At 34.8% G+C, this 72,089-nt stretch overlaps 1 pseudogene across 1 annotated transcript; it reads left to right on the top strand.

The window, feature by feature from the left end:
• Window positions 1-27,078: 27,078 nt before the first annotated feature.
• Window positions 27,079-57,948, top strand: LOC307053816 (malate dehydrogenase, mitochondrial-like; annotated as a pseudogene). The gene is made up of 4 exons: window positions 27,079-27,216; window positions 40,363-40,442; window positions 41,494-41,594; window positions 56,840-57,948. The product of its transcript is annotated as a malate dehydrogenase, mitochondrial-like (transcript).
• The last annotated feature ends 14,141 nt before the right edge of the window (window positions 57,949-72,089 follow it).

The following is a 72,089-nucleotide window of genomic DNA, read 5'->3' as shown; positions in this document are numbered from 1 at the left end:
GCAGAGGGACACCCAATGCTAAAGAGTATCAATGTACAATCCAGTAAGGACCCAGAAGACAGGAGAAGGATCTCATACAAAGCCTAGGCTCAAGACCTTGTCATGATGTGGACACAAGCAGTCTTCCACACATCAGGCATACTGCAGAGCAGAAGAATCACTGGAAGACTGGGTATTTCCCTAAAGTAGACTGTTTCAAAAGGTTTTTTTTGTTTTGTTTTGTTTTGTTTTTTTTAAAGGCTTCTTTACTTTTAACTGTAATTTTCCAAAACTCCCTTGTCCTCAGGAGAAATGGAAACTTTGGAGCCTAATGAAAAGGCTCATAGGAAATAATCCTAATGTATTTTCTAGAATACCTAAGGGAAATTATGAAAAAATTCTACCCAGCAACAGATAAATTTCATTTTTATTTATAAACAGATCATTTGCCCCATTGTCACTGGGTGGATTAATGGAAATTTCTTTCTCCTTCACAAACTCTGAGTAAACATTCTAAAGCTGCATGCGGGGTCAGAGTGCAAAACCTGCCCACAAATTTCAGCTCTAATGTATTGGTGCAAACCTATTATCCAGTTGGCCTTAATACCTATGCCTCCCACTATGGATTGAATTGTATCCTCCCTCAATTTATATATTGAGACCACACTCCCAATGTGACTGTGTTTAGAGATTGGGCTTTTAAGGAGGTAATTAAGGTTAAATAAGATCATAAGAGTGAGTCCCTAATCTGATAAGACTGATGCCCTTATAAAAAGAGCAAGAAACACCAAAATTATCTTTCCCCTTCTGCACAGAGAAAAGGTCATGTGAGGACACAGGGGGAAGGTGGTGATCTATAAATCAGGAAGAGAAGTCTCACCAGGAACCAAATGTTCCAGCACCTTAATCTTGAACTTCTTGCCTCTAGAACTGTGAGAAAATTAGTTTCTGTTGTTTAAGCCACCCGGCCTGTGGTATTTTGTTACGGCAACCTGAACAGACTAATATACTACTCTAAATAAAATTTCTGTAGTCATATCTAATTCTTCACTGTGTTGCATAGTTTCCCATTTTTGTGTATTTATTCATGAATCACCTCACTTTTTATTTTTTTCTTCTATTCCCGCTACTACTGATCTTTAATAACTAAGTCAGCTTCTACTTTCTAGGTCCTAGTACTCATTCTTCTCTCTCTATGCTAGGATATCAGAGCTGCACAATTTAGCTCTTAATTGAATCTATATTGCTCATGTTTATTTATTAGACTTTAATCAGCAATTTGACTTTGAATTTCTTGGGAAAGTTGGCAACATTTATACTTCTTGAATAAATCCTACTGGAGAACTTTATTCTAAATGAGAAAATTCCAGGAATAAAAGAAAAAAATCCCTTAGCAAGAACATCTTATTTTCCCTCATTTCTCAATTATCTCTTTTACCTTTTTCCCTAGAAATTAAAGATCTTTAAAATTCCAAAAAAAAAAAAAAAAGTCCTTCTACATCACACAGGATGTTTGACTATTGAGTACATTCTTTCAAGCTTATGGTCAATGTGGACTTTCTGGGTCTATTTTATTTCATTTGTTGTTTCATGAGGTTACTTTATTACCATACATTTTAATCCCATACTAATAATTAATTTCCTTTTAATGAATGTACTTTTCTTATTGATTTTGTACTACATATAGTTGTTTAGACTAATCTATGTTTTGAGTTTAATCTTTTGATTTTTCTTTTGTTTTTTGGCTTTAAGTTTTATTCTGTGACCACTTATTCAAAATAGCCATACCTCTTATGTCTGAATATTGCCATAACATGTCTAAAATATTGTAGAAAAATCAAAAGTCATGGAATCAGAAGACCATTAAATAATGAACTCTTTTTTTCCTCTGAGCTTCTTAGCGTTCTCTTAAAAATATGGAAAATCCAGTCTCTAATTAATTATAAAGAAGAACTAAAAAAATATATATGCTACAATGTATAAAATAGATAACTAATGAGAACCTATTGTACAGCACAAGGAACTCTACTCAGTGCTCTGTGGTGACCTAAGTGGGAAGCAAATCCAAAAAAGAGGGGATATATGTATACGTATAGCAGATTCTCTTTGTTGTACAGTAGAAACTAATACAACATTGGAATGCAACTATACTCCAATTAAAAATTAATTTTAAAAATATGAAAGTATTTTTAAACCATGAATAACAATAAAAATATGCTATTCTCTGGAAAGATCAGAAATTTTAAAATTATTTAAGTTCCAACTAATTGAGAATACTTTATAAATAATTTAAAACAAAATGCTACATCATATTTTGCAGACTATTGCAAATGTCAAAGGTCTGTCAAATTCATTTATCATGTTATTATTTGATTAAAATATAATTAAAATTTTAAATGCCTAAATTAACATGGCAATGATATTGATAGTTTTGATACAATTATTCTCAAGTAAATTTGCTATATGGGCCATAACCAGCTTATGGTACTTACATAGGTCTAAATATTCATCATGGTCATCTCTTTACTGCCACTAAATCTGTGAATTTAATTTTGCTGCTTGTCTGTCTTCTTTTGAAATAAAAAGACTGCACTAGGTTTAAAAAAAAGTAAAAGATTTAGATGTTGGATAATGGCATTGAGAGCAAAATCAAGGGGGAAGGATAAGCTGGGACGAAATAAGAGAGTAACATTGACATATATACACTACCAAATATAAAATAGATAGCTAGTGGGAAGCAGCTGCATTGCACAGGGAGATCAGCTCGGTGCTTTGTGACCACCTAGAGGGGTGGGATAGGGAGGGTGGGAGGGAGACACAAGAGGGAGAAGATATGGGGATATATGTATACATATAGCTGATTCACTTTGTTATACAGCAGAAACTAACACATTGTAAAGCAAGTATACTTCAATAAAGATGTTAAAAAAGAAAGAATTTATGTAACAATGTTGCTGTGTTCCAAGGGAAGTTTCAGTGAATGGTACAAAAAGAGGTAGTGAGGATCCAAGAAAACTACCACTGACTCTGGTTGGGGCATGAAAGAATGTGTATACAGAGATATACACGAACATGCACAAGTACACACACACGTACATATTTCATAGTTTCTTTTTTTCCCTATGAATGATATGTATTCTACTGTCCTCAAAGTGAGGGCTCTGGTTGATCAATTTTTCTGCCACCACCCTATCCCAGGTTAAAATTACTACCAAAAAAATTCTTACCCTAAAATATCTAGTATCTCATGCTTGATTTACATATTTCCATTTCATACATATCCTCAGATAATCATATCTAAACAAGAGAAACTTTTATTATATAAGATTCATTATATTATGTTGCCTTTTCCTTTTTGTTTTTTATCATCTCTAGAAAGTCTACTTTTCATAACATATTTTTAATCAAAATAAGATATTGCTATGTTGTTCATAGAATACCCCCCAAAAAAAACCCTCATTATTAAAGTCAATTACAAAGTGTAAGTATCATTTCTATCTGGCTATTAAGTCTCTGATCAATATGAAAGTAGCCAGGAAGCATAGGAGGTAATCTATTAACTAATAAACTGTAAATGAAACTTTGTGATTTATTATATTTTTAGAATTTAATGTGCACATAAATATTTCGGTTTGTTCATTTCAGATATATTCAGAAACATACTAATAGATATTTGGATAACACCAAAGTCATGAAGTCTGAGTTTTTAAAATTGAATTATTATATTAAATAGAAATAGCCAGTGATGAAAGGCTATTTTTCTTATAAAGTATCATACTCTCTAGTTTTAATCATCTTTTACTCATATAGATTTTCCCAACACTCTCCACTGTCCCAAATCCTACAAACCAGAATAAAGCATTACTTTATACTTTTAATTTCTCATTGTACTTTACTTTTATCTCTTTTCTGGCACACCACTCTCTATCTGAATTATACTCATATGCCCATATACCTATGTTCTGTATTAGATTCTATAAAAAAGGTATTTGGGGATATAATATGTTTATTACCATTTCTTTACTTTTTATAGAATCTGGTACAGTTTCTTACACAAAAGACATATTCAATAATATCTCCTGACTCAGTAAATCTGTAACAGGTTGTTAAAGGAAAGTTTCCTAACTTACCTTTTTTTTAAAATTTTTATTGGAATATACTTGCTTTACAATGTGTTAGTTTCTACTGTACAGCAAAGTGAATCAGCTATACGTATACATATATCCCCTCTCGATGTTACATTCCAAAGTAGCTTGTAAGATATAACTATATGCAGACATTTTATGGTAGATGATTGAGAACTAGTTAGAGGTTCACCCATATCTAATATATAAAAGGGTCAGATTTGTCTGTAGAATTTTGTGAAGAAAGTATAATTGAAAAGACCTGCACTAAAATTTCAATCTCCAGCAAGGTGTAGAATGCAGGCCACTATCCCAAGTCCTCGGGATGCAGTACCAATTGAAAGCTAACTATGTGTCTCCTGTCATTGAGATCGAGGGAGCTGATGTCTGACCCATGCCTGACAAAGATGAGGGTGAGGACCTGGCTGGAGCAGGACTGTGTCTGGGAATGAACTGTACTTTTCTCTCAAGCCAGTCAAAGGGGTGTGAATTCCAGTGACCTCTTTAAAAGTTTTCCAGTTTCTGATGAATTCTGCCAGAGAGTGAGTTGTCCTAGGAGTCTATCTTCAGATGCCAAAGTAGAAAGGGGTTTGGGAGAGTGCAGATGAAAGCTGGGCCTGGTCTACATTGAGAGAGTTGAAGCTAAAGGGGCCCTTTATGGGACATGTGATCACAGACCACAAAAGCCCCAAAGCACTTTAAGATGATACCTGTTTGGTAAAACCTTTTGACTTTTCTTTCCCTTCCTCTCTCCTCTCAGAGCAGCTCTGAGAAGGACAAAAAATCTTTTATTGAAAGGAAAATATCAGATAGAAGAGAGCAGAAAGACCCCTAATCTACGTCTAAAACTGTAGGTTCTCACCTGCAACAGGCCTCAGCAGGAGGTGACAGAGACAAGCTAATTGTCTTGTTTTTGAGAGCTTTCTTGAGATATAATTGACATACAATAAACTACACAAATTGAAAGTGTAAAATTTAATAAGCTTGACATGCATGCCTCTGTAAGACCATAGCATAACCAAGATAGTGAGTATATCATAAACTCCCAAAATTTCCTCATGCTACTTTGTAATTCCTTCCTCCTTCTTATCTTCACCGGACCCTGTCATCCTTAAATAACCACTAACCTATTATACTAGAGATTAGTTTGCATTTTCTTGAATTTTATATGAATGAAATCATATAGCATCTATTCTTTTGTGGGGAGGAGAGGTCTGGTCTCTTTTATTCAACAGAATTATTTGGAGGTTCATCCATGGTATTCTTGTATCAATGGTTCGTATCAATGGTTCACTCATTTTTATTGCTAATATTTCATTTTTTAGGTATACCACAATTTATTCACCTGGTAGTAGACATTTAGATTAATTTTGTCTAGTACAAATATTTATGCTATGAATAAATGTCCATTTTTTGTAGGGATGTATATTTCCTTTTTTTCTCTTGGGTAAATGACTAGGAGCAGAATGGATGGGTCATACGGTTGGTACACGCTTGACTTTTAAAAAGAAACAACCTGGCAAACAATTCCCAAAGTGGTTGTATCATTTTCTATTCACACCAGCTGTGATGGAAAGAGTTCAAATAGCTCTGCATCCTCTTCAGTGCTTGACACGATCAGCCTTTTTTAATATTAGCCATTTAATTGGGCATGTCATGGTATCACATTGTGATTTTAATTTTCCTTTCATTAAAAATCTAATGATGTTGAGCATATTTTAATGTGTATATTTGCAATTTACCTAAAACTGAACATTCCAAATGATAGAAATTAGACAGTTTTATGACTTTAAGTGACTCCAGGTCTGTCTGTTCCTTGATTAAACAACATTCCAGTCACAATTAAATGGACTTTTGTTCAGCTTATTATTTTAATAAACACCTCCTGGTTTAGTAACTCAGTAAATCTATAATATCTTGTTTAATTAGTTAAAAGTTGTATAGTTGTTAATGTGGCAGACTGTTAATCAAAGAAAGCTGCTTTTAGGAAACAATAGGGTAATTTTTGATTGTTATAGTATGAAGCAAGGCATTTGTGAGAAATTAAGCATACTACCAAAAATAAATGGTGAAACTGCAGGATGATGTGAGGTTCACTGGATGTCTTTTAAATGTCCCAAAACAGTTTTCAGACAACTGCTTCAGACTGGAGGCACCACCCTGAATATCACCCAACTAAGAAATGAAAATTAAACATTAAAATCAATAAAATATGACTACAAAGTTGATTTCAAATTCTTCAGTGTGTATTAAACACCAATGTTGTATCTAGTAAGTTATGATACAGAAGAGGCTTCAAATCCATCACATATGTGTTTTAAACAATCTTATATATGTTCGGTTTTTAAATCTGTGACAAGAAGGAAGTTGTGTTACATAATCTTATATTTATTATATTTCATTCTATTAACCAATTATCCATACATTTTCCCCAAGCTACTTGCTAACTTGACCAATAAAATCTCCTATATTTACTCACTGATTCAATAAAATTTTTTTCAGTAGTATTTTTTAAAAATGGGTTGGGGAGGGCTTCCCTGGTGGCACAGTGGTTGAAAGTCCGCCTGCCGATGCAGGTGACATGGGTTCATGCCCCGGTCCAGGAAGATCCCACATGCCACAGAGCGGATGGGCCCGTGAGCCATGGCCACTGAGCCTGCATGTCCGGAGCCTGTGCTCCTCAACGGGAGAGGCCACAACAGTGAGAGGCCTGTGTACCACAAAAATAAATAAATAAATAAATAAAAAAGGGTTGGGGAGGCAACCCTGACAAGCAACCACAAGATATTTCCAGTTTGGTAAATGCAATTCCTTTGACATTACATTAGACCTTTTGCATTATTGATCTAATGAAGAAGAGGAATATAAGAATGGTGATTTAATATTAACCCTCAAAAGTAAGGCTTCAGTAGCACCCTTGCTGTCAGTCTATAAGGATGCTTGCAAGAAATTGGAAAGAAACATCACTCTAAGAGCTCTCTTCATAATAAAAGGCAAAAGAGTCACAAACTCAAAGTTTCTTTTTCCAATGTCCACATACTCTGAGAAAGCTTAATTCATTTTTTTTTTTGTTTGTTTGTTTGTTTGTTTTTTTGTGGTACGCGGGCCTCTCACTGCTGTGGCCTCTCCCGTTGCGGAGCACAGGCTCCGGACGCGCAGGCTCAGCGGCCATGGCTCACGGGCCCAGCCGCTCCGTGGCATGTGGGATCCTCCCAGACCGGGGCACGAACCCGTGTCCCCTGCATCGGCAGGCGGACTCTCAACCACTGCGCCACCAGGGAAGCCCTTAATTCATTTTTTATACAATTTTTTTTTTCGGTATGCGGGCCTCTCACTGTTGTGGCCTCTCCCACCATGGAGCAAAGGCTCCGGACACGCAGGTTCAGTGGCCATGGCTCATGGACCCAGCTGCTCCACGGCATGTGGGATCCTCTCAGACTGGGGCATGAACCCGTGTCCCCTGCATCAGCAGGTGGACCCTCAACCTCTGTGCCACCAGGGAAGCCCCATTTTTAATATAATTTTAATCAATTTTTACTTGAGAAATGGAAATGCTAGAAAAGAAAAATGAATCCCAATAGTTAGAACATTCTCAGAATTTTTTTTTCTGACCTAACATTGTTCCATAAATTTTGTTAGCAAAATATTCAGAATTGAGTATGAGTTACTCTTTTCATGTGGAAATCTGAGAATCATTGTCCTGTAATTAGCTATAACAAGCTGATACTTCCCCTTTCAATTCCACACTGGAAGGTCTATTCTACTAACCCCCACCCCTTTCCATTACTGTTACTCCCTTTTTCAACAGTGAAATGCCTTGCTGCAATTGTCCACAATGCATAATCTCATTTGTCAGTCCCAGAATATGTAGAAAATGGTTTCAAATCTACTAATCCATACCAATACAGAAATCTTGCTAACTAGATTTCAGAACCTTTTAAAAAATATTTTTGTCTTTATACTGAAGGCATTATAGGCAAAATATAATGGTAATATGTTTACAAGTTACTTGGGTTATTTCTTTGTCCCACCCTTCACTCTGGTTGTGTTATTCATTTGAAATACAGTTAGGTTAATTTTTTTTCCATTTTAACGATTTTTTCCAGCATCATTTATTTTATTTTATTGACTATATAAAACCTTAATGTGTATCCAAATGTCAAAATTATACCAAAAGAAGGGAGATCTGAGATGTTTTAGAACTATCATTCTTAGGTTTTGATTTTTAAAAGTAAATACATATATATTTCCCATTTCCCCTTCTTTCATATGCATATGGTAGCATACAATATACAATCTGTTGCTTTTTTTTTTTCTGACCTAATATTATTAAGTGAAATTATTTCACATTGGTTAATATAGAACTGCCTCAGTTTTTCTAATAACTGCATAGAGTTATTAACACTGGAGTGTGTAATTATACCATAGTTTTTTCAGCCAATATCCTATGTTTGTGATTATATTTTCCTCCAGTATCTTACACTTATAAATAATGCAGCAATAAATAATGTGGTGCATGTGTATTTTCATATAGTTTGAGATATTTTTTCATTCTAAAAATTGAAATTCCGAAATTCATATATTGTTTTAACATATATTAAAACATTATCTTTCTTAAGAGTTATAAAAGCTTATATTCCTAGCAGCAATATTTGAATGCTTGTATTTCTGTGAGAGAAAGACAGAGACAAAGAGATTTGTTTCAGAGATTTAATCTTTGCAGTAATTTCAGTGGTTTGACCTAGAACTGGTTAAGTAGTATTTATAAATCTGTTTTCTTGTGTCTGATGCTGGATCTTGAGGTACACAGGGATAGGCAGCAAGGAGGGGAGGAGAGATGTCATGTCAGAGTGAGAACAAGAACCCAAAGCACTAGCTATATAGCCCATGAGGAGAAGCTGAAACCTGTGTCATTTGTCATTGTCTCTGTCCTCAGTGGCTTGGGTGTTCTACAGAAGCTGGGTTTTGTCACAGAGCTAACACATGTCCAACTTAGGAGTTGGTGAAGCCAAAAAAGGAACAAAGGAAAGGTGAAGAAACTGCATGCCCAGCTGCAGCCTTATATAAAAGAGAGGAGTCAGGTCATCAGCAACAAGGTGTGAGGGCTACAAAATGGCTGCTACTTCACAGCCATCCTCGAATCTCTCACAGGAGTCTCTCCTATAACCCACCCTAAACAGAAACATACAGGAAAGGAAATCATAGAGAATGTATTTCAACATAGCCATGTTGACACGTCACAATACGACATAAGAATTCTATACCAGTGTTTTCTATTTTCAAACTGAATTCTCAAGTTCTGTGCTATGTAATTATGATCAGAAGATGATTAGAGACTTCTTTCCATGACTTTTGAGTGTAAGTATAGTAGAAGCTGCCATGTTCAGGCAATTGAGAAAAATGCATTTGCAAAGAAATTATGTCTAACCAGAATTAGTAATATCTACCATGGTACTTAGCACAGTGGCACAAAGTAAGCACTCAGTTAGTACATATTAAATTAATGACTAGATTGGGGAAAGTGGAGAAAGGAGAAGAAACAGTCATAATGGATATGAAAGCAGGGCAAATGGTGCCAGAAACTTGATGGTACTGGGGAACCAGAAGAATAGCTGAAAACCAAATATCCTGAAGTCATAGCTAAAAGACTAGTGAGTCAAACTCTGGATTTTCACATGGTACTTGTAATCTGATAAATAAATGGTCTTTTTGTTTGTTCATTTTAAACTTCCTTTTATATCTTTACGTTAACAGGAATGTTTACAAAATATTTTGTGGATTTAGTGTTTTCTGAAATATGCACTGAAAAATTCTTGTCTTTGTTTTCTACATCACTTATTTGCACAGATTTGTAAAATACTTGCATTAGTCAAGAAATTAACTTTCTTCTATTCAGCAAACATTATGAAGCAAGCAACTGTCCTTTAGATCTATTGCTTGAATAGCAACGAAATAACATTTTCTGGAGAATTTTGAGTAAATTCTTAAATTTATAATTTTATTGGCTTATATTTTTTTAGAAAGTTTTTTTAGAAATGACCCAAATACCATAGTTTGTCTAGGGATACTTTCAGTACACATGAAACCTGGTAATACTTAAAATTTTATTGTTAATATTAGATTACCACAATAGGATAGGAGATATGATCAGAGACCATGAATTGCTCTAACAGAAAATACTATGAGATATCATTTTGACCCGGATTCCTATTTTGATGAGTGTGCAAACATCCTGTGTCAGAGCAAATTTATTTTAAAAGTCAATAGTGATAAGTTATGGATGAAAAGTACAAATCTATCTTTGTGAGCAATAGAGTTTTAATAGAACTAATGTATATGGTCAAGAGAATAGCACGTGTCCCAGTAATGGTGCATGCAAGGTGAAAGATGGGAATTAGTTTTTCAAAAAACATAAAGAAAAAAATGAAAAGTTAGTCATATTTTATCTTAAATACCATAAAGTATTCTATGCATTAGCCTTTGAAGTTTCCTGTTGTTTCATTGATTATTCAATGTAATTATAACCATGCATTAAATAAGATCACCTAGGATATAACTGAATATAGTAAACTTGAATTTATCTTTGGAGCTTCACTCCAAAATGGAAATGAGTGTGGTTACTTAGAAAAAAAATTCTCAAAACAATTAACATATTCCCATTGTTTCCTTTATGAAATCGATTGTCATTAAAGCACTGTGCAAAATTTTACTGCACATCACATAATGGAATAGAAAAGTTCTTGCCATCTAACTTTAAGATGCAGAAGGATTATCATTATAAGTATTTCCAGCATTCTGAATCGTACCTTAAACATTTCTTACCAAATGAAACGCATAAACCAGTTATAACTGCCAAGGCACTCTTTTATATCTTATACGTTGATTCCACGAGGTGAAATAGTAGCATGATTACTCAAAAAACACCCAGAGAACACATTAGCTTTTTGATCCTGTATCTTCATTTGGTGAGAACTAGGACGCTTACTTGAAAGGCTTTCTCACTTCAATTGTCCTTATTCTGGAATACCAAACTCCATGTGAGCTGCCTGTCCAATACTGGGACTTTAATTTTATGTCAGTGATGAAAAGCCATTTCACTCCTTAACTCTTATTATCATGTGGAACGTTTCAGCCTTAAACATTTCAGTACTGTGGGACTCATGAATGCGAAACTCATTGGCTTTCAGAGCTGGATGGTTTGGGCACACATACCTCAGGTGAGAGCTTTAAAAGTTTGGGCTCTATGTGTGTTGCTCAAACTCTTTATTCTCCAGGGAGAAACTGGGAATTTGTGGTTCTCTCCTAACTGTAAGACTCTGTGCCAGGAGTGGGATTTATGGCCAGACTGTATCTCAGCCTTTCTTATCTGCTTCCATGTGGGTGTTTTCTCAGTCATCTGACATGTAGGAGTCGTTCAGTTAGTTTCTGGATTTCTCTCAGTGAAGATTGATCAATGTGTATTTGTATATTCAGCAGGTCTGTAGGAAGAGGGAAAATTAAGAGCCTCCTATCCTGCACTTCCCCTCTTTTTTTATATTTCTTTTTGGTAACGCCTTCCCACTCTGATGCTAGATTTGGCTGTGGGACTTGCTAATGTGATAATAACAAATGTGATACAAGTAAAGCTTTCTAATTAATTGCACTTGGCAACTCTCTCTTGTGACAATTGGAATCATTTTGACTAGTCTATCACATACATTTAAACAAAATCAGACTAGCTTATTGGATGACGCAAAGCATGTGACCAGTATCCCCTGTTACCTTGGGCAATAGCCCACAGATCTCCAAACATGTGAGAAAGACCATTCAAGATAAGCCATCCCCCAGCCAACTCTCCAGCTGACTGCAAACACATGGGAAAGTGTGGACCAAAAAAACCAGCAGACAGACATATCATAGATTTGAGGGAAAAAAAATATGGTTGTGGTTTTAATCCACTAAATTTGGGGGTGGTTTATGAAGCAAAAGCTAACAATTATAGCAGAAAGGCTTTTCCTTACTATCTTAGAATAGTATATCTGATACTCTCCAAAATGTAATCTTGTTTTAAATTATCTTCATAGCTTTTGTAACCATCTGATTTTTTGTTTGTTTCTTTATTCTCTGCATTTCCTCCACTATATTGTAAGCTCTCAGCATGATTTGACCTGGCTTTTTCACTCATATCTCCCTGAACCTATAGCAGTTTTTGACAAATACTAATAATTCAGTGAATATTTTTGAAATAATGAAGAAAGAAAGAAATGAAAAGTGTATTTGTAATCATAACACACTATCAATACCATTCTTTAATACATTTGCTCATTCTATATGAATTTTCCCAGAAAAAAAATTTGAATCTTTTCCAGATATAATTTAAGGTGTTTGATAAGTATTATTACCTTATTCTTCTATAGATGAATTCGTTTTTGTTTTGAAGCCCAACTTTACCAAGTAGTGAACACTACAGATCTTTTAATTTATGGCATCTTGAGCTTCTGCATTTTGAATAAGACTAAAGAAGACTAAATGAATTTGGGCAGCACAAAGTATTAAAAAGATATATTTGCTACCCCTCTTTATCTTTCATTGTCCAAGCATCATCTGAGAAGTTCCTTTTTATATCTGATCTTTGGATACAAATCAGTGTCAGTCTCAGAAGCACCCTCAACTTCTACCATTAAATTCCCTCCCTTTCTCTCTTTTTCTCCCTTTCTACTTTCTCTCCTAGTTGTGAGGCACTCTAGAACTGCAGAAAATTCGAAAATTCAGCAGGGTTGTGTTAGTCTTTTTACCCTTCCCAGTTTTTTGGGACTTTTTAAAAAGAATTTATTTATTTCTTTATTTATTTTTGGCTGTGTTGGGTTTTCGTTGTTGCTCACGGGCTTTCTCTAGTTGTGGTGAGTGGGGGTTACTCTTGGTTGTGGTCCATGGGCTTCTCATTCCAATGGCTTGTTGCAGAGCATGGCCTCTAGGTGCATGGGTTTTAGTAACTGTGGCACACGGGCTCAGTAGCTGTGGCTCGGGGACTCTAGAGCACAGGCTCAGTAGTTGTGGCACACAGGCTTAGTTGCTCTGTGGCATGAGGGGTCTTCCTGGACTGGAGCTCGAACCTGTGTCCCCTGAATTGGCAGGCAGGCTCTCAACCACTACACCACCAGGGAAGCCCATACCCTCCCAGTTTTACATAGAAAATTATTTTATACCCTATGTAGTCATGCTGCTAGTATGTGCAGAAAATCTATGAAGTTATGTAAGAACCCACATTATGGAAACCCAGTAACAAGGTTTATCCTCTTCACTTGAGTCATGTTTAGGTAAGCAAAATCTCTAGGATCATGCCATTACTTTGTGCATAAGTCTTCCTTGAGATTCAGTTTCCTGTGAGTTTCCTAGTTTCAGTTATTCCCTTCCAGGTTCAGCCTAATGGATAAAGTTCTGCTTAGGGACAAGCTTCTTTGCCAACTCTTCCATTTTTCTTATAACTTTCCCCTTCCTCACTTAGTCCAGGGGTTAGGCAGATTCTCTCTTTTTATCATTCCAACCTTTGTGAATACACATTAATTAGACCCAAATCACCAAATATTCTTATTTTTAATATATATATGTATGTATCACAGATAAAAATCAAGATCAAGCTAAATAACTTTCCTCAACAGACTACTAAGTCTTCAATAAATTCAGCCACTCCAAATATCAGGATAGGCTTATCTTAACAAACTATCCAATCTAACTAAGTAACTCTCAATACCAATGCATCCCAGAAACGTATATTTACATTTATGTGTGTTGGAAATCACAGATACTATCAATGTTTCTCAGAGTACAATACCTGATTCATCTGTAATAATCTGGATGCTATTTAAGAATGCAAACTCCTGATTCACACCCCAGAAATACTTAGTGAGAATCACAAGGATGGAGAAAAAGAGATCTGATTCTTATACACTTTAAAAATGAATGCATTAAAAAATGTAAAATGTACATAAGAGTAAGTCTTTTAAAAATGTTTAGATGATGCAATTAGCCCACTAACAATTACACATGTACTTGAAGTTGTTTACATGTGGTATAAAGAATTCAATTATATTCTGTCCTTCAAGGTAGACCAATGGCTTGCCCTAACAAAAATGTTATCCAAGTGTCAAGAATGCAATAACCACAGAGTGCAGAGATGCAGTGAAGACTTCCAGACACTTGAACATAATATCATATTGCTATTGCTCTATGGAATTTATAATTTCAGACACTACGAATTACATCTGAATAATTCAGTTTAGCTAATATGGGATTTCTTATTATTAGCATACTTGGTTATTTTCAAGATCCTGACCTTGGCTTACTTCCATGGACTTCATATTTTAGAAACAGATTTAATTTATAAACTTGTTCTAAACAAATCTGTGTTTGAAGTAACTCCTAAAATAGCTAAACAACTAATTCTTAAAGTAATTTGGTTAATTGATCTGTTGAGATTTCCAAATATTCAATATTTTCCAATGGATTTTTACATAAATTTTGGGCAAGAATGGGTTTTTTAAAGCATATTACACACTAAAGAATTTTTTTTTCAATTTGGTTAATTAATCTGTAATATTATATGCTTGACTAGTAAAAAAATGTGTTAGTCAAGACATCATTGAAGAATGGTGATAATCAGAGTACACTACTAATACAATTATTTATGCCTTTTGTAATAATTAAAAACAATTACGTGCATGCAATCATTCAACTCCTTTAATGATTGACATTAAGCATCATTTTATTTCTGGAATTGTCTTAAACACATGTGAAATTCAGACAAAAGTCTTTGAATAAAGTAGACAGAGTAATTATGGAAATACTTGTTGAGCTTGCAATATTAATTATTTAGCCTCTATTACAGTTTATAGTCTAAAGCCAGTCAACACAAGCCATTAGGAAACGGGTTTTGGATTAACACTTCCTTGTTGCAGATTTCAGCCATGTCACAGTGTTAAACTTCTCTAATTGTCAATTCCTAATACAGATGGTTTGAGGACAGAGTGAGTTATTAGTGAAACCCATAGTTAATGTTCAGTCAATGATAGCTGTTACTAGGCCCTGGAGGTGTTTTCCAAGTTATATTCTTTATATATTCCAAAGTAGCTAATATATTATTTTTAATATGGACACTTCTAGCTCTCCCATTGTGTGTCACACACATATCTGAGCTTTCATTGAATATGTTCCCCTCATTTGATGTAGTAAGAAACCAAAATGATGAAGCTGTAAAGATTTTTCTAAGGACAGAAGAGAATCTTACATAAGCCCGTGACATCGAGTATTTTTAAGGACACAAGTACTATTATTGGAAGTATAAGTGTCATTTATAATTATTCAGGTACTTTAAAACATCTCAAAAAAAAAAACACACCTCTGTTTGCTTTCCATTTTACAAATGAATGCCTTATCAAATAATCAGTATCTTTTATAAACAGAGAATCTGATCATCACAGCTGTGGCCACAGGGCCAACAGACACAGTGGGCTACTCTATTACCATATGATGTGCATATTCATGTGTAAAAATTCCAAAAGGTGAAATTCATCTAGCTTCCATTCTGAAGTGATGGTGTGTTATAATAAAGAAGAACATGATAAAGAACTACAGAATCTCAACTATCTTATTAACTACATTAAAGGGAGAGAATTGTAATATCAGGTAACAAGAAGTTAAATATGATATTCGGCAGTGAATTTGTATAAAATGTAGTAGTACGTATTATCATGTGAATGAGATAGGATTTTTTTTTAAACAAAGAACAGGGCTTCCCTGGTGGTGCAGTGGTTAAAAACCCACCTGCCAATGCAGGGGACACGGGTTCGAACCCTGGTCCGGGAAGATCCCACATGCCAGAGCAACTAAGCCCATGTGCCACAACTACTGAGCCTGTGTGCCACAACTACTGAAACCTGCATGCCTATAGCCCATGCTCCATAGCAAGAGAAGCCAGCACAATGAGAAGCCTGTGTACCACAACAAAGAGCAGGCCCCGCTCACAGCAACTAGAAGAAAGCCCGCACAGCCCGCACAGCAGCAAAGACCCAACACAACCAAAAATAAATAAATTTCTAAAAACAAAACTAAACAAAAAAACAAAAAACAATGTAGACTTCTAATTTTTTAGCCTGTGACTTAGAGTAAAAGAAATCACATTTTTCATTTTCCTCAGGCTATTCCAACTAACTTCTTCTAATTTACCAGCCAAATTGGTTTCCCAAATTCAAATGTCTGCCTATGTTAACAGAATCTATAGAGTAATGTAATTACTTAATCCATTCATTATATGGGATAAAGATAGTACAGTAAAAATGTCAAATAGAGTCAAGGCTATCTGAATGAGAAATACTTTCATTTGTAATTTTTCCTTTCCCAAAAGAGACATGAAGGTATAATTTCCTGCATGCATGAAATGTTTTATATTAGTTTCTGAAAATAAAAGTCTCAGGAACCATTTCAAAGTACAAAGTACTTCATATTCATGACTTTGGACAAGCTCTATAATCTTTCAGGGCCTCAGTTTCCTCATCTCCAAAGTGAGAATTATAAGCCACTGTCCATTCACCATATTATTAATCAAAAGATTTATGAGTCCAGAAAACAATCAGTTTTTTAAGTAAGGAAAGATGCAGTGAGATTTTTCAATTTAATGAGATTGAAGCAATTACAATATTAAATTGATTGACATTGAAAGCTGAAATTTAATTAAAAAGTGTTTTATAGAAAAATGGTAAAAACCACAACTCAGTAAACTTATATTTTGCCCACATATGCTTGGAGCAACTCTGCCTTTGTCTCCTGCAGAAACTATGCATCTCTTGGAAAACACGTGACCCAGCAGCAAGGAGGTGTCAAAAGGAAGACAACCTGTCCAGAGCCCATTATAATTATTCTGTGAGAGTTTTCAATAACAATATATCCAGCCAGGATGGAGATGGAAATGAGAAAGAAAAGTGAATCAACATTTTATCTGCAAAACACATACAAACGTACACATACACACACAGAGTAGATGTGATTTTAGTAATCTCAATAGGTCAAAAGTAAAACAATTTTCTGTAAAACCCATATAATATGGATAATTTGAAGATGAGAACCTAAATTTTAAGTGACACATAGTATTGATTCTTTCAACAGATATCTTTGAGTGTTTAATATATTAGACACTTGATATATATCTTTGAACAAAACATCAAAGATCCCAGCTGTTGTAAGGATGTACATTCTAGGAAAGGAGGTAGCTAAGAAATAAATAGTAGTCACAGTATACAAATTATATATAATGTTGAAAGCAAATAAGTACTTGGAAAATAGAGGGAGAGAGGAGAGAGAGGAATGAGAGACAGGGAGAGAATGGATAGATGAAGGGGTTTGAAAATATACTTTCTGACCACAATCAGCTGCATGCAATATAGGCATGGAATAGTCAGGGAGGTAAATTTAATTAGGTTTTTCAAAATATGTATGTGAAACCAGAAAGGGAAATTGCTCTGTGGATGTAGGCAAAGGATGATTATCATGACTGACCATAGGATTAAACTTAGTAAGAAAGACAGAGAAAACATCAAAGCAGCAAAGAACAGTTGAAAAAAAGTGTTGTGTAGAATCCATGAAATATATGTTTTGTAGATCAAGGAATATCTTAAATGAGGGAATAATAGGGAATACACTGTTCTAAACCTGGATCCTTATATAAAATTAAGCTTGCATATATTGGTAATGTATAACATAATAAAGATTCTTGTCTAAAAAGTAAAATTGTTTATATTTCTATAAAAATATTAAAACAGGGACTTCCCTGGTGGCGCAGTGGTTGATTCCAACTGCCGATGCAGGGGACACAGGTTCGTGCCCCGGTCTGGGAAGATCCCACATGCTGCGGAGCGGCTGGGCCCGTGAGCCATGGCCGGTGAGACTGAGCGTCCGGAGCCTGTGCCCCGCAACGGGAGAGGCCACAACAGTGAGAGGCCCGCATACCACAAAAAAAAAAACTAAAACAATTATGAAATAATATAGTACATTACTGAGTATTTTCATTAGGAAAAATAAAATTATTAAAATGATGCCAAATTGAACCCAACACATGAAATAAACATTTTAGTGTTTTATTTGTAATTTGACATTGGTCACTGAGGTGACATTGGAAGTTTGCATTTGTTTTTCTTACTTATATTGGCTGGCATTTTGCAGATATGGAAACAAAGGCATGGATAAAGAAATGGCTTGCTGATAGAGGTTTCAGGACTTTGACACAGAGATTGACCCTTGCTAGTGCTTTCGAGAAAAAAAACACAAGTCCTCCCTGATAGATATGTTCAACCTCATCTCTTTGTATCACTGTGTGAGAAGAGCAACAGACATAAGAAAACTTAATTGTAATGCCTAATGATAGGAGTTCTCGTATGCAGAAGACTTAAATATTATTCATGTTACTGTTTTATGTAACATTATAATTGTATGAAATATTTAAAGACATACCAAAAATAAATAATAGTTAAAAAATTAACAACTTGAGGGAATAAAATTCTGAATATGCTATTGTTTGTTATTCTGAATGAGGAAAGAGGAACTCTCAAATACCTTGAAATTGACTTTTGATTAATTGCATTTTTGCCAATCTCTGTAACAAAAAGTGTGATTTTTCTTAGAGCAAAGACATCAATGATTGTTTTCCTAAAAGATGCAGTGGTGTCCAACTTCATGCAATCCTGATACCCTCTCTGAATACAACAAAATATATCATTTTTCAATTTTACTATAACAAGAATCCTTCAATGTAATTTTTTCTCTTTGGAATGTGCTAAATAGAGGTGAAACTATTTTGTTTCCTAATCCATAGTGAGTTTGCATTTAAAAGAATAAAGATTAATATTAGACCTTCTGATTGAAATGCAGTTTAACCTTTGTGTCATATTTTGAAACATACTAAAATATTCATCTAAAATTGATATAACTACATATTTTTATTCAGCCAAATAATTTTAAAAAGAAAAAAGTAGTATTTTTTAGTGCATTTCAAAAATCTCTAAACTCATCAATTACAAGGTTAACATTTCAGGGCATTCAATCTGTCTTCTGAATATGCATTGTCAGGCAAGCCTTAGATACCACCAAAATATGTTTCCCTAATAGTAAATCATCATCATGATTGCCATTATTGATCTGTAGAACCAGTAACTGAATCTATCCATGGGATTCAACACCATCTATCTTGATGTTATATAGTCCCATCCTCCTGCCTAAACCCATTAAACTGTCATCTGTGGGTTTACATCATTTTTATTTGAGGGGCCTAGTGAAACTTTGCACTTTTCTTGTTTGCTAAAACACTTCTAAGACCAAACTATCTCATCAGGAAAATTTCATTGTTTCCTGTTATTGTCTGTTACCACGATTGGAGGTCATAATAACTTTTAATGTAAGTATAACCATTAACACAACGTAGCATGGTATATATAGTGTACACGTTTATTTTCATGTCTATACATATACATATATGAGTGTATAATGTGATGCTAATTTAAATCTATTGGAACATGGGAAATATTACGTATATATTGAATCAATTAAGAATTGGAGGATACTTTTTAAATACTGTAACCTATCTCTCCAAAACATTAAATAGTAACAAAGGAAAGATATTACATATAAATTATGTAGTTAATACATTTTCCTGGAGTTAAAATAAGATATCATAGAGTATGAAATCAGGATATTTCCCTTCCTTCACTTCCAAAGACTTTCAGGGATTCATTAATGGATTTCACTGTGTGCATGGATATATTGACAATGCATGCAAAATATTTTATCTATGTGCATCTCTGCTAATTGGTGAGGAAAAATCAATAGTTTTCAATATCTCAGGACATAACATGATCTATAAATTATTAAGAGATACAGGATAACTAAAAACATTTTTAATTTAAAGGATAATTATAAAAATCAATTTGCTGAAAATTAAAATGTGACATATTTTACTTAGTTTACACTCAAAACTTTGAAAGTAAGCAATGAAAATTGGTTTAATATCAAAATGAAACATAAAACACTGCACATCTGTAGCCTAAAGCCCATTGCATGAAATGTGTTAGAAGTGTTCAGAGTAATACAAATAGATACTGCATGTAAAGAAAAAGAAATGTATCTATATCTCTATATCATCTATCTTTCCATCTATCTATCTATGCATCTATGTAAAAGCTAATATAATATATACCCTATGGCTTATGAGTAACATTTTTATGGTTTTGCCTATATTTTCTCCATTCCATGATTATAAATTATCTTATCCTTATAAAAGTATAAATATTGCCACTACAATACAGTGCATTTTTTGGGCTTCCCTGGTGGCGCAGTGGTTGAGAGTCCGCCTGCTGATGCAGGGGATACGGGTTCGTGCCCCGGTCTGAGAGGATCCCATATGCCGCGGAGCGGCTGGGCCCGTGAGCCATGGCTGCTGAGCCTGCGCATCCGGAGCCTGTGCTCCGCAACGGGAGAGGCCACAACAGTGAGAGGCCCGCGTACCACAAAAAAAAAAAAAAAAAAAAAATACAGTGCATTTGTCAATTATATTTCATAGGTGATGAAACTTTGAATTTTTATTTTATTTATTTATTTATTTACTTTTTAAACATTTTTATTGGAGTATAATTGCTTTACAATGGTGTGTTAGTTTCTGCTTTATAAAAAAGTGAATCAGCTATACATATATGTATGTCCCCATATCTCTCCCCTCTGTGTCTCCCTCCCACACTCTGTACCCGACCACTCTATGCGGTCACAAAGCACTGAGCTGATCTCCCTGTGCTATGCAGCTGCTTCCCACTAGCTATCTATTTTACACTTGGTAGTATATATAAGTACATGTGACACTCTCACATCATCCCAGCTTATCCTTCCCCCTTCCTGTGTCCTCTAGTCCATTCTCTACCTCAGCATCTTTATTCCTGTCTTGCCACTAGGTTCTTCAGAACAAATTGTTTGTTTGTTTGTTTTTATTCCAAATATATGTGTTAGCATATGGTATTTATTTTTCTCTTTCTGACTTACTTTCTTACTTACTTCACTCTGTATCACAGACTCTAGGTCCATCCACCTCCCTACAAATTACTCGATTTTGTTTCATTTTATGGCTGAATTAATATTCCATTGTATATATATGCCACATCTTCTTTATCCATTCATCTGTCGATCGACACTTAGGATGCTTCCATGTCCTGGCTAATGTAAATAGTGATGCAATGAAGATTGTGGTACATGTCTCTTTTTGAATTATGGTTTGCTCAGGGTATATTCCCAGTACTGGGATGGCTGGGTCATAAGTAGTTCTATTTTTACTTTTTAAGGCACCTCCATACTGTTCTCCATAGTGGCTGTATCAATTTATATTCCCACCAACATTGCAAGAGGTTTCCCTTTTCTCCATACCCTTTCCAGCATTTATTCTTTGTAGATTTTTTGATGATGGCTATTCTGCCGAGTGTGAGGTGATAGCTCATTGTAGTTTTGATTTGCATTTCTCTAATGATTAGTGATATTGAGCATCCTTTCATGTGTTTGTTGGCAATCTGTATATCTTCTTTGGAGAAATGTCTATTTAGGTCTTCTGCCCATTTTTGGACTGGGCTGTTTGTTTTTTGATATTGAGCCACATGAGCTGCTTGTAAATTTTGGAGATTAATACTTTATCAGTTGCTTTGTTTGCAAATATTTTCTCCCATTCTGAGGGTTGTCTTTTTGTCTTGTTTATGGTTTCCTTTGCTGTGCTAAAGCTTTGAAGTTTCATTAGGACCCATTTGTTTATTTTTGTTTTTATTTTCATTTCTCTAGGAGGAGAGTCAAAAAACATCTTGCTGTGAATTATGTCATAGAGAGTTCTGCTTATGTTTTCCTCTAAGAATTTTATAGTGTCTGGCCTTATATTTAGGTCTTTATTCCATTTTGAATTTATTTTTCTGTATGGTGTTAGGGAGTGTTCTAATTTCATTCTTTTACATGTAGCTGTCCAGTTTTCCCAGCATGACTTATTGAAGAGATTTTCTTTTCTCCACTGTATATTCTTGCCTCCTTTATCAAAAACAAGGTGACCATACGTGGGTGTGTTTATCTCTGGGCTTTCTATCCTGTTTCATTGATCTATATTTCTGTTTTTGTGCCTGTACCATACTGTCTTAATTACTGTAGCTTTGTAGTATAGTCTTAAGTCAGGGAGCCTGAATCCTCCAGCTCTGTTTTTCTCAAGATTGCTTTGGCTATTCGGGGTCTTTTGTGTTTCCATACAAATTTTGAAATTTTTTGTTCTAGTTCTGTGAAAAATGCCATTGGTACTTTGATAGGGATTGCATTGAATCTGTAGATTGCTTTGGGTAGTAATTTTCAAAATGTTGATTCTTCCAGTCCAAGAACATGGTATATCTCTCCATTTGTTTGTATCATCTTTAATTTCTTTCATCAGTGTTTTGTAGTTTTCTGCATACAGGTCTTTTTCTCCTTAGGTAGTTTAATTCCTAGGTTTATTATTATTTTTGTTGCAATGCTAAATGGGAATGTTTCCTTAACTTCTCTTTCAGATTTTTCATCATCAGTGTAGAGGCATGCAAGAGATTTCTGTGCATTAATTTTTTATCTTGCTACTTTACAAAATTCACTGACTAGCTCTAGTAGATTTCTGGTAACACCTTTAGGATTCTCTATGTATAGTACCATGTCATCTGCAAACCGTGACAGCTTTACTTCTTTTTCAATTTAGATTCCTTTTATTTATTTTCCTTGTTTGATTGCTGTGGCTAAAACTTCCAAAACTATGTTGAAAATAGTGGTGAGAGTGGACAACCTTGTCTTTTTCCTGATCTTAGAGGAAATGGTTTAAATTTTTCACCATTGAGAATGATGTTGGCTGTGGGTTTGTCATATATGGCCTTTATTATGTTGAGGTATGTTCCCTCTATGCCTTCTTTCTGGAGGTTTTTGTATCGTAAATGGGTGTTGTAATTTTTCAAAAGCTTTTTCTGCATCAATTGAGATGATCATATTTTTTTCAAATTTAATTTGTTAATATGGTGTATTGCGTTGATTGATTTGCGTATATTGAAGAATCCTTGCATTCCTGGGATAAACCCCACTTGATCATGGTTTACGATCATTTTAATGTGCTGTTGGATTCTGTTTGCTAGTATTTTATTGAGGAGTTTTGTGTCAATGTTCATCAGTGATATTCGTCTATAGTTTTCTTTCTTTGTGACATCTTTGCCTGGTTTAGGTATCACAGTGATGGTGGCCTTGTAGAATGAGTTTGGGGGCATTCCACCCTCTGCTATATTTTGGAAAAGTTTGAGAAGAATAGGTGTTAGCTCTTCTCTAAATGTTTGATAGAATTCGCCTGTGAAGCCATCTGGTCTTGGGCTTTTATTTGCTGGAAAATTTTAATCACAGTTTCAATTTCAGTGCTTATGTTTGGTCTGTTCATATTTTCTATTTCTTCCTGGCTCAGTCTTGGAAGGTTGTGCATTTCTAAGAAATTGTCCATTTCTTCCAGGTTGTCCATTTTATTGTCATATAGTTGCTTGTAGTAATCTCTCATGACACTTTGTATTTCTGCAGTGTCAGTTGTTAGTTCTCCTTTTTTATTTCTAATTCTACTGATTTGAGTCTTCTCCCTTTTTTTCTTGATGAGTCTGGCTAATGGTTTATCAATTTTGTTTATCTTCTCAAAGAACCAGCTTTTGGTTATATTGATCTTTGTTATTGTTTCCTTCATTTCTTCTTCATTTGTTTCTGATCTGATATTTATAATTTTTTTCTTTCTGCTCACTTCGAGGTTTTTTATTCTTTCTCTGATTGCTTTAAGTGTAAGGTTAGGTTGTTTATTTGAGTTGTTTCTTGTTTCTTGAAGCAGGATTGTGTTGCTGTAAACTTCCTTCTTAGAAATGATTTGGCTGCATCCCATAGGTTTTGGGTCATTGTGTTTTCACTGTCATTTGTTTCTAGCTATTTTTTGATTTCCTCTTTCATTTCTTCAGTGATCTCTTGTTTTTAAGTAGTGTATTGTGCTTTTATTTTTTACAGTTTTTTTTTTTTTCTGTAATTGATATCTAGACTCATAGCATTGTGGTTGGAAAAGATACTTGATATGATTTCAATTTTCTTAAATTTACCAAGGATGGATTTGTGAACCAAGATATGATCTATACTGGACAATGTTCCATGAGCATTTGTGAAGAAAGTGTATTCTGTTGTTTTGGGATGGAATGCCCTATAAATATCAATTAAGTCCATATTGTTTAAGGTATCATTTAAAGCTTGTGTTTCCTTATTTATTTTCATTTTGGATGATCTGTCCATTGGTGAAAGTGGGATATTAAAGTCCCCTACTATGATTGTACTACTGTCGACATCCCCTTTTAAGGCTGTTAGCATTTGCTTTATGTACTGAGGTGTTCCTATGTTGAGTGCCTAAATATTTACAATTGTTGTATCTTCTTCTTAGATTGATCCCTTGATCATTATGTAGTGGCCTTCTCTGTCTCTTGTAATAGTCTTTACATTAAAGTCTAATTTGTCTGACATGCGAATTGCTACTCCAGGTTTCTTTTTTTTTTTTTTTCTTTTCCTTTTGCATGGAATATCTTTTTCCATTCCCTCATTTTCAGTCTGTATGTGTCCCTAGGTCTGAAGTGGGTTTCTTGTAGACAGCATATATATGGGTCTTGTGTTTGTATCTGTTCAGCCAGTTTATGGCTTTTGGTTGGAACATTTAATCCATTTTTATTTAAGGTAATTATCAATATGTATGTTCCTAATACCATTTTCTTAATTGTTTTGGGTTTGTTTTGTCTTTTCCTTCTCTTGTGTTTCTTGCCTAGAGAAATTCCTTTAGCATTTGTTGTAAAGCCGATTTGGTGGTGCTGAATTCTCTTAGTTTTTGCTTGTCTCTCAAGGTTTTAATTTATCTGTCATATCTGAATGAGATCCTTGCTGGGTAAAGTAATCTTGGTTGCAAATTTTTCTCCTTCATCACTTTAAATATGTCCTGCCACTCCGTTCTGGCTTGCAGAGTTTCTGCTGAAAGATCAGCTCTTAACCCTATGGGCATTCCCTTGTATGTTATTTGTTGTTTTCCCCTTGTTGCTTTTAATATATTTTATTTGTATTTAATTTTTGATAGTTTGATTAATATGTGTCTTGGTGTGTTTCTTCTTGGGTTTATCCCGTATGGGTGTCTCTGCAGTTTCTAGGTTGATTAAATATTTCCTTTTCTGTATTATAGAAGTTTCCAACTTTAATCTCTTCAAATATTTTCTTAGTCGTTTTTTTTTTTCCTTTGTCTCCTGGGACCCCTATAATTTTAATGTTGGTGTGTTTAATATTGTCTCAGAAGTCTCTGAGACTGCCCTCAATTCTTTTCATTCTTTTTTTCTTTTTTCTGCTCTGTGGTAGTTATTTCCACTATTTTATCATCCAGGTCATTTATCTGTTATTGTGCCTCAGTTATTCTGCTATTGTTTCCTTCTAGAGAATTTTTAATTTCATTTATTTTGTTGTTCATCATTGTTTCTTTGCTCTTTAGTTCTTCTAGGTCTTTGTTAAACATCTCCTGCATTTTCTCCATTCTATTTCCAAGATTTTGGATAATCTTTACTATCATTACTCTGAATTCTTTTTCAGGTAGACTGCCTATTTCTGGTTCATTTGTTTGTTCTGGTGGGTTTTTACCTTGCTCCTTCATCTGCTGTGTATTTCTCCTTTTGCTTAACTTTCTGTGTTTGGAGTCTCCTTTTCGCAGACTGCAGGTTTTTAGTTCCCATTGTTTTTGGTGTCTACCCCCAGTGGCTAAAGTTGGTTCAGTGAGTCATGTAGGCTTCCTGCTGGAGGGGACTACTGCCTGTGTTCTGGTGGATGAGGCTGAACCTTGTCTTTCTGGTGGGCAGGACCACGTCTGGTGGTGTGTTTTGGGGTGTCTGTTACCTTATTATGATTTTAGGCAGCCTCTCTGCTGATGGGTGGAGTTGTGTTCCTGTCTTTCTAGTTGTTTGGCACTGGATGTCCAGACTTTCTGGTCATTGAGTGGAGCTGGGTGTTAGTGTTGAGATGGAGATCTCTGGGAGAGCTTTCTCCATTTGATATTATCTGGAGCTGGGAGGTCTCAGGTGGACAAATGTCCTGAACTCAACTCTCCCACCTCAGAGGCAAAGGCCTGACGTGTGGCCAGAGTACTAAGGCCCTGTCAGCCACATGGCTCAGAAGAAAAGGGAGAAAAAATGTAGGAGGGAAAGAAAAAATAAAATAAAATAAAGTTATTAAAAAAATTATTATTAAAAATAAAAAAATTAAAGTAATTAAAAAAAAAAAGAAAGAAGAAAGCAACCAATCCAAAAAAACAAATCCACCAATGAAAACAAGTACTAAAGGCTATATTAGAATAAAAAAAAAATAGACAGAACCCTAGGACAAGTGGTAAAAGCAAAGCTATGCATACAATATCAAATGAACAAGCATAAACATACACATTCACAAAAAGAGAAAAAGGAAAAAAATTATATATATATATATATATATATATATATATATATATAAAGGAGGAAGAGAACAACCAAATCAATAAACAAATCTACCAATCATAATAAACTCTAAATACTAAACTAAATAAACATAAAACCAGAAACAAATTAGATGCAGAAAGCAAACCCCAAGTTTACAGTTGCTCCCAACGTCCACTGCCTCCATTTTTGAATGATTAGTTGTCTAATCAGGTATTCCACAGATGCAGGGAACATCAAGTTGATTGTGGAGATTTAATTCGCTGTTCCTCAAGCTGTTGCGAGAAATTTCCCTTTCTCTTCTTTGTTCGCACAGCTCCTGGGGCTCACCTTTGGATTTGGCTCTGCCTCTGTGTGTAGGTTGCCTGAGGATGGGGTTAAAGTAGCTTCTGATTAGGGGGCTCTGGCTCACTCAGGCCGGGGTGAAGGATGGGTACAGAATGCAGGACGACCCTGCGGTGTCAGAGGCCAGCTTGACATTGCAACAGCCTGAGGCGTGCTGTGTCTTCTCCAGGGAAATTGTTCCTGAATCATGGGACCCTGGCACTGATGGGCTGCAGAGCCTCCTTGGAGGGAAGGTGTGGATAGTGACCTGTGCTTGCACCCAGGCTTCTTGGTGTCTATAGCAGCAGTCTTAATGTTTCATGCCCATCTCTGGTGTCCACACTGATAGCCATGGCTCACGCCCATCTTTAGAGCTCGTTTAGGTGGTTCTCTGAATCCCCTCTCCTTGCACACCCTGAAACAATGGTCACTTGACTCTTAGGCAGTTCCAGACTTTTTCCTGGAGACCCTCCAGCTAGCTGTGGTGCGCTAGCTCTCTTCAGGCTGTGTTCACTCAGCTAACCCCAGGCCTCTCCCTGAGATTTGACCTCTGAAGCCACAGCCTCAGCTCCCAGCCCCCACCCACCCCGGTGGGTGAGCAGACAAGCCTCTCAGTCTGGTGAGTGCTGGTTGGCACCGATCCTCAGTACGAGAATCTCTCCACTTTTCCCTCTGCACCACTGTTGCTGTGCTTTCCTCCGTGGCTCCAAAGCTTCCTGCCCCCCCGCCCCCCTCCACCCCCATCTCTGCCAGTGAAGGGGTTTCCTAGTGTGTGGAAACTTTTCCTCCTTCACAACTCCCTCCCAGAGGTGCAGGTCCCATCCTTATTCTTTTGTCTCTGTTTTTTTCTTTTATCTTTTGCCCGACCCAGGTACATGGGGAGTTTCTTGCCTTTTGGGAGTCTGAGGTCTTCTGGCAGCATTCAGTAGTTGTTCTGTAAGAGTTGTTCTACATATAGATGTATTTCTGATGTATTTGTGGGGAGGAAGTTGATCTCCATGTCTTACTCCTCTGCCATATTGAAGGTCTCCTCGAAACTTTGAATTTTTAAATCATAGAAGCTGTGTGCAATTTAGCATACTCTTTATAACAACTATTCTAATTGTAAGGTAAGAAAATAAACTACAGCTAACTGAAAATAATTATTCCCATTTTTGTTCCATGTTTTTTTTTTTTTTTCCCACATAAATGCCTCTGGAGAGACAGATAAACAATTTCTTTTAACTTAATAGAAATGGTCAGATGGGAAACAAAACATTTTCTGCTCATGGTCATCTTCATCATTGTTTCTCAAATCCCTGAGAACCAAAGAGCAAAGTTTTAACTAATCTTTTTTGTTTTTTTCAGTCTTTCTTTTAGCAAACACAATCCTTTACACTATGGTAAAGTTTCCAGAATTTGTGAAAGTGCTAACAAAACAGTGCTTAAAGAAATTTAAATATACACACACTGCACCTTCTCAAAGAAAATGTATGTGAAATAGTATATATATATATATATATATATATATATATATATATATATATATATATATTTATTTATTTATTTATATATTTATATTTATATAAATATAAATATAAACATAGTTATAAATGCATTCAACAATCATATAAGGAATATACATTGCACTGGATTCCAGGCATCAGAGAGGGAAAATGATAAGTCTATCTTTTATGTCTGTCTTCAAGGAACTCACACTCTGGTGAGTTATATAATGATACTATAGCACAATGAGTTCACTGCAGTGATGGAGAGCTTCCCTAGACAGTATGAGAGCACATCAAGTGATACTTTTCCATACAGGACTAGCAGGGTACTAGAAAAATTTTCCAGGAAACCTGATAGAAACACTACAATGTCAACAGTTGCATATTGACCTTCAGCACCACCGTCCTATGAGCTCCTTGGTCACAGTTACATTGTCTTCCATAACTGAATTTAACATGTGATAAATATATAACATGGTGTATATCATATGGCATATAGCGCTTGGCAATATACATTGTACACACTGGGTTCTTTATGAATACTTGACAGTCAATGTAGCTAAGGAATATACTATCCCATATTTTATCATTTTTCACCGTAATTAGGCCTAATATGTTTTTTTTTTTTAAAAACTGGGTTACTCATAAGCATGTTTTGAAGACAGAAATAGAACATTAATGAAAATGTATACATCTCAATATTTTCAAGATTTCTAAGATATTGGCCATTGAATCAGTTCCAGCCATGATGAATTCTGCAGTCATAGGCACAATTCTGTGCACAATAGGCTCTTGCTCTCTTTCTCCCTCCCTCTCTCTCCCCACCCCAATCTCTCTCATTATTTATTTATACAACTATAAATATAGACATATAGAAAGTGATGAGGAAACCAGTAAAAAATATGTATAAATAATACAGTAAGATATAGAAAGTTGAAAGGGATCTCAAGTTAGTTGCTATAATCAGAATATAGCAAATTTTCACAGTAAGTAAGTTTTATGGATTTAAAACATCTCTGCAGACGTAATTAAACATATTTACTTGTTTTCATGTTTCAACTATGTATTTGAAATTTTTTGTAACAAATATAAATGTGTTTTGCTCCAACAGAATCCCAGTTCATACTTTTTTTTTAACCAAAAGCATTTACTGAACTCATGGTGTTCATATTCCTCACACCAGAGATTTGAAGAGCAATAAGACTGGCCCTAAAGCTGTGGACTCAGAAAAATGCATTCTGTATGATAGATGTCAGGAATATTCTCAGATGAATGGGTATTTTTTCTGGGCCTTAAATTTTAAATATTTTATCCTAAATTCCCCGCTCAAAATTAGTTTCCTAATTAAAAAAAAAAAAGAACAACGTGTGCAAGGGCTCATAGATGTAACAGAACCTGGGACACATGGCTGACAAAGGGAGAGATTGTGAGGGTAGGGGAATGAGGATTTCGGGTGGGGTGTGTGTGAGGGAACAGACAGGAAAGATTTTGCACCAGGAATTTAAGGCATTATTCTACAGGCAGGAGGAAACAATTGGAGGGTTTGTGCACAGATTTGTTTTACAAATCTGGGTTCAGTGTCAGTGGTGGACTCAGCACACAAGAGCCTGGAAACAACAGGGAATTTTGCAAGGGCTAATGAGAGAGATACTGGCTGCCCTGATTCAACCTTTCCAATTTCCCACAGTAAAAATGAGAGAAGGCTTGTGTGTCCTCATTCAGTTGTATGTCAAGAGTCGGGTAATAAGAACAGGCTACTTTGGGTAAAGGCAATGAGGGTGTGTGTACATTGTAGAGAAAATGAAAACATAAAAACACCAACTGAAAGTCTGTCAGCTTTGTTTTCTCACCGTGATTTAACAATGTTAAACAATATCAGAAACTATCTTTTGTTAGCTTAAGTTCTAAACAATTACTGAGGTTAACATTTAGTTTCAGTAATATATCTGTAAGCTTCATCTTATTACATTTGTATTATTTACCCTTTAGTAAACATTAATAAAAAGAATTTCTATGTGGAAGTTAATATGGAGAATTTCTAGTTACGCAAACATCCCCCAATGTTCTGAGACTTTGCTACACAAGCTCATCTTGAGAGTAAGTTTGTAAGAATTCACAATTATTATACCTTCTTTCAGTGCATTTTGTCTCCAACCTCAAAAGTGTTATGTAATTCTTTTGGCAAGAACTGTATGCAATTTTTCTTTTATCAGTTACCTTTTCCCCCTATGTGAAGCTTTAAATGAGGTTAATCAGAAGCAAAATATATTCACAAACAGCCAGAATCAGCCTTGCAAAATGTACAGTGAAACACTAAGCTTTGAAATCATTCTTTGACAATCTGGGCATGGAAATGGCAGAGTTGGCCATTAATTATGTAAACACAAAAGTAAGGAAATGGAACCTTCCAAACAAAAGTAGATTCAAATGTCAAAGAAGAATGCCTGGAGAACCGACAAAACATGCTCATATTATACTGCCCAAGACTTCAAAATATAAGTATTTTATGTCCTTGATTACTTTCATCAAGCACTGGATACTCATTATGAATTAATGAATCAACAATGTCAATGTTTAGCCATTTTTATTAATTTTTGTAGAAGAAAAATAACTTTAGAAGTTTTTAATAAATATAATTGAAATTTATGATGTATTTTCATATTTTAAGATATTTTAATGGAAATTTTGTTACAGCAGGAAAAGAAAACACTATAATAGATTCCCAAGTAGGGGTTTTATGAATCTTTACACAACTTATATTTAAGACTTTTCTTAATGATTTGTATATGTTACTTCATGTGAAAGAATAATTTGAAAATTAAATGTTTATCAAAATTAACATTAATAAGAAACACACTAACCAATAAAAAGAGGAAATAGATTGACAAATCTGCCTATAATAACTATTGGACATGAAGAAGATTAATTTTAAAGAAGTCACTGACAAATTTATATAAGCTAAGTGACAAAAACAAAAAAAATATGTAATGTTATTTATGAAGGCAACAGAGTAATATAAAGACATATGTTTTTCCTTCTGTACAAAAATTATACTTAATGAAATTAAAAGGTAAAAATCCATTATTTTTCTCTTTATTTTATATATGTTTTTATTTTTCTGCAATAATTTCTTATATATGCAGTTTGATAAAATAAAGCTATCCTTTTTCTGGCCATTATTGACACTTGTTTCATCTTATTATTATTCCTGAAAATAATTGTGTCATGTAGATAAAGTGGATGTTAAAAAATCATTCACCCTGGTTGTCAAATAAGTCAGGCATGCCAATGCCTTCATTGGACCTCCAAAAATCTCATTTTAAGTCTAACCTTGTGCCAACCTCTGGGAAAATTTAAATAAAATCTATGAAGAATTCATTGTATAAATCAGATACTAATGATACTAAGGAATTTTGTTAGATATGATAATGGCATTGAGATTATTTAAGAAAATGGTCTTACTTTTTATAGTCACATGATGAGTGAAAAGCTATGAAGGACTGAGATTTGCTTAGAAGTACTTCGTCATAGAAAAAGAGAAAAAAAAGGAGGGAAGAAGGGAGAAATTGAAAAGAGATGAAACAAGTTTAAAAAAATGTTAATCATTTTTAACCTGAATGATATATATTTAGAGGTTTATTATTCTATTCTCTCTACTTGTAAAATTAACGGAGTTTTTCATAATAAGAGACAGTCAAAGAAAGAGTTCATCTTGATATATGGACTTGGATTGACATATTGTGTCACTATATTTTCTGAGAAAAGCTGACCTCCAGTATGACTGAGTAAAAAAAAACTCAATGTTTTACCTTCTTGTACTTGCTTCAAAGACCCGAGGTCTACACCAAAACTGCATAGCTATCCTTCCAGAAAAGAGATACAGAGATATTTATTTTGTCAGGAGATACAATATTTTGCTCAGTCTCTCTCTCTCTTTCTCTCTCATCAGTGTATCTTATTCTGCCTCCATTCAGAAATTTCACCTTGAATAATAAGCAGATCTGAAAGTGGAAAAAGTACTGTAAGGGTGGTCACAAAAAATAAAAGATGGAGAGAGCTCTTGTTGTAATGCATAAAGAAAATTATGAATTAGTTTATTCATCAGGTTAGAGATTCAGTGAAATATTCAATGGAAGTAAGCATAGAATCCAACTCAATGTAGTAATATCCCACCAATGATATAACTAGCCTCAACTGATTACTTTTTATAGATCAAGGTCTCTTCCAGCTGATTTGTACCTTCCATTTCTATTTCTAGTTCATAAAAAAGATTAAGAAAATCCTCACTAATGTAAAGAGAGTAGACCAAAAAGAAAAAAGTTAGGAAAATGTTTGCAACAAATAGGAAAACATTTGTAAAAGGTGAGGCTATAGATTTGGGAAAAGAAAGTGAAGCACTTCATCCATTACCATGGAAGCATCGGGCATCACAAAAAAACCAAAATAGATAATATGTGGAATTAAGATTGATGAAGTAACTAGTTGTGTCATAAGGACAAGGACCATATGAAAGCATGAAAACAAGGTGGTGATGCCGAGCAGGGCCCTGTGGAGCTGCTGGGCATGGATGTCTTTTTGTCCCCCATTTTTTGTAGGCAAGACCCCAACCTCCATGAAATTCCCTGAGTTCCAAAGGGCAGGTTTGAACTGTTGCTAATCAAGGGAGGAGCAGCCACAAAACCACCTAAGGCAAAATTAAAGGGACCAGAAAAGCTCATCAATATTAGTAGACCACCTGAGACCCTTCACACACCCTAATCTTGTCAGCAACCCCACACTTTTGAAACTTTGCAGAAGAGAGAAGAATGCAAGACAGTTACTGCCTTGATCCTTATCACATACCTCTGACCACCACCCCGACTATATAACCTTTCCCTATTCCTCAGTGAGGGGGGCACAGTTCTTGAGGCACTAGCTTACTGTGTTCCTCTTTTGCCTGGCAAAGAAATAAAGCCACACTTTCTTTCTCTTCCATAACTCTCTCTCCATATTTCTGTTCAGCATCGGTGCATGGAGAGCCAAGATTTTGGCAACAGTGGGAAAACTTATGTATATATGATAATTCAGGAACGGATCTGTGACTGGGAATGTAGAAGGAATAAGAATAGACCAGTTCAGCAGAGGAGCAGGAAGTCTGGATTCATGAAGAGGCAGATTTAATGGCTGGCTCACTTATGACCTGGCATGAGATAGATGGAAATTTAGACAATACAAGACTGTTTGCAACACCGCCAACTTGGTCATACAAGATAGCCTTGTTGCACCATGAAGGTAGATTCAGCAAGATTAGTGGATATAATCAGCTTTATTAGAATTGATCAAAAATAAATAATAAGATTATATGAATACTTAAAACTAACAAAAGCCTGAGAGCAAATAACTAAGGGTAGAACCAAGATTTGAGGCAAAAATTAGGTAAGTTCCCAGGCAATGTCAAGCAAAAATTGAAACTATAAAAGTTAAACGGATAATGAAGACTATTGCAATAGGGAAGAGAAAACAAAGCAGTCTGAACTTACCTCCGTTCGAAAAAATATTAAAAAAAGATTGGTGAGTTTTTAAGATGTGGGGCGAAGCAGAGTAGACTGTTCTGTTTTTTAATTGATGTAACCTATGGAAAAGTCAACTTTCTCCTATCCTCAAGGCAGGGAGGAATTTTACAACTTGGAATTAGACTGGAAGGCAGTTGCTCTTTCTTCCTTGATGATTACATTTCGAAAAGATGCCTCCCAGGTCCTTAAGAAAGACAGTCCTTGGTTGCAAAACTGGAAAGACGATTTTTTAAAGATTTACATTTCAAAAGGACAGAGAAAGAATTTTCAATTACAGATTTTCTAAAGTAAATGTTCTAAGCAAAGGGAGGTCAAGGGCCTAAAGTCAGGAAGAAGCCTTCTGAGGTTTAGTCAAGCTAAGGGAAATGGGAAGGGTATTTTCGTCTGGAGGCTGTTGTTACAATGGGGAACTGAGGAATGAAATTATCTCAAGTTATTTCTAGATACTTTGGAATATTTTGGAAGTAGACCCTTCTGTACTTTAAAAGAGTCTCAGCTGTTGAGCTCTAATTACCAGAAAAGTAAGTCTTTCTTCATTGGATACGTTTTTTTTTTTTAATCAACTCACATTTCTCTTTTAAGATTTTGGCAGAGGTATCAAATGATCCTTTAACAAGGCCTTCAATAAATCTAGAAACCCAAGCATAACTGAAAAGGAATGCAAATGTGGTCAGTATCAGAGGAGAGTATTTGAGGTAAAACTCTTTCAGCCAAGTTCCTAGTTCATATTTGCAGTTTGGAATTATCCAGTGAAACTAACTTGTATTATACAAATGAGAGAAGGTAAGGAAAGTATTTGTCCATAACACAGAATAGATAAGGAAGGACAGTTACTGATAAGCAGCTCTTACCAGAGGCAAATATTAAAATAATGGAAAAGATATCCTAGATCTGAGTCAACCAATATGGGAAAGAAATGATTAATTAAGGGGTGATGGGGTAATGCTGTCTTAGAAGAATTTCCTAAGTGTCCATCAAATCATTATTTTCTTCCTGGGTGCAAAGCTAAATTATCCCTGTCTCTCCCCCTTTCTTGGAGGAAAGTAAGATGATGTGATCAAGTTATGACCAGCAGAATGTAGACAAAGGTGATGTACCTGTCTTCCAGATCTATTGTTTAAATTTTCTGTCTCTCGCTCTCCTTTTTTTTTTTTTTTTTTCTTTTGCGGTACGCATGCCTCTCACTCTTGTGGCCTTTTCCATTGCGGAGCACAGGCTCTGGACGTGCAGGCTCAGCAGCCATGGCTCATGGGCCCAGCCGCTCCGCGGCTTGTGGGATCCTTCCGGACCGGAGCACAAACCCATGTCCCCTACATCGGCAGGCGGACTCTCAACCACTGCATCACCAAGGAAGCCCTCTCCCTCCTTCTTAGGTCTGGGCAGATGAAGATGATCCAAATATTTTTGAAGGAATTTTTTGTTTGTTTATATCAGCTACATGCCAAACACTAAAGGAGTCAATGCCAGTCAAAGCAGACAGGGTTTCTGCTCTCTTGTTCCAAGGAAATCATTGCAGTTCTTTTGTTCTTCTTTATTACATAATAAATGGGAAGTTTTGCTTGTATTACTCTGATATAAAAGAGGTATTAGCAAAATATGAATCTACACTCCAAATAGTGGTAACATATAAACAAAAGGGAGATTCTAGAATTTTATGCAATTGTAGACTCTGAGTCTGAAATTATTTATTAGGAACATCTAGAGAATATCCATGAGTAAACTACAGGTTGTTATTGTACTCCTGAAAGTAAAAGTACAATTCTAAGTGTAAGTCATTTTTCCAGAGAAAGGAGATAGGACGTTTATCATATTTTCAAAATGTTCATGACTCAAAAGATCAAAAGTCACCATTAGAGTCCAGCTATATCTTTCTTCAAACAAGGTGTATGAAATTCAGTCCAATGAAATGTCTTAAACAAAGTCACAGAGGTAATTAGTTATAAAATTAAAACCAGAACAATGTTTCCTCATCTATAGCCCTTTATTCTTTCCCATATATTATGTTTTAGTATTTTCACTATTCTCTGAAGATTTCTAGAAACTGTAAAAAATTTCAACTCTAATGATCAAGTTACAGTTATAGGGAGAGGCAGGGGATGCTGCATCCTGCTCTGTAAGTTCTTTAAGCTGTTATTTTCTGTTGCTTCCACTGTAAAGATGCTTGGAAACCTTGCTAATAAGCATAACCTTTTATATGTTTGAGTATAGTTATTAAATCTGTCTAGGCCTTTCAGGCAAGATATTCCCAATTCTTTTACTCTTTCTTTACATATCATATTTTCCATCATTCTTGTATTTGCTCTCTTATGAAAACTCTCCAAGTCTTTTCCATGCATTTTTATGTTGTATAATCACAACTAGAAGATATGGTAAAAACTCTAGTAAAATATTCAATTCATGAAGCATTTTCTATTATTTATTCTCTACCTCTGTAGATATTTCACTTATGCAATTTCTTCGATTTCTCTAAGTTTGAAAAATCATACAAGTATTCATATAACTGAATGCAATACTCCAAAATGTTTTAACACAAGTTTTTGAGATTTTTATGAAATTTCATAGCAGTGCGGTGTAGTTTAAGAGAATAGGCTATGGAGTGTTTTTTAAACTGCTTTGAAATCCTCTTTCCAACAATTAATTAAATGTGTAACATCGAGTATTTTTTTTAGTTTTATGAGTCAACAAATTATTCTTATTCTTAAAATGAAGGTATTAATACAGAGATTGAAGATTTTTAAAAAAACTAAATGTATTAATGGATTAGATATACTGGATTTAAATTTTCTGGAACTCTCTTGAAAACAGTACTTCCTCATTAAAACTTAGTATATCATTTGAAATATATATTAGCATCTTTACTCAAGGTTATTCATTTATACTAAATGAAGGCAAAACACTGGTGTTTAGATTCATTTTATCATTTGTATATATCCTACATTTTCTTTTCCCCTGAGTTTTTACAATGTTACTGCTGAATTGCACAAATAACCTACTTCAGTGTTTATCGGTCTTATTTAGCTGTGAAACTCCTGGTTCACAGGGAATCCTTGATGACCAAAGGTAAAATAAATAAAGTCAAACCTGCTATAATTTAATCATAGGTTGATAGTTCAGTGTTTCATCCTCTCATTTTACCTTCTCACCCTACTGTTATAACCTTCTAGAGAATTTATTTTAAAAAAGAGTTGTTGGGGATATACTTATTTATAGGAGGACTATATTTGAACTCTCTATATTTTCCTAAGTATAGATTTTATTTTCTACAATACTGTAATATTTTAAAGATATAAAGTGTGTTTGTTCTTGTGTGTGTGTATGTGTGTGTGTGTGTGTGTGTGTGTGTGGTCAGAGGTGGTGGTGTTGTGTGTCCATCTTCAGCCCTAGCATACAGGAATGATAATATAGGTTCCTTCTGAAAAATTATTTTTAGTTCCCACAACTACTTATTATCCCATTTCCTTTGCCTAATAATTTATCTCTAAGGGATAAGTTTTTTAAAAGTTTGGAAAAGAGAAAGAAAAATGGTTTTCCACACCTGTACTATTGTAAATCCCTTCCCCCACTAGCCTGAGGAACACAGATGAAAGAGAACTAGGACACTACTGTACAGTCAGTTCTTTATTAAAATAATATATTCACGTGTTCCAGGATCACATTAGCTTGAAGCTCTTTGCTTATTTTATTTATGTATTTGCTTATTTTCACAAGTTAATTTAAAATATGTTTACTAGTATATTATGAAGAATTCCAATAAATAATTGAAACTACTACTATGAAAATAGATATATTTTGTAGTCTGAAATATGCATATTACATCTTTTTGCAGGAAATGAGAATACTATCTTTTTCTGGATAAAGAATAGTAGTCACATAAGTTAATGCCTGAATTACAGTATAATATAGCACAAAGTATCATAATATGTTACAATAACAACACTGGGTACAATGTACCACTGTGCTATAAACTTTGAATTGTTTTATTGATAGCCTGGCACTGTAAGCATGAGTATCTTGTTATAATTTAACATGAACAATATTTCTGCAAGCATTTTAACAGTGGACATTTTTATTGTTAGTCAAATCCTGGCTTATACAAGGCAGGTAAATATAAAACAACAAAGACATGTTACTTCACAGTTTAGTGACCAATATATAAAAAACATTTTTTCCCCAATACAAATAGCTTCTCTATTTGTTATGCCCAAAGAAATATAAATATTTGTCAATATTGAATTTAATGAATGCTATGTGTTTTACATGTGATTTTTTCACTATTCTGTAAGTACATTGATTTTAACAGATTTAACTCTTCATGCTGAAATTATATATATATATATATATATATATATATATATATATATATATATATATGGAGAGAGAGAGAGAGGAAAACATATATATATATATGTATTTTATTGAAATAATTCTGAATTAATAAACAAAACATATCATGGCTCTTGGAAGCATATATGAGTTTAAACATATTAGTACCTAGCAAGTGCCTGGTACTCAATAGAAACTTATTTAAAAAAGAAAAAAAAACTTTCCTTTTTTATTAATTTTAAGTTTATAATTTACTTTCTACAATCTTCAAAAATAATACTTTTATTTACTGTCAACACACAAATTACCATTGCAGGTCACAATTCTACCCCTTATCTTCAAAGTTAAAGCAATCCCTTATTCTTGGACAGTTTCTTTCACTTGTCATCTCTAAGCAAATATCTCACAAATTTTAAATTATATCTTATTTTTCTTTCACTTCCCAATCTAGGCACAAACATATATTGTATACATATATCACTCTAAGTACTATGGTGGATATGGAAAACACAGTGTTAACAAGAAAAATACATTTCCTGCCTTCTTGGGCCTGATACTCTAATAAGGGAATAAAGAATATAAACAAGTATATAAATAATATAATTTCAGAGATTACTATGTGTTTTGAAAAACCACAGCAGAATTATTGGTCAGTGAACAACAAGAGGAAAAGCTACTTGGGTAGTATGTTGAAGGAAGGACTTAGAGGGGTGGCGGTCCTGAAATCTTATCGATAAGCCACATGAAAATCTGGGGCTAAGACCATCCAGGCAAAGAAACAGCAAGCATAATGTCTTGAGACTAGAAACAAGTTTGATTCAGTAAAGGAAAAGAAATTCAGCCATCTTTGTTTACATTACAGGAATAATTTCCTATTTCTATCCTTGCCATCCTATATTCAGTTCTCCAAACATCAGTGTTTGTTTAAAAATTTCATCACATAATCCACTTGTCTAGTTAAAGAACTCCAGTAGCTTCTTTTCAAATGCAAAATAAATTCCATTCCAAATGACTTACCTAGCCTGCATAGCCATGTCAGTCTGAATTCTGATTGTCTGCCAGACATCTTCCATCAGTCTTCTCACTCAGCAATAAGCTCCAACCATATTGACTTGATGGCAAAGGGTAGAACAATAACACATGTATCAAGGTACTGATTTGCAAGCAGATATTTTTAATCACTAAGATGTATCGATAAAGGTGACAAGAAATGGTTAGATTTGGGATCATTTTATCTGCTACTCTGTAGAGCTGTTTTAATAGAGAAAGAAAAATCAAGGATGTGCCCAAGGTTCTTGGTCTAAGAAACTAGATAAGAGGCTGAATGTAACAAAATGTAACCTGGCAAAACTGAATCTATTATTGGCTCCCAATCTGAAACTTTTGTCCATTACCAGGAAAGTTATTCACTTGAAGTCTTTGTGGACTCTATTACCTACATACTTCATACTGGATCAATAATTATATTCAGTTGATTATAAGGTCTTAATATTTTTTGTGTCTTTTTTCCCTACCAGAGTCAGGCATTATCCAAGTTAATATTGCTAGCTATATATACATTGAACTTCCAGCATTTAATCTTCCTCTCCTTGAAATTATATTTCTAAAACATTCTAAAATGAAAGTGCAGGCATTCCATGTCCTGCATTAAGTCTTTCATAACTTTTTTATCATATTCAATATCAAATCTAAACTTCATAGTGGGATATATATGTACCTCCATCTTAAGATTTCCGATCTTACCTCTGACTTATTTTTTACTATGTCCTTTCTAGGACTCCTGCTTCAGCTTCTAAACTAGTTGTAGACCTTTAAATCTGAATGTTTCATATTTTTTTCTATGTTATTTTTTTCCTTTAATATCCTCTTCCATCATTGGACAATTATTCACTTTTGTAGATTCATTTTGAGAGCATTATCATAATGAGATTCATCCACCCCTCAGTTATAGATCACAATCTCCTTTGTGAACCCATTCTCCATAGGATACTCTTGTTTCTCTTTAGCTTTTTTTTTCTTTTCTTTTTTATCTCTTTAGCTTTTTCGATTGCAAGAAATTGTGGTTAATGGTGACAGAAATGAGTATTACACGAATACAGATGGTGCAGTAAGGAAGAGGTAGTTTTCATGGGGATTTAAATATATGATTCACAGAGAGCCAGCCTTCATGGAGGTTAGCTCTATAGCAAGTTCTGGCTTCAAGGTACTGTGTTAAACTTAACAATATGAATTGTTTCTATTTATTCTCCCTTGCTCTGTATGACACATTCACATTCTAAAACTCTCTTACTATCTTTCAATTTGCTCAAAATTTCTCTTTCTCTACTTGGTAAAGTCCCCATAAATTTAATATGCATAAAACTCAATATGTCCTGCTCCAGTTCCAATTGCTTTTTGTGCAACCAGACAATCATATTTTTAGTTCAAATCTGGAAAGCTAATCTGAATAATCCAGCTAATTTTGGTACGAACCATGTCACAAAATCTATATGGGTCCCAAAGCAGCTTCTGGATTTCTTTCTCTTCATTATTTCTTCTGGGTCTATAAGTGTGTGGAATAAACCAAGACTGCCTAGATAAAATAGGCTATGAATCAAAACATTTCCGTGATAAGGAAGTATGGATGAAATGAGCACCAATCCAAAATGTGTCATTCTCTAATTATTATTCATGTTGCTATTTACTTGACACACATCAATTATAAAGATGTTTGCTAAATATGATCTAGTCATCTTACATAACCACCGTAATCATCCTTATAACCAGCTCACAAAAAGTCTGATCAGAAGCATAACCTGTTACTAAATCCAGAGGTAAGAAAAATAAAAATAAAAAACTTATTTAAAGGCATTTTCCAGTTTTAGAATCTAGGATTTCCAAGCTGTGTTCATTAATTTCCTAGTTCAGTCATAACCCCATCCTAATGTTAGTTCCTGTGAATCAAATGGAACAAATAGTAAATACAACCACAACTGACAAAACTTAAGTACAGTATTGGGATAATGGCAGAAAAACTGCAATAGCAATTCACATTTATAACAGGAATAAAAAAAGATCAAGGATAACACAATATATTAGTTGCTAGTTATATCCATTGCTGCCTAAAAACATCAAAAAACTTTGTGGACTAAGAGAACAAAAATCATTTATTTTGTACATGTATCTGTAGTTTGGGCAAGGTTTGGGAAAGATTCAGTGGGAAGCTTGTCTTTAATTTAAGAGGTTCAGCTGAAGCAATTCAACTAGAGCTGGAGGATCTACTTTCAAAAGGTAAATTCACATAGGTGGTGAGTTAGCACTAGCTATCAGCTGGGACCTCATCTATACTGTCAGCAAAGACTCATACACAGACCCTTTCCGTAGAGTCTCTCTGTTTTTTCAAGAGCGAGCATTGCAAATGACCATGGTAGATGGGCATGGCATGATTATGCAATATACTGAGATAGTCATAAAGAGCCATTCAGTTTCGAGGGGAGAGAATAAATTCTAAATCACACTATAGAAAGAACCTATGGAATGGAGATATTGTTGTGTTCATCATTAGAAAACTCAATCCCCAGCAATGATTTTGACTACATACCTCACACACCAAAATACATCACTGAAATTTCTGGCTCCCATTCTAAAGCAACCAACAATTTGTTAGTGATAGTGGATTTATAAACTACTTAATCACATGGTAAATAATATTTTCCCTCATTTGGTTCCCCATTTATAGATGGTGTGTTTTATACTCATGCCTAGAAATGGCATGGTGGGAAGAGCCTCAGTTTACTCCTCGTATGAACCACACACAGAATAATGATCACCAAGCTTGGATTATTTTGGTATTCAACTTCTTCCCAAAGTAAGTCACCAAGATTATAGGGTATTCCCCAGTGGTCCTGTGGTTAGGACTCAGCGCTGTCACTGCCAAGGCCTGGGTTCAATCCCTGGTCGTGGAACTAAGATCCTGCAAGCCACATGGCATGGTCAAAAAAAATTAATTAAATTAACAAATAAAAAAAAGATGATAAAGTCTTCCCAGCCCTGTTTACTTGAATAATGGCAACACTGAGGATCCTCTTCCTTAACAGATTCCCAGGGCAACTAACCCCAGATCACCTGTCGCAGTCCTCAAAATATCGAACATACCTCAGGTACTAATAGGAAATATTGTTCTCTTCCAATGCAGGGAAACATGGCCCATAATACCTTGTCTAGCCTAATTCAATCTTACTAACTTTCAGAAACTTCACCACTCAAAGTCTTTACATGGTCTTAGTTCAAATTTCTTTGCAAGAAATTGTACTAAGGTAGTATCATCTTTATAAGTGCATTTTGCACAGACTGTAGGTGATGTAAATTGAATGCTTTGGTGATGCATCAACATCCTGATGGAATTACTATGACCCTAAAGTGGAAGATCTGGGTCATTTAGCATGAAGCTTGACCAATGAGGCATATGGAGCTGAAAGGATGCAAGGTGGGGATGAGGCAGGAGTAGGCAGCTTCCATTGCAAAAGCATATGGAGAGCAGACGAAAAGATTAACATATCCAAAATGACATAATGGAACTTGCAATTGCAATATCAGGTTTCTTATTATATTGCATCATTTTTGCATTCAGAGTACATGTCTGATTCATACTCTGTGCATTATGGCTGGCACAGTAATAATCTACTAATGTTATATACATTAATAAATGACAGAATGAAGGAACCAATGGGTTATATTCTTTATTATGGCCACTATGACACTGGGATATTGTAAATAGAGTTCATGCCAACTCTTATTGACAATAATATGAAACCATACTGTATATGGTGAAAAGTCAGGCAATTTTCAAACACTGAGTCAGGCACTTTTCTACACAGTGGAAAAGAAATGATCTATGAAGCAATTTGCTCATTTGTTTAGTTAATCAGTTATCTAAATCTATCCTATTATGTATGTTATCAGGACATATGTGTGCTCTAACCTGTCTACTAAAGAAAATATTTCAAGCTTAATACCTAATCATGAGCCAGACACAATACTTTTAAGTGCTTGCTTATGAATGGATAACATGAATTCTTCTGTGTAAAACACTGAAAGACTGGGGCTTCCCTGGTGGCGCAGTGGTTGAGAGTCTGCCTGCTAATGCAGGGGACACGGGTTCGAGCCCTGGTCTGGGAGAATCCCACATGCCGCGGAGCGGCTGGGGCCGTGAGTCACAACTACTGAGCCTGAGTGTCTGGAGCCTGTGCTCCACAAAAAGAGAGGCCGCGATGGTGAGAGGTCTGCGCACCGCGATGAAGAGTGGCCCCCACTTGCCACAACTAGAGAAAGCCCTCACACAGAAACGAAGACCCAACACAGCAAAAAAAAAAAAAAAAATAATAATTAATTAATAAACTCCTACCCCCAACATCTAAAAAAATAAATAAATAAATAAAGATTATGAGAAATGGAGGCAATTTCTTTGAACAAGCAGAAATTCTTTCACATAGAAAGTTAAGTCATTGGACTTCCCTGGTGGCACAGTGGTTGAGAGTCCGCCTGCCGATGCAGGGGACACGGGTTCGTGCCCTGGTCTGGGGGGATCCCACGTGCTGCAGAGCGGCTGGGCCCGTGAGCCATGGCCGCTGGGCCTGTGCGTCCGGAGCCTGTGCTCCACGGCGGGAGAGGCCACAACAGTGAGAGGCCCACATACCGGAAAAAAAAAAAAAAAAACACTGAAAGACTAAGGTAGGAACTCAAAAAACTGGTGACAAATTTTAGAAATATTCTGTTCAACTCAGATACTCTAAACATTTTATTCATATTACCTGGCTATCTTAGTTATATATGAAAATGGGGGCACAGAAGGGTGAGAAAGCCATGGTGGGAGAAGCTGATGGAGATAAAATGATATTGATAAGTTGGGAGCATTTGTTTTGTGTTGTTAGGACCTGAAAGAGGAAATAAAGAAGATCAGAATACAAAGAAACTTTTTTTTTTCTGACAACATGATTGATGCACAAAATAGCACTGTTATTTTTCATTAAATAGGTTTCTCTTAGTGGAACAAAAGAAAAGGCCACTGAATACAAATTATAACAGAGAAATAATTTGCATTAATATTTCATATAAAGACTGGAATTCTGTCCCAAATTAGGATTTACAGAACTGGATACTGGACATGAGATGGAAATCCTGACCCACAGCATTATAATTGTAGAAACAACATAGAAGCTGTGCCTCTAGGAGAAGGTATGAACAGCTTCAGATTTTCGGTTATAGTTTTGCTTGACCCTCCAATGAAAGTTCACATTAGCAACACAATATTTCCTCTGATGCAAAACACTCATAAGTCTCAGAATCATCTAATTCTGGTCTTAACTACTGTCCATCCCAAAGTCTTGAAAGGGCGTTTATCATCTTCTGCGTGCTTTTCTCATTGTGAAGTGATACCTTGTGTTGTAGGGACCACAGCACATGAACTGTTTGCTGCCAGGTGTGCCTGTGAATGTGAACGTTCTACCGAATTTAAGTCATCCCTGGAAAGACTTGGAGAGACAGAAACGCCCTCCTACAGAGAATTTGAGAATGATCCATTAAACTTACTGTAGCAAAAATGCAATGTGTGGGATCATTATATACCTTGTTTTGAATTTTCATATGTTTAATGTAAATCTGTGATAGTCAACAATTCAACATAGAAATACCTATTTACGTACAAATAAGGTTTCCATCTCAGTGCTTTCAAGCATTGAAAAAAAAAATATATGTAAATATGCACACACATATATATATATATGTGTGTGTGTGTATATTTTTTTATACAGAAAATCCATTTTCTCTGTAGCAGGATTTCTGATTTACAGAAACTGTGAGATACTAAATGTTGTTTTAAGACACTAAATTTGTGGTAATTTCTTACACAGTGTAGAGATGAATACACTCATGCATTCATGTGCCTGCAGCTTCAGTAGAATGCAATAGTCTGCATCATATGAAATCAGCCATGATTTATTTTTTAAAACTTCCATATTTAATAATTATTTAATATTTTAAGGAGAAATATTTAACAAGGAAATTATTTCATTTCTATTTTGTGCCCTGTATCCATTAAAATGAGCATAAAAGTAGACAGGAGAATAAAAGCAATTCTCCCCCGACTTAGAGTCCTTAAATGCTTTGGTTCTAAAGCAGTGTTGTAACTCAGAATCATCTGTGAAAGTTATTAAAAAGCTACAAGAATAATTAAAACCAATTCTCAGCTCCTTCATATTTGGGCCGACTGAATAAGAATCTTCATGTTCTCTATCTTTAGACACACTGGCGAGGGATAAAGTAAGAGTTGGTATATTTCTTCAAAGGGAAGTAGCCCTTTTTAAGGACTGTGACGTTAAATCTGATGTACACCCTTAAACAACAGCCACTACTTTAATGGGCTTTTGGTTCCTCCAAGACAGATATGGTCTGACAATCAAGGCTGTTCACAGTAGGAATCCAATTACCTTCCTAACAACATCCTGCCCTGAATTCCAGATACACTAAAATGTTCAGTTCTCCAAACAGGTGGTGAAATCTAATGTTATTTGGTCTATGATCTACCTGCAATGCCTTTTCTACTTTGTCCCTTAACCAGTTTCTTCCATTCCTTCAAGCATGACTCCTTAGGCCTATGTTAGTGGACACTCCTTTCATGCTGCAATCGTGCTGCAGAATTCATACTTCTTTTAGCACCAAGAATGTTACACTGTGATGATTTGCACATATATTTACCTTTTTCATTAGACAACAACTTTTTGAGCTCAGGGTCAGTGTCTCATTCATCTTTATATGGCCAATGCTATAAATATATATGCATAAACACATATAAGTATATATATATATATATATATATATATATATATATATATATATATATATATATATATATAGTTACATAGTAAATATCTACGTGGTAAGCACTCTATAATTATTGATTCAACAGATTTAATTTTAAAATATCTTTAAAAAAATAATGAGTCCTTCAGATGAAGCTTTTATTGCATAATAATTTCCATAAATGGGATGGTTATCTTTATCTGTCAATTTGGGTAAGCTATAGTAACCAGTTTTTTAATCATACTCTAGTCTAGATTTTCTTTTTTTATAAAAGTTGCTGCAGATGCTATTAACATTTACACTCAGCTGACTTAAAGTAAATCAGATACCCTCGATAATAAAGGAAGCAATTTTCCTCAGTACTGCAACATACAAACCTTGTCTGAGTTTACAGACCACTGGTGTACCCAGAGATTTTGTATTTAAGACTGAAATATCAACTGTTGCCTGAATTTCTAAGCTGCTAGCTAATACTGCAAATTTCAGATATACCAGCCACCACAATTGCTTGAGCCAATTGCTTAAATTGAATCTTTCTTTAGATAGATATATAGATGAGAGATAAATAGATAGATATATAGGTATAGAGATAGAGATATATCTCTTAATTGTTCTGTTTCTCTGGAGAACGTTAACAGTAAATAAATTTTTATTGATGATGGCTTAATATTTACCCTGTCTTAAAAATGGTCAACTCAGCAGGAAATGTAAAGAAGTCTTCCTAATCACTTTATTTTGAATCTTAAATAAGATTTTGAATCATAAATAGGATTTGTCTTTTGAAATATTTAAAAAAAAATTTCCCATGTCAGTGAAAGTAAAGTAAAAATGTCAGATCTATAAAATTTGCCATGGTTAAAAGAGGAAAAGTATAAAGCCTAATGTAAATCTTACTTCTTAACTTTTCTTATGTGTCCATGTTAATGTGTAAATCTAAGCTTTAGATAGAGGATTAACTGACTTAAAGATGTCATAATGAGATAAACCACTTTTAAAAAGGTTTTTGATTGATAGATGAGCAGGATTTTTTTTTAAAAAATTTACAATGTGTCCTTCAGCAGAATATCTTTATGAAATGAAAAGATGAGAATTCTTCCTTTTAGTAGACATATGTCCTGTGGAAATGCTCAGAGCAATAGAGGTTGTGGCATGCAGAGTACTGCACCCCTACCCCTGCCTCTCCAAAAAAGATGTTCACATTCTAATCACAAGAATTTGTTTGTTACTCTCTATGGGAAAACAGATGTTGCAAATGTGATTAAGGTCCTCAAGATGCTTACATTAGCCTGGGCCCAATTTAGTCACATGAATCCTTAAAAATGGAGAACTTTTCCCATCTGTTATCAAAGGGAGACATGACTAGGGGAGAAATGGTCAGAAAAATAAAAGGAACTGGCTTTGAGGATGAAGGAAGTTGACTAGGAGCCAGGGAATGTAGGTGGCCTCTAGAACCTGGAAAAGATGCGGATACTGATTCTGTCCAGAGCCTCCAGAACAAAATGAAGTAGGTGCTGACACCTTAATTTTAGGACAATGAGGCCTGTGTCAGACTTCTACAGAAATGCAGGATAATAAATATGTGTTGTTTTAAGCCACCAAGTTTGTGGTAATTTATCACAGCACCATTAGAAAACTATACAGAGGCTTTCAAAATAATTATGATATGGAGACATATCCATAAATTTTAAACACGAAAGAAAGAAACACAAGGTTAATTTTGAAAGTATGTTTTCCATATTCTGCAACATTGATAGCCCAAAGTGGGCAACTATTTGTTACATTGATAGTCCGTCTAGAACTTCCCTTTCTCTCCACAGTTCAAATAAGGCCATCTAGCACTTAAGAAAATGTTTGGTCACACCACTGATGGTTTACCACCAGCAGGCCATTGTGAGCACACCTCAGATGGTTTAGTTGGTGACTGTGCACAGCTACAACTTCCATATTATTTCCATGAAATAGAACTCAGTTCAGCTGTAGCCAATTTATTTGCACTATGGGGCATTATTTGAGGAAAGATAGAAATTTTGGACTTCATAATACTGCCTTCCTTCCTAGCCTACCACGGGCTGAAAGTCTTGTCTTGCATGTTTCTAAGAAGTAGCTTTGCAATGGCATTGTCTCCAAAGGGCCACAGATGTAATAGCCAAGGTGAAATGCTAGCTTAAGGAGGCACAGTGAGTTCATCTAGATGGATAAGTAGCCTGTGGAACTCCAAGAATGATAATGAAGACAGCCAATTTTTCAGGTGTATTGGTTTTCTGAAAATAAGATAAAAATATTTCTTGACTGTAAGTGTTGAATTAATAAACTATGAGTTATTCACTGATGAACCATTGTTCTAAGCTGCCCTGTTCCCTAAATAGAGGCAAATGAGTCAAGGAAAGGTAAAGATAAAATGGAGATAATGTCTGTTATCTCACAGGGTTATAACAAGGATAAAATTAGATAAAGATAAAATTTTAAAAGTAATATACATATGGAATAATATGACTTTATTAAAAACAGCAAAGCTACTGAAGAGAAGGAGAGATGAAAGAAAAATCTTATGTCTTTCATAATTCTAATTTATACAAATTTTAAAAGGATTCAATAATAAAAATAGCTTTAACGCATTTTCTTCTTTAAAAAAAACTTCTGGGTCTTCCCTCGTGGTGCATTGGTCAAGAGTCCACCTGCTGATGCAGGGGACACGGGTTAGTGCCCTGGTCTGGAAAGATCCCACATGCCATGGCATGGCTGGGCCCGTGAGCCATGGCTGCTGAGCCTGTGCATCCGGAGCCTGTGCTCGGCAATGGGAGAGGCCACAGCAGTGAGAGGCCCGCGTACTGCAAACTTGAAGCATGGAAAACCACAATGTTCAAGATGAAAAATAGAGTGGATGGGGTTATCATCAGGTTAGACACTGCAAAAGAAAATATTAATGAATTTAAAGACATAGCAAAAGAAACATTCTAAAATAAAGCTCTGAGACACAATATAAATAGTAATATATGAAAAAGCAATGTTTTACAACTGCAAAGAATCAGATATGTATGTAGGTAGAGTTACCAAAGGAAAGGAGAAATAAGAAAAAATAAAGTTCAATTGTGTTTCACAATGCAAATTAAAGTTCTTACAGGGAAGTGATATAAGTCAATTCTGCTGATAACTGTTGGCCAGAACTGATCACTTAGTCCTACAAGGGGATAATTTAGAGTGTTATGTTTCCTAAAGACTGTTAATATTTAGCAAACAAAACAATGACTACGCTGGAAATTCTTTGTTATGATGTAGTTAAGTCCAAATTTTCTTAGTGCATCATTTAGGCAGATAGAGAAACACTAGTCACTATAATAAATAAATTCAACAATTTCAGTAACTTAACATGATCAGGGTTATTTTTCTATCCTGTAAATATCTGTAGCAGCTGTTGCTTTCATTTAACTGTTTTTTTCCACTTGAAAGTTCAGGGATTTAGGCTATTTTCTTTTTGTATTTCTGCATTTTCAAAGGACTTCAGAGTATTCTTCATCCAAGTTTAAAAAAAAAGAGAGGGTAGAAAAGCCATCCATGCTTCCTGGTTCATTTGGCCTGGAAATAGCCCACATCATTTCCAGTTATATTCTAGAGAACGTGACCTCAACTTACTGCAGGGGATTGGGAAGTATAGTTTCCACATTGCAGTTTTATATGGTCTACGCATTTTTGATAGCTATCTTTTTGAAAATCCAAAACAAAAGGAATTATTTCTTGACATACACCAGGATACAACAGTATACTTCCAATTTAGATTAGACAACCACAAAACAGGAAGTTCAGGAATGGAGCTGGAACATCTTAATAATTTTCCTCCCAATCTTGTCTTTTTTTAGTGTTTTTTCTTTTTTTGGTATTTCTTCAGCTTTGACTTCAGACCATCCATCCCATATGGTGAAGAAAGTAGTCTCACAGAGTCCAAGTCTCACATTTGCTAGAACCTCACACCAGAGAAAAAAAATGACTCCTGGTTATTCTTATTTCAAATGACAAAAGCCTTGGGGAAGCACTCTAACTGGTTTCAATAGGGTCAGGTACTTAATTCTGGACATACAACTTGACCAAAAGAACAAGGCATATAAGAACATGAGCATACTATATTTTTTAATGTAGTGTTTAAAAAAAACAAGGGTGTTTCCAGAAGTAAGAAAATAATTTATGATTAGAGAAAATAACAGCAAACAGGCACTTTCCATTGGTGATCTTCTCTCCTTTTTAAATGATTTCTCTCACTTAGAAATTCCTAATTTCTACCAGCACCCCACTACTAATCATGCCCAGTTATGCAGTTCAACAGCTGAGAATGTTTTCCTCAAATTCTCTACTCCAATTTCCTCTTTCTCCTCTTTCATTGCAGGCAGCACAGCCAATCCTTAGCAGAGTGAATTGAGGCTATTGTGCATGAACATTCCAGCTCCCTGCTATTTCAGTGAGATTGTATTTATATCTAAATTGTTCATTACCTCCTTTCCTTTAGTTTCAAGAGTTATATCTTTTTTTTTTTTTTTTAATGTGAACTTTAGTGTCTCCACCTGCGTTCTTCATCCTAAAATCTCCAGGTCATTCATTCTACTGTTATTTATTTTCTTATATTTTCCATTTCTTTTTCTCTCTACATTATTTCTTGGCACAGTCTTATCCACATTACATATCTCTTTCCTACCTAGGATATGGCATGATTATCTATAATAATGGTGAATACCTAACTGGGCTGGACCTTGGGCTCACCTGGGGATTACAGCTGCCAACAAAGATTCTGAATTAATTGTAAGGGGTGTGAACTGTGTACCAAAAGTCTTAATAGTTGTTCCCAGAAGATTCTAGTAAACAAAAGTTTGAGAACCACTGACTTATATAATTTCTTAGCCAAACTCTGATTCATCCTTTATTAAGTCTCTAGCTACACTAGTCACATAGAATTAAAAAAAATAAAATAAAAACAAAAAGTCCTGTTACTCTCACTTGTTGACTACCCGTCAAATTTATTCCCTCTGTATATGCACATTGTCACCTCTTTACTTGAGGAGCTCCTCATTTCTCAGGATTAGTTTATTAATAAAATTAATATTACCAACCTTTATCTGCTTCCTGGTCAGTAAACCCTGCAAACTGTCATCAGACTCTTCCTTGTAAATCACAAAGCAGATATTTCACACTTGATCAAAACACATTTGGAAATTCACTATTGTGATCAGCATGAAGTCCAAATATTTTAGTTGGATACATAAAACTATACTTAATCTGGTACCTACCTAGCTATTCAGTCATCTACTATAACATGCTCCCTCCATCCCATGCTTTACCAACCTGATCCCTATGCTCTATCTGATTACTATAAATTCTTGGATTTCAACATTTAGCTGAAACATCAGCTCCTCTATCCAATTATTCTACTTTTCAATGTTTCAACTTTTCACTGCATACTCCAACTCAGGTAGAATTATTATCCTCTGCTTTGATGCCATGTATACCTATTGTCTTTTTGCATAAGGTCTATAAGATTTGTTGCATTATTTGCTTATAGATTTAGTTTCATTCTTTAGATTTTAAGACTCATAAAGCCAAGGGTCATATATTATTCATCTTTTTATTACACTTTTGTCCACTGAAGTGATCATAACTGGATGAATAGATACTATATATCTTCCAAAATATTAATTCCACTTGAGAAAATATAATAGTGGAAAGTAATGATTTTCTAATGATGAAATTTTAGACAACAGAAAATATTTTGTCAATGATATCCTCAAATTAGATGACAGTCTGTACTTATCTATGTATAAGTAGCACCTACATTTCATTCAGCAAGGCCACATTATAACTTCATGGGTTCCTTCACATATCTGACCCACAACAGCTATTCTCAAAAGTGTGATCATAGCACCAGCAGCATCATTGCCATCATATAGTCCTTCAGATATTTCTGATGTCCCAAAGTTTGAGAACTACTGTAAAGGTCAGGGAAAGAGCTCATGTTTGTTTCCTGACTTAAGTTTTACCCTTTATATCATGTATGGTGATTGGGAAAGCAAGCTCTAAATGTGAATTATAACCAACATGCATCATTTGGGTAGTATAAAGAAGTGGCTTAATCTTTTGAACCTAAGTTCTCTAAATTATATAATGGGGTAAAACACTGCCTACCTCTAAAGTTGCTGTGAATATTAAATGAGTTAAACCATAGAAAATGTCTACCGTGGTTCATGGAGAAAATGCTTAGCACAATGCTTGCTCAGAAATTTTAGCTGTTTGTTTTTCCCCCTTTTGATACTACTGCTACTATTTCCACTATTACTATTATTGTTACAGTACTATTTTTAATACCATTACTACTATTATGATTAGTTTTAGAGTTCTTAAAATAAAGTTGTGGAGAGGGAAGCGTGGGGGCTGGTGGTGTGATGAATTGGGAGATTGGGATTGACATATATACACTAATGTGTATAAAATAGATAACTAATAATAAACTGCTGTATAAAAAATAAATTAAATTCAATTAAAAAATAGCTGTGAAGTGTTATATTTAGTCTCGTATCAGAGAGGTGGAGACAGGCTAGAAGAGGTAAATTAATAAGATCACACAGCAATTATGAAGTGAAACCAGGATTAAACAATGAGTCAGTATGATGAAACCAGAGAACATAATTTTCATAGTAAATGTAACTACTTAAATAATTTGCATTTCAAGTGATGATGAAATACTTTAAGAAATGTTTAATACATAAGTGAGAAGGAAGTTTGGTCATTTGATAAAAACTATAGATACTGTTAAATAATGTCAGGTTAGTGTCTTTTTAAAGAATAATAACTCAACATGTCAAAGTGGAAGCACAGTTAAAAAATGGCAAGAAATATACAAGCCTTAAAGGCCTATTGCTTATTTTTTCTTTTGACATTTGTAGGTATGAATGTCAACACAAATTCAACTGTATAAAAGAAATAACATATTTTTCCCAATGATTCAACTTGATTTCTATTTTGAATGCCCATAGCACTGAGGTTGAAAATGTTAGCTCACTCAATCTAGGGTTTTTACTCAGTGCTAAGATTTTGTTGGGTTCACTTAATCCTTGATGTAATATCTCAATAGGGGAATTTTGAGATTTTCTTCATCCCATCTAGTCTTCATTCATTCATTCATTCATTAGGTTATCATTGAAATATTCCTCTTTCTTATCTGCTGACTTTATTCAGATTCTATTGTTCTTGCTGCTATTTTCATACCAATCCTAAAGCGACAGGTACATTCTGTGGCTTCTTTGCTTCCCTGGGGATGGAAATCCTGGGAAGGTTATTTGTGGCCCTTATGTGCTTAATGCTGAAAACATCCATTCCCAGTTATGGAGGACACAGAATAGCCTAAATGTTTTGGAATAAGAGAGTGAACTACAGAGAGAACAAGAACAACAACAAAATCAACATTTATCACATGCAAAAAAATTCAGCCACATTTTTACACACTGCATATATTCTGTACTATTGCAAGGCTTAAATCATGTCCTTAAATTCACCTTCAGTCTGTGAGCACCTAAGCCTTTTACCTTTCCTTCACAAAACAAATGAATATGTAACCATTCAGCTGATAAGCTAATTCAATTCACTGGAACATGAACTACACACAATTTTAATATCTGTAATGTGTTTGGCAACAGTGGGAAAAATCTGTATGCACTAGAACAGACGTTAAAATTTTACCCCGGAGAAAGATGAGGAGAAACATATGGTATTCACAAGGTTAGTTATTAGATTTCAAGAAGCAAAGGAAAGAAACATTAAACATTCCTGCAAAATGGAAATAAATGATATCAATAATGGTTCATACAGTCATGAGGAATTACATGGAAGAAACATTTTTAAAAAGAAAATGTGAGTTAACATTGGCAAACATATCCCAAATGGCAGAAATAAGTTCAAAATGCCATTAAGTCCAAGTCTCAGCTGTTAGTTCTGAAGAATTGGCTGATAATACAATAATTGGCTTTGAACCATACACACACACCAAACATATCCACACATACACACAACCATGCACACATGCTTTATTTTTTCATAGATGATTTTAATAAACTTTAGGTCATAGTTTTAATTATGTAGGCTTATTTATTGCACCAAATAATTCATTCATTCATTTCAAATTTGTCTTAATAATGAAGTTGATATTTTCATCATCTATGTAAAGGAAGTGGTAGTTTATCAGATTGAACAAGCTGACTTCATGATCTGAAACTCAAATATCTAACTCCAGTGTTAAGCTAACTCATAAGACTGCTACTGACCCAGAAAGGAAACAGAAACTTTCACAGTATAGATGCTTAATGAATATTCATTTTTTAATGAACAAATTTGAAAATAATGAGGAAAGGATAAAGGGAGAAAAAAAGGAACAACAAAAATGAAGGTAAGGAGAGGAGGGAGGGGAAGGCAGGAAGGAAAGCTGGAAAGGAGGGAGGAAAGGAAATAGAGAAAGAAACAATGAAAAAGAATTTTTAGAAACTTCAGTGATAAATACATAAAACTACCCCTTGATACTGTTCTTACTATTACCATTAGCAAATTCTTCCTTCAACATAAACATAACTTTGTACTGTGGTATCAGTCAATTCTTCACAGTAGAAATGGAGACTCCTGTGTCTTTCCATATTTCCATATTCTTCCATGTAGTTTAATCCCAGAAGCTATTTTTAGAAATTCACTTTCCTTTGACACAAATATCAATAGCTCCATATGAACTATTAATATATTTTTCTAAAGCATCCATGATTCTTTTAAATTTCTTCTTCTACCACCCTATTTAGATTTTTATCTCACTACTTTAATGATTTCCAGGCATTAGACTCTCTCTGTAGACCAACCAAAAAGGCATTTAAAAGCTATCCTAGACTGGTTGCTAGAGAAACATTCTGATATGCTACAAGTCTCGTGGAAAGATAGTAGGTTGACTTTCTGGACTGGAAGTCATACTGTTGTTAATGATTTAACTTCCTGGGCTCGTTGCTGCAGATTGTGGGTTAAAGTTCTACTTTTATAGATGGTCTGTGAACTGCAAAAAAAAAAAAAAAAAAAAAAGCACAATGTGAGAGCTGTGAATTAAGTTTTCTTTGTAGCTTATTGAGGACTGTAGCCCAGGACATAGCCTCTCAGATAGCTCTGAGGGACTGTTCTGAAGAGGTGGTGGAGAAGGAGGTCAGTATATATATGATTTTGGTGATGGGAGTACTTGCAATCAATTATACACCTCAGTAGAAGTTTGTTGCTAGTCATGAAGAACAAATGTCTCCATTAGTGATTTTACTGCTTTCCTAGGTATAAGAAGATGCAAGAAATTGTGTTCCTTAAATTTTCTTCTGAAAATATCTATCTGAAGCCCTGTTCAGCCAGATTTTCCCAGAGCATCAAGTGCCTCATTCCTGACCTCTGCCCTGAACTCCTTTCAGGGTGTGTTAAAGGTCAGCGACTATATTGGCTAGTGACTTCATCCTTGTAGAAACAGATGGCAAGTGGCATTATTTAGTTTGCAGGTCTAACCATATTCCACTTGTATAATCAGTCTCTAATATGGAATATCACACAACCTGGATAAGTGTGATTTTTCCTCATAATTATAACTAGATGAAGCTTCATTGCAAAAATCATTACAGAGGTGACATGTATTTTCATTGCTTCACATATGTAGGTATCAATACATAAAGTCATTTTGTCTAATTATTTGTATGCTAAGTTGAATCACTTGGATATGGTATTGTCTACCAGATTTCTTCATTGTAGAAAATCTTTCACTCTTTGCCATCAATAATTTATAAGGTGATACTTTGAAATGCTGTAAATATCTTATAAATATCCTGTTCTCCAACAACATTTTATCCAGTCATTTAGCTTCATTGATGATTATGGCACAAAGGGTGGTAAGATAGTAACCTTTCCAATTATCTCATTCTTTCACTGCATATTAGCTTTCATTGTCAAGTAAAGAAGAGCTTTTTCTTTACCCTCCTTCCTTCTTTGTTAAAACATCATTATGGATCCATGGAAACTTTTGTTATTCGAATTTTTATAATATATTACCTTCAATCCTTTTCTTTCTTTCTTTCTGTGATTTTTTTTAATACACAATCTGTATTAAATTTGGCCCAAGGGAGCACCTTTTCACTAGGTTCTTGTCCTTTTCACACTTTTACATCAGAATTTGAGCACATACTTGCTTCCTAGAACAACATATTACATGCTTACCTTGTACTTTGTCCCAAATATAGAATCAGCCATTTCTCCAAAGAACATTGGTGCCTTTTATTGAGAACACATTATTACTTTATTTTTAATGCAGAAAAACTGGAATAATATTTTCTACCTTGCTGAAGATATTTGTTAAAATGAAGTTATATTAAAAATATTAGTAAACTTAACATTAAAATTCTGTAATAACTAAATAATCATTAGCAATATAACATATGCCTCCAAATTACTTAATAATTTTCTAAGCAGTCATGGGTTTATTGAACCACCTTGATCTTTGTACTTACCTTTTCATACGTAAATACACATGAGTATTATTGGACTACATTGGTAAAATAAAACAGGTAAGAATTACAAGGGACAAAGTTTGTTCAGTCACATGTTTCCTTACAGGGACTTTCCTTTTGCAATATAGTAGTAAATAAAAATAGATATACCAAATTTTCTTTCTTCTTTTGTCCCTCGCGGGCTCCTTTCTGCGCTGGTCTGCACCCTGTCTGCCACCGCCCGGCCTGCGGGCACCGCTCTCCACCGCTCTTCAGCACCTTGGCCCAGAACAGTGCTAAAGCAGCCATGCTGGGGTCTTGGAGGAATCTGGCAGCCGCTTTCACTTCTCCTGAAGAACGGCCCTTTGGTGAGCCACCCGACCCTCCACGGTATTGCCCATACACCCGGAGTGGCCGCCAATCGGAGACACATCAAGAATAGAGCGATAGTGAAAGGCCACCTCGGAGCTGGGCAGCTTCCAGACTGCCCGGAGGGCTGCGACAAGGTGGCTATTACCACGGGAGTCCCAAGAAAAGCAGGCATGACACGGGACAACCTGCTCAACACCCATGCCACAATCCTGGCCACCCTGACTGCTGCCTGTGCCCGCACAGCCCCAAGACCATGATCTACGTCATTTCAAATCCAGTTAACTCCACCATCCCAATCACAGCGGAAGTTTTCAAGAAACATTCAGTTTACAACCCCAATAAAATATTTGGGGTGACAAGCCTGGACATAGTCCAAGCCAACACTTTTGTTGCAGAACTGAAGGGTGTGGACCAGCTTGATTCAACGTTCTTGTCATTGGGGGCCTTGCTGGGAGGATCATCCCCCTGATCTCAGTACACCCCCAAAGTGGACTTTCCCTGGGACCTGCTGACTACCCTCACTGGGTGGATCCAGGAGGCTGGCCCGGAGGTGGTCAAGGCTAAGGCCACAGCAGACCCTGCCACCCTGTCCACGGCATACACCAGAGCCCACCGATTTGTCTCCTCCCTCGTGGATGCGATGAACTTAAAGGAAGTTGTCGAATGTTCCTTCGTCAAGTCCCAAGAAACAGAGCGTCCGTACTTCTCCACACCGTTGATGCTGGCGGGAAAGGGCATCGAAAAGAATCTAGGCATCCACAAAATCTCCCCCGTTTGAAGAGAAGATGATTGCCGAGGCCATTTCTGAGCTGAAAGTCTCCATCAAGAAAGGGGAGGAGTTTGTAAAAAAAACATGGAATGAGAAGGCGGTTAGTGAGCAGTCAGTCTCTTTAACAAATTAAGGCGTCATGTCAGTGTACAGCCATTTCAGACACCTCTGTCTTTTCAGTTTGCTTTGATGATGAGTATTGTATGAACAAAACACCCCTTCCAAATCTCGGGTCAGTCTATCAGTGCATCAGTAAAAGCAGGCTTTGATTTTCTTTTTCAAGTTCTCCTCCATTTTTTTTTTTCTTTCAAATTTTTGAGTGTGAGAGAAAACAAATTCAAGGGAAGACGAAAAAGTAAAAGTATATGTAAAAGTTTTGAACTACTACTACTACTAATAATAATAATTGCTAATAGTCATACTGGGAGCACTTTTGGATTTAATAAGTTAAAAATTAGAAGTTTTATATGAAACAAAGATTACAAAATAATTAGATTAATTTAATTCTCTCAATACTCTGTGTGAGAATGATGCAGGATGACCTAAACCATAGACTTTTTTGTGTTCTAACTGATACATGATGAATGAGATAAAATTTAGATAACACACAACATGTAACAGCCTTGTAAAATAAGAAAAAAACAGCATGACTTAGAGGGAAGTTTAGAAATCAATTAAAAGTTGAAAGATTTATTAAAATAATTTTGCAATTTAAATGTGACCTTTTTATCTTTTAGGTCAAACCAATCATATACTTCTAACATACTGAACTATCAATAACTCATGTAATATTCCTCTTAAACAGATAAAAAATTCTGCTACAGCAGTAAATGACTGGGTTGCTGTGAAATGATGTTATAATAGTTTCAGTTGTCTTGAAGGAATTGATGTTATATTTATATTAAAAATATTTATTATGAGAATTTTCTACATTAATTCTCTAAATATAATATGGCCCTCAAGGACAAAGTTCACTGTGGTCAACTATTATACAGCATGTATTTTTTATACAATTTCTCATGTCATGGTATAACAAATTACCATAAACTTCATGGCTTAATGCAATACAAATTTATTATCTTACAGTTCTGGAGGCCAGAAGTTTAAAGTCAGTTTCACTGGACTGAAACCAAGATGTCCATCTGGCCAAGCTCCCTTTGGATGAACTAAGGGAGAATTTGTTTCCTCTCCTTTTCCAGCTTCTAGAGTTATATTTCTTTACTCATGGAATCTTCCTCCATCATCAAAGTCAGTGACATAGCTCCTTTTCTCTCTGACTCTGCTTCCTCTACTTCCTTCACATGGCTTTCTTCTTCTGTAGTCTGTGTTAAATATCTCTTATATAAGGGTACATGTGATAGCATTTAGATCTTGAGTTTATAATACCTGCAAAGGTTTTTTTTGCCATATGGTAACATTCACAGGTTCCATGGATTAGGGTATGGATATCTTTTGACGATCCATTATTCAGCCTACCACAGCATATAAGGCATAAAATAATCTGTAACACAGTATATAATGTGTTTCCCTTTAACGTATGAAAAGGAAACTGTCAGGAAAACCATTAATAATTAAGAACTTACATAATTAAAGGAGCATGTGGTGTCAGAAAATCATGTTTCTACAAATCCTTGGTAAACAAGGCTGAACTCAAACTCTAAAAGCAGTCATTTTCTTCACTCACAAATCTCCAAGAATGAATATCTGTGAGGACGTATCCCAGCCACAGCACTTTTCTGTCAAAAATGCTACCTAGGAAGTGTTTGCCCATGGATGAAAGAGTAGGAATATAAGCAGAATATCATGAGATCAAATGAAAATCAAGAACCAGGTATACCCAAAATGAAGTGAGAATAATGTATATTCCTCTCTACCAATTGTCTAGGATTCTTTATATTTTTGTATATATGTATATGTATATATGCATAAATATATATGTATATGTATGTGTATATATATATACAATTATATATATAAACAATAGATAGACAGATAAATAATTGATCATTTTATAAGTATGTGTGACATGAGTGACTGGATCCACTCTACAATTGGTAGAGATAATGGCAGAAAACATAAATACTGTTTAAAATATTTTGTTAAAATCACAGATTAGTAAGAGTAGGTGGCATATACTTAGCTTTAATTTCAAATGAGAAAGGAAAATTGTGCCTTAGCAAACAGAGACCTAGACATATTTTGACATGGCTTATTGTGGCAAGACAAATGTGCCAATTCAGATCTTCACAAGTTCTTAATCAAGACATGAGGCTCAGTGTCTATGTGCCACTAATTGGGCTATTATGTGCTGTCATCTTTGTTAGTTAACTCTTTGTATGTTTATATAATATCTCTTCAACTAGAATTTTCACCCCTGATGGGATATAGCATAGTTTAGGCATTAGACACAATCATGAATAGCAATACATACTCTAAGAAAAATGTTGTTTCCTTTTTGACAATGGTAAACCCAGGAGTTCAAAATTCATTGTCATCTGAAGTCACTCAAGCAAAACTTTTTCATCTATTCTAATGCTTAGTATAGCACCTCAGACATAGCATGTAATCAGTAAAATTATACAGAATAGAACTCATTAATGTAATTTGTAAAAAAAAAAAAATCAGTACCCAGATAAATAATTTATTTTCAAGATGAGTACACACACACAAAAAATAATGCTTCAACATCAGGAAATGCTTAGTCAAATAAGGTGTTGTCACCTTTTTCTGTGGAAAAATCATAAGACTCAGCTGTGATTTGAAGAATGTACACTCCTTATTTTTCATCTATCCTTTATACTCGTGGCTTGAATTCACAGACATTGCTGAGATGATTTACCAAGGCTTAAGACATCTTCTTATAATGAAGAAGGGAAGATGGGTGTTATAGAGACTGTTCTACATGGGGACTGTTCTATCTGGGCACATGGCCAACCAAAATAAAAGTTACATTTGTAAGTCTAGTTTTCAGTGAGGTATAGTTTTGAAACTAAGTTTAGGACACTAAGATATAAGCATGCATAACCTTGGCAACTACTGAAATGAATAAAGAATGAGTAACCCATATCCTTTTTTTCCCTTCCTTTTTGCTGGCTGGAATGAGTACATAATGGTTATAGCGGGAGATGCCATGCTGGACTATGAGAAATCCTTATGAATGGAGACTCTCACAGGTTGAGTCCCTAAAGCAGACACTGAAATGAAGTGTAACATGCAAGATACTTATTAACAGTGCCATTTGGGTCATCCACAGTAGAAGTTAGGAGAAGGAAACAGGATTAAACAGAGGGAAAAGTTGAACTGAGATGGAGGTCCCACAATAGCTTCCAGAAATCTTATGAGATCTTTGGAGCTAGACTTGCCCTTCAAAATAGTCCTATGGTGGGATAAAGTGGCCAGAGCTTTACATTCATGTATTGGCAAATCACTGTCTGTGGGTAATGCTGGGAAGGCATAAGACCTTGAGTGAGGAACTTCTTTGCAGCTGAAGTAACCCCTCAGAGGTTGACAACTGTGTGTTCACAGCTCACCAACAACTGGGAAAACAGATCCTTCAGTGGTGGGCATCTGAAAGTACATCGCATTTTTCAACACAGTGGCCAAGTCCAGTGAGTAATAAGTAGGGAAGTATTGTGAGTTCTGGAACCCTGAGAGAACTTTCCAGACTTGTACTGCCAACCTCTGGACTTTGACATGAGAGAAAACATTCAAACACACTCACAGAACCATCTCCTCCACTAGCATGGCTTTTATTACCATCTTTATGATCTTGTGTCTCAAAATTTACCTCTAATCTAGATCAAGTACCAATGTTATACAGTATATGAACTACTTGGCACTGCCATTTGAAACAATGACTGCATTTTTATTTCAACTTGAGCAAACTAAAATAAATCATCTCTCCATCAGACAAATCTTCTTTTTGTACTACCAATCTCAGTATATGACACAAAAATGCATGCAGATATTTTTATTTCAAGTCCAAATTTTTAGCTCAGCAAGCATTTTATGAGCTGAGCTTTTTTATAGCATCTCATGATACCCCCATCATTCATTCAAAATTCCCTTTACAAAAAATTCCCTTCTACAAAGGGGCTATTTTCTCTTAATTCTCTAATCATTTGTCCACACCATTTTCTCTTGCTATACTTTTATACTTATCTCCCCTCCAATTAACTTTTGGTAATTCAATTGCATTTGTAATTATTTATCACCAAACAAAACATCATAATCTCTTTATATTATTGTGTCTCCAGCACCTACAAAATGCCTGGCTCACAGTAGGTCTATCTTCATACTGAGCAGATGACTGAATGCAAGCTTGAATGAAAGAAACCCCTTGGTTCCATCTATCCCAGTTTTCTCCCCTTTCCATAGAAACATGCCACAGTCCAGTCTTCGCAGGTTGTAACTGTAGTGAAATATAAACCTGAAAACTATATTAGGATCAAATAACAAACAATGACAAATATTAGAAAAAGTAAATTGGACTTAATTTGTTAAAAAGTGTGGAGTCACAGAAAATTTTTAAGAAGCATTCAGGCAAGAACATGAGTGTTTAAATCCCAGGCTCTAGTTAATTAAAGATAATCAGAATAATCATTTCATTAACTGAATTCTTACTAGAAGTGTATGATCAATGTTAAACTGTGAATCACTTAATAGAAGGAACTCTGAAATCAAGATGATAGAATATTGACTGTGTTCGTTATCTCTTCAGATAACAGTAAAGCACAAGAGGGGGAAAGGAAGTGGCTTAAAACTAAAAGACTATGATAACGATTTAACGTGACCTCCAAGAGTGTAAAGACACAGAACAAAATATATTAAAAATGAGATGAGGGAAATATAATTGGAGTGGAAAATAATTTTTTAAGTGCAAAAATATAAGATGTGCAAGTGTGGCACATACATAGCTAAGTGTCATAGTAGATAACAAACTAGCCATGATCAGTGAATCAGCTCCAGGGAAAGCAAATGTAGTGTTAAATTGTAAGTAGCAACAGTATACCCGGAGATGATGCAGATTCTCAAATTATATTCTCAGTGTTTTGTCTGTTTTCTTTCTTTTCTTTACACTTCAATCAAGGAGCTTTATGGAAAATGTGGGGCAGATACACAGAAAGGAAATATAAATTGTTAATTAGTAAGTTCAATAAAGGAAGAGTAAATAAGAAGTGACCATACTGAAAGGTGACTAAGAGTTATGTTCTGCAAAAGGTGGTGTCCAGGCCATTTCCACCAAACTTTATAGTTTGGAAGGGATTAAGAGATAAGAGTAACATGGCAGACTACATATGAGGGATGAATTCCAAATACTTGAAAAAATACCAACATAAATTGCTATAAAGACAAAAATAAAAATCGATTACAACTTTCTTAGAGTGATTTAAGTAAAATTTTACTGAACAGGAAATTATGCATTAAATCTTTCTGAGTTACCCTTATCCATTATAAACATTTTGATATTATCATTCTTAATATTGGTCGGACAAACTGATTAAAAAATATATTGCTCAGTGTATACATTTATAAATAGAGAAAATGACAGTGCTGTGGAGAAAGAGAGGAGCTAACACTGAGGCAAACATGACACAGTGGAACGAATGCCAGCCTCACAAGTGATCTTGCAAATGGTGATGATGGGTTTTACCAGTGATTCACGGGTTCTCTGCTGGGAGACATGCTGATCACATTCTGTGCTTAGTCACACTGAATTCTCTTAATGATTCTATGTATAGACACAATCATCAATCTCAGTTTTAAAAGGAGGAACAGGCTTAACAAAATTAAGCACACTCATGCGCTGGAATATGTACCCTATCTCGTGTTTGCTGGACACTACAATACATGTTCCTAACCATAAATAATACTGGAGTATCAGTCTCAAGTAAATAGGAAAGTCAGGTTGTTTTGTTTGTTTTGTTTTTTACTGCATCCCCAATCACATGGTATTTACTTAAATATTTGTTGAACTAATGTTAAAAATGGAAAATTCTGGAAAATAAATTGAGATAAAATGAAGATGCTAAAGAATCTACTGAGTATAACACACTCCTTCATTGTAAATGGATGGTATATGGCCTGAATTGTGCTTCCCTAAAATTCATATGTTGAATCCCTAACCCTCAATGTGATTGTATTTGGTGACAGGCCCTCTAAGAGATAGCTAAGGTTAAATGAGATCATAATATTGAGGCCTGAATCCAATAGAACTAGTGCCCTTTAAAAGAGGCAGAGACATCAGAGATCTTTCTCCACAAGCACACAGGAGGACTCAGCAGGAAGGCAGTCATATGTGAGCCAAGAAGAGAGTTTTCAGCAGAACCTGAACCTTGTCAGAACAATGATCTTGGACTTCCCAGCCTCTACAACTGTGAGAAAATTAATTTCTGTTAGTTAAATCACACGGTAGTATTTTGTTATGGCAATCTGAACAGACTAAGACAATAGCTTTACTTTAAAAGGACTGCACTACGGGCTTCCCTGGTGGTGCAGTGGTTGAGAGTCCTCCTGCCAATGCAGGGGACACGGGTTCATGCCCTGGTCCAGGAAGATCCCACGTGCAGTGGAGCGGCTAGGCCCGTGAGCCATGGCCACTGAGCCTGCACGTCCAGAGCCTGTGCTCTGCAATGGGAGAGGCCACAACAGTGAGAGGCCCTCGTACCGCAAGAAAAAAAAAAAAAAAAAAAAAAAAGGACTGCACTAAAAATCATATAGTTTATAATGTCAGGTTAATAGGCTGAGAGCTCAAGTATAGACCTTAGCACCATAAAGGATAAAGTCAGAGAACAAAGTGATGAGGATGCCAGCTTTTCCTAAGAAAGTATGACTTTAAAGACATTCACCACTGTTATGCACCAGTTAAGAGCCAGACAGGGAGAGTTGTTGTTGTTTCCATTATTTTTGAAGATGTTTGCTTGCTTAAATCTGGGATAGGCACACTTCTGAATTATCTCTTTGTGCTTTTAGTTTTGATACATTGGCTTCTGCTGATATTAAACAGATCAGATTTTCCAATGTTCATGTAATATTTACAATAATTACACATTGGCAGGGAAAAAGTAGCATAGAATTAGGATCATGGAATACCTGTTGGGGTGGAAACACTAAGAAAAGCTTATAAAAGTGTTTTCAGTGTCATGTTTTTAATATTCTCTCTTTTTTTTTTTTTTCATTTCTAATATCACTCAGTCAATGGCCTTAGTTGAGGGCTAAGCTCATAGTTTTAAGAGACTAACATGACATATTATTTCCCTTTAATTCAATGCTCAGGTAGGAAGTTGATTAATACAGAAATTTTTTAAAAAGATGAATTGGTTTGTGTTTACTTAAAATTATACAATGACCTAAAAATGGGTAAACACAAATGCACCATAATGTCACTTCCTTGATTAGCCTTTTGAGTTACTCATTTTCAGTTGCAAAAAGTTTAAATGAGAAAACTAAATAAACAAATCGCATTGAATTTCTTTTTTAAAAAGGCACTGAAATGTTAGGAGTAATTACAGATTAAAAAAATGTGGTAGAGGGTTACATAGAGAAAGATTTCTCCAAAATATAAATTTGTTGATATTTAGTTTGCTATTCTAAACTATGATTTGATCTTCTATGTCCCTCATGTATGATTTATTTTCTGAGGTGAAAGCTTTTTTATTAGGATGTGATATCTATTCCAATATTTTTTTAAAATGTTCTTCATTATTTCCTGTAAAAATAAGGTGAGAAAAGGCTGTTAAATCATCCAATTATCATTGGGAATATAGACCTTAGAGTTATATCTACAGCAAAAAGTATCTGATTGACTTTTAAAAATGTAACTCTAGCTCTTCACAATATATCATTCTAGTTTAATTCTTAATTATTTAGCCATAATGGGAAATTTCACAGATTTCTGCCTTTAAGTTTTAAGCTTCCCTGAAACTAATTTCCTTATCTATATTTTGAAAAGAAAATTTACAGTAATATGGTAGACAGAACTGACATGTGAAGTTCCCATTCTGTTCAAACACATAAAAATCTTCATAACAAGAACATTTTAATTCATAACAAAGTTTTCAATGCAAAGAAACACTCTATAATTTCACTCAGAGTAATAAAACATGTGCTGTTTAGTCTTCTATATAATATTAATTATTGTTTCAACTTAGTTGGTTTAAAATATTTGTGTGTATTCAAAAAGTGAGTACTGGACATGTAAAGACTGAAACATAAATAAAAGTATATTCATTGAAAAACAAAATGCATATTATATTTTCAAAAATGGAGATAAAATTTAACAATTTCATTTTAGCCGGTATTATACAGAGATTCCATAGCTCATCATAAACATGTTAAGGATGTATAAAACCTGAAATATCCTTTTTATATCCCAAGTAAAGTATCTTAGTGTAAATAATTTTAAATAGCATGCTATGCTACACTCATGGGCTAAGCAAGACCATCTTAATTTTTTATTAGCTATGTAGACTATGCATATTAAGGGATACGTTGAAAATGTCATTTACAAAGTGAAAATCTTTTTCACTTGTTTAAAACCACAACAGCCAAATTGTTACTTAGAAACATATTTGTAGCAAATTCCATTTTTGAAATGTGCCTCTGCTAGAACGCCTGCAGTTGAGTTACCTGAAGTTTTTAAACTCTTATGTTGCATTATTCGGGTCTCTGAATCTCAATAAACTTTTACAAACACATTTTTTTCTGTTTGAGTAGCACTTTCCATCAATGTTAATGAATATTTTTACAACGACAACTTGTAAAGAACCATTCTGTCCATTAAATTACATGGGACTTTTAGCACCATCTTGAAAAAAAGATGCATCAGCTGTTTCCAACCACTTTAAAATACCAGATATATAGCTTCTTGACTACAAAATGAAGTTGGCAGAACTTGTATAAAAATGCTCTTGATATTCTCATGCAGGCTTTTCTAAGACCGGTATCAGTGGAGAGGGCCTAAGTTAAATAAAAAAGGAAATGTTTAAACATTTGAGGAAAAATAAGAAACAACACTTAGTAAATATGTTTACAGCCAGAATGTGTGGAAAGCACTATTGGGCACATCTGTTTAAAGGCTAAAGAAAGTTTTAGCATAAAAACAATGACCTTGAGCAAATACAGGCAAAAATAGATTTAAAGTATGTGCTAATACATAGTTTTGGTCAAGTTTTGTACTGCCTTTTCTTTCCAGGAACTTGAGGAATATGAAGAAGAGTTTTAAACATCAATAAATTTGAGAATTTTTCTTGCTGAATTGAGAGGGCTCTGGGAAATAAGTTTATGTAACTGAAGAAAAAAAAAAAACATCTGTTAATAGTTCCTGTTGTGTAAGAAGATGCCACTTCTATGTATTTTTTATAAAAAAGAGAAAATTATTTTGGACGTTTTCACTGCTATAATATTAATAAAAATACTGTATTTGAAAAATAAAAATATTTTTTTTTTGTTGAAATGATTGTTGAAATCATGTTGAAATGATTCAACATTTACCAAATTAAACTGATGGAAAAATTAATAGAAGAAATATTTTATCATGCTATGTTTTACAAGTCTACCTTCCACATATTTAAATGTAATAGCAATATAGCCCAGAAAGTAAAAAATTGAACACATGTAATAGTCAGCTTCTTTCCTTCGATAAATCTAATGACAAGTGAATTATGTTTTTGTGAAAGCAACTGAAGTTTCTCTGTTTCAGAAACTTTCCATCAGAAGAGTGATGGCAAACAAGTGTCTCGCATACCATAAAATTATGGCAACATAAAATACATTGTGAATTCATCTTCTGGACATCAATAAAAAATATATCAAAATGTCTGTGTGTGTTTTATGTTCCTAATTCTGCCAGAAACACATTCTACTATAAACCACCAAAATGTGAACAAGTTTCAATTAAGCATGTCTTATATTTTATGTACATTTCATTATTCAACTGGTGCTCAGATGCAAATTAGACATAGTCAGTATATACTTCCCAACTCTGTTGATATTAAAAGTTAGATCAGACAAAAATCTGAGAACTTAAGCTTTTGTATATGGTTAGTCCATTTTAGACTTGACAATTCAATTTCCAGTATTCTCAAAGGATTTTTATTCTAAAAACTAAATTGCTTTCTAATTCATCTTAGCAGCCTGGTTTCACCAAATATCAAGACAACACATAATATTGGGCATTAATTTAAGGCCTTACTCCACAAAGCACATTTTAATTATTTTATTAAGCTATTTTTAGATTAAGTGACTACATATTTGCAGTAGCTGAAATAAATAGATGATAAAATAATCTTTTATCTGTGATTATAAAATCCAAAAACCTCTGAAAGCTGAAAATACTTCCATAACTCAAAGGGCAATAATATTTGACCTTCTTTGTATTCACTTAGTAAATTAATAGATTTGAGATTATTTATAGTTATCCCACTGGGCAGAGTATTGATATGTTTCTGTGAACATAACATTATGCTTGATTACAGACCCTGCCAGGAGTGTTATATACACAGTATATGTGCATATAGCTCTCCAAAATATCTCCAAAACTTAAATTCTAAACATATCTGGTTTCATGATTTTCAGAAAGGAGGTTATAGACATGTATAAATATTTAAGGACACTGATTGATTTCCATCTGTTGAAATAGCCTTGCATCCCAGGGATAAATCTCACTTGGTCATGGTGTATGATCCTTTTAATGTGCTATTGAATTCAGTGTGCAAGTATCTTATTGAGGATTTTTACACCTATGTTCATCAAGGATATTGGTAGTCTTATTAAATTGTAGTGTCTTCAACTGATGTTGATATCGGGTGATTCCAACCTCATAAAATGAGTTTGAAGGTTTCCCACTTCTATTTTTGGAATAGTTTAAGAAAAGTTGGTATTAATTCTTCCTTGAAAGTTGGGTAGAATTCACCAATGAAGCCATAAGCTCATGGACTTTTCTTTGTTGTGGCGCTTCTAATTACTGACTTAACCTCTTTATTTGCTATTGGTCTCTTCAAGCTTTCCATTTCTTCCAGATTCATAAAAATAACACACACACACACACACACACTTCACCACCACCACATTGGAATATTATTAGCCTTACAAAAGAAGGAAATCCTACCTTTTGTAACAACATGAATCAACCTGGAAGACTTTACACTAACTGAAATAAATCAGAGGCAGAAAGACAAATACTGCATGTCCTCACTTAATATGTGGAATCTAAAATAGTCAAAGGGATAGAAGCAAAGAGTAGAATAGTAGTTTCTAGGAAACAGGGGGAGGGGAAAATGGGGAAATATTGGTCAAGGGGTACAAAATTTCAGTTATGCAAATGAATAAGTTCTAGAGATCAACACTGTGAGTATAGCTAACAATACTCTGTTACATACTTGAAATTTGTTATGAGAGTAGATCCTAAGTTTTCTTTCTACAAAAAAAAAAAGAATAAATATAATATAATATGTGATGTGATATTATATTAATTAGCTTGATTGTGATGATTATTTCACAATGTGTATGCTTACTAAATCATCAAGTTGTACACTTTAAATATATACAGCTTTAAATTTTCAATTATACCTCAAAAGGAAGCAAAAGTATAAGGATACTTTTCTATAGTAAGTAAGTAAAAGAGCCTAAAATTTTCTTCATAGTCCTCCATTCCGAGCTCTTTGTACTAAGATCAGAGCTAAGAAGGACCTTTCTGACCTTGGACCTACAACCCCTACTGTCCTTCCAGGAAGTCATATATATTTGGATCTCATTGTACCCAGTACTTCACATTTTTGGCAGTCTCATTATCCATATTTGGAATCTGGGATTCCACCAGCGCCCTCTCATATGTAGTGAGAGAAATGTGCTCTTGTACTATAATTTGTTGGAAGAGTGTGTTGCTTTGCATCCATAGTCAGAACTCTCCATAAAATACAGCACCTAATCTGACCACCCTCTCCTGAGCTTGGGTGACTGCAGGAGCCACCAGACTGGTCAAAATTTGTCAACTGTTGTGCCCATATGTTCTCTTTTTAATAAAGCAATTGATAAAAGTCATACCATTCTTTTGCTTAGAATCTTGCAGTGTTTCTCATTTTCACCCAGAGTAAAATACAGATTCCTTCTGATGACCCAAAGGTGCTTCCTGTCCTGACTCTCCCATTGCTTCTCAGACCTCTTGTCCTCAGACTCACTCTCTCATCCTGTCAGCTCCAGCAACATTGCCCTCTGAAGAGCTGTTTTTCTCACAAAGCTTAAGGATTTTGCTGTGATTACTTCTTCTGCCTGAAATATTGTTCTCTAGAATGTCCACTTGGTGAACTTCCTTACCTCCTTCAATTATTTGCTAAAATGTCACCTTTTTTAAAAATTTTATTTATTTATTTTAATTTATTTATTTTAGTTGTGTTGGATCTTTGTTGCTGCACAGGAGCTTTCTCTAGTTCTAGAACACGGGGGCTACTCTTCATTGCGGTGCACAGACTTCTTATTGTGGTGACTTCTTCTCTTGATGTGGAGCAGGGCTCTAGGCACATGGGATTCAGTAGTTGTAGCATGCAGGCTCATTAGTTGTGGCTCACGGGCTCTAGAGCACAGGCTCAGTAGTTGTGGTGCACGGGTTTAGTTGCTTCCCGGCATGTGGGATCATCCCGGATTAGGGCTCAAACCCATGTCCCCTGCATTACCAGGTGGCTTCTTAACCACTGCACCACCAGAGAAGCCCAAATGTCACCCTTTAATTAAAGCTGTTGACTAGACTTCTCAAAGTTCAGCAGTTCCCAAACTCATTCTCTGTACTCCAAATCCCCCTTAATCTTTTCCATTGCTTTTTTTCATGGTATGTATAATCATTTGACACATAATATAATTTATTTATTTAATAGTCACATTGATAATAGAAAATTTTATCTGTATGCCAAGTTCATATAATAGTTTTTGTTATAAAATAGGCATCAACTAAATATTTGTTTTATGAATAAATGATTAAATATGGTATGGACATTATCTTAATTCAGCTCTAAGTTTAGAAAGTGTTGGATTATTGGAAAAAACATTGGATGAAGAATAAGAGATCTAGGGTTCTGTTTATTGTTCAGTTTGTTATTGACTTGTTTCGGAAAAGTTACTTAATTTGGGCTTCAGTGATATAATCTGTTACAACAACAACATAAAAGAGGAGACAGGACTATTAAATTTCTTGTTTCCCTTCTCATTTTCCATCCTCTCGCTCTATGAGTGTTCCATAATTTGCCATAAAAAACTTAGAGAAACGTACACAACAATCAGTTGTACACAACAGATACTTGCAATTCATGGCATATAGCAGGGACAGAATAAATAGCTGTTGAATAAATGAATGTATGTGTGGATGAAGATTGTTATGTGTATCATTTTAAATATTCAAATGTTAAGCTTATGAGTATGGAAAGTAATTCTGGGACTACATGGTGATTGGAGAGGCACTGCCAACTCTCTCACTGTATGAGCATAGAAAGGAGAGCAACAACAATATAAAAGTCATTGATGGATCACATTCTACTAAGTGCAGTGAGCAATGATCCTTGTGGGACTGTAGAAAGGACACTTATGGAAGTATGCCATGCCTGAGAAATTCTTTTTTAGTCTTGTTAGTCTTAAAAATGCATCTATAGTTGGAAATGGATAATGACCTTCAAGAAATAAAAGATGACCTAAGCTTTCACAGTCTTGCTCTGATGAGAGTAAGATTCTAGTCCAAGTAGATATATTGCCAGCAATTAGCCCACGTGCTATATTTCTGAAAATTTTTCATTTTCTATCTTTAAAATAGAATGTGACATAGTGGTACATTCATTTGTACTTTCACTACCAAGCTGAAAAATAATTGAATTCCACATGCTAACAATTCATAACACCCTTGAAAATTTAGGCAAATATTATTTTAATCATTTTGATAAATGCTTTAAAAATTAATTGGCCTTGTCTAAGTATTATCATCAGAAATATCTCGATTCAGAATTAGTGGTTTTGTGCTAATATTAATAGTGTTGCTATAGGTAAAAACAATCACTAAAGGTAAATTCACTTAAATGTATTAAATCCATTCACAAAGGTATAATATATTGCATTGAGAAAAATCAGAAAGAACTTAGAAAGCTTCTTTTGTCTCAAATGAGATGAGTAATAGATTATATCTGAGTATTGTCCAAAAGTTCAAGGCAAACCAGAAAGGACCATAATCCACAACACACAGCATGGACGTAACCAGATTAAGATGGTTCTGTGAACTTTGTCAAATCAGGAAGAAGGGAA

The sequence above is a fragment of the Hyperoodon ampullatus genome (genome assembly GCF_949752795.1).
Source record: "Hyperoodon ampullatus genome assembly, chromosome: 5".
Taxonomy (NCBI): Eukaryota; Metazoa; Chordata; class Mammalia; order Artiodactyla; family Ziphiidae; genus Hyperoodon; species Hyperoodon ampullatus.
This window is presented reverse-complemented; position numbering and strand designations above follow the sequence as displayed.